General features: G+C 36.9%; 1 pseudogene; it reads left to right on the forward strand.

Annotated features, from left to right (window-relative positions):
- Nucleotides 1-17,676: 17,676 nt before the first annotated feature.
- LOC131828192 (dnaJ homolog subfamily A member 1-like) lies at nucleotides 17,677-18,870 on the forward strand (annotated as a pseudogene).
- Nucleotides 18,871-72,089: the final 53,219 nt, after the last annotated feature.

Below are 72,089 nucleotides of genomic sequence, written 5' to 3' on the forward strand. Positions count from 1 at the left end.
TTTGGTGTTAGTTGTGATCTCTCCTCTTTCATTCATGATTTTATTTATTTGGGTCCTTTCTCTTTTCTTTTTGATAAGTCGGGCCAGGGGTTTATCAATTTTATTAATTCTTTCAAAGAACCAGCTCCTAGTTTCGTTGATTTGTTCTATTGTTTTTTTGGTTTCTATTTCATTGATTTCTGCTCTGATCTTTATGATTTCTCTTCTCCTGCTGGGCTTAGGGTTTCTTTCTTGTTCTTTCTCCAGCTCCTTTAGGTGTAGGGTTAGGTTGTGTACCTGAGACCTTTCTTGTTTCTTGAGAAAGGCTTGTACCGCTATATATTTTCCTCTCAGGACTGCCTTTGTTGTGTCCCACAGATTTTGAACCGTTGTATTTTCATTATCATTTGTTTCCATGATTTTTTTCAATTCTTCTTTAATTTCCCGGTTGACCCATTCATTCTTTAGAAGGATACTGTTTAGTCTCCATGTATTTGGGTTCTTTCCAAACTTCCTTTTGTGGTTGAGTTCTAGCTTTAGAGCATTGTGGTCTGAAAATATGCAGGGAATGATCCCAATCTTTTGATACCGGTTGAGTCCTGATTTAGGACCGAGGATGTGATCTATTCTGGAGAATGTTCCATGTGCACTAGAGAAGAATGTGTATTCTGTTGCTTTGGGATGAAATATTCTGAATATATCTGTGATGTCCATCTGGTCCAGTGTGTCATTTAAGGCCTTTATTTCCTTGCTGATCTTTTGCTTGGATGACCTGTCCATTTCAGTCAGGGGAGTGTTAAAGTCCCCTAGTATTATTGTATTATTGTTGATGTGTTTCTTTGATTTTGTTATTAATTGGTTTATATAGTTGGCTGCTCCCACATTGGGGGCATAGATATTTAAAATTGTTAAATCTTCTTGTTGGACAGACCCTTTGAGTATGATATAGTGTCCTTCCTCATCTCTTATTATAGTCTTTGGCTTAAAATCTAATTGATCTGATATAAGGATTGCCACTCCTGCTTTCTTCTGATGTCCATTAGCATGGTAAATTCTTTTCCACCCCCTCACTTTAAATCTGGAGGTGTCTTCGGGTTTAAAATGTGTTTCTTGGAGGCAACATATAGATGGGTTTTGTTTTTTTATCCATTCTGATACCCTGTGTCTTTTGACAGGGGCATTTAGCCCATTCACATTCAGGGTAACTATTGAGAGATATGAATTTAGTGCCATTGTATTGCCTGTAAGGTGACTGTTACTGTATATGGTCTCTGTTCCTTTCTGATCTACCACTTGTAGGCTCTCTCTTTGCTTAGAGGACCCCTTTCAATATTTCCTGTAGAGCTGGTTTGGTATTTGCAAATTCTTTCAGTTGTTGTTTGTCCTGGAAGCTTTTAATCTCTCCTTCTATTTTCAATGATAGCCTAGCTGGATATAGTATTCTTGGCTGCATGTTTTTCTCGTTTAGTGCTCTGAAAATATCATGCCAGCTCTTTCTGGCCTGCCAGGTCTCTGTGGATAAGTCAGCTGCCAATCTAATATTTTTACCATTGTATGTTACAGACTTCTTTTCCCGGGCTGCTTTCAGGATTTTCTCTTTGTCATTGAGACTTGTAAATTTTACTATTAGGTGACGGGGTGTGGGCCTATTCTTATTGATTTTGAGGGGCATTCTCTGAACCTCCTGAATTTTGATGCTCGTTCCCTTTGCCATATTGGGGAAATTCTCCCCAATAATTCTCTCCAGTATACCTTCTGCTCCCCTCTCACTTTCTTCTTCTTCTGGAATCCCAATTATTCTAATGTTGTTTCGTCTTATGGTGTCACTTATCTCTCGAATTCTCCCCTCGTGGTCCAGTAGCTGTTTGTCCCTCTTTTGCTCAGCTTCTTTATTCTCTGTCATTTGGTCTTCTATATCACTAATTCTTTCTTCTGCCTCATTTATCCTAGCAGTTAGAGCCTCCATTTTTGATTGCACCTCATTAATAGCTTTTTTGATTTCACCTTGGTTAGATTTTAGTTCTTTTATTTCTCCAGAAAGGGCTTTTATATCTCTCGAGAGGGTTTCTCTAATATCTTCCATGCCTTTTTCGAGCCCGGCTAGAACCTTGAGAATTGTCATTCTGAACTCTAGATCTGACATATTACCGATGTCTGTATTGATTAGGTCCCTAGCCTTCGGTACTGCCTCTTGTTCTTTTTTTTGTGTTGAATTTTTACGTCTTGTCATTTTGTCCAGATAAGAGTAAATGAAGGGGCAAGTAAAATACTAAAAGGGTGGCAACAACCCCAGGAAAATATGCTTTAACCAAATTAGAAGAGATCCAAAATCGTGAGTGGGGAGAAAGGGGATAAAAAGAGGTTCAAAAAGGAAGAAAGAAAAAAGAAAGAAAAAAAAAAAAAAAGAAAAGAATATTTTTTAAAAAAGAAAACACCTAAGAAAAATGTAAAATATATATATATATATATATTAGATAAACTAGTAAAAAATCGTTAAAAAAGAAAAAGGTAACAGTTAAAAAAAAAGTTTTACCCGAAGGCGAGAAAAAAAAAAAAAATGAAAAAGAAAAAATTAAATTAACTGCAAGACTAAAAAAAATCACAGGAAAAGAGCCATGAGTTCCGTGCTTGGCTTTCTCCTCCTCTGGAATTTTGCTGCTCTCCTTGGTATTGAAACCGCACTCCTTGGTAGGTGAACTTGGTCTCGGCTGGATTTCTTGTTGATATTCTGGGGGAGGGGCCTGGTGTAGTGATTCTCAAGTGTCTTTGCCCCAGGCGGAATTACACCGCCCTTACCCGGGGCCGGGGTGAGTAATCCGCTCGGGTTTGCTTTCAGGAGCTTTTGTTCCCTGAGCGCTTTCCGTAGAGTTCCAGAGGACGGGAATACAAATGGCGGCCTCCTGGTCTCCGGCCCGGAGGAGCCGAGAGCCCAGGGCCGCACTCCTCAGTGCGCCCTCAGAGAACAGCGCCCAGTTACTCCCGTCTGCCTGACCTCCGGCTGCGCTCCGAGCTCACCCAGCCTGCGACCGGTTCAAGGTCACCCCAAGCTGCGAGCTTACTGTCGGTTCTGTCTCTGTAGCCGGCTTTCCCGTTCCAATACCCGCAAGCTCTGCGACACTCAGACACCCCCGATCCTTCTGTGACCCTGCGGGACCTGAGGCCACGCTGACCCCGCGTGGGCTTCGCCCCGGTTTAGCCTCTGGAGCGATGTCCCTCAGCGGAACAGACTTTTAAAAGTCCTGATTTTGTGCGCGGTTGCTCCGCCGCTTGCCGGGAGCCGGCCCCTCCCCCCGGGGTCTATCTTCCCGTCGCTTTGGATTCACTTCTCCGCCGGTCCTACCTTTCAGAAAGTGGTTGTTTTTCTGTTCCCAGAATTGCTGTTCTTCTTCTCTTCGATCTGCCGATGGATTTGCAGGTGTTTGCAATCTTTAGATAAGCTATCTAGCTGATCTCCGGCTAGCTGAAGCAGTCTCAGCTTGCTACTTCTCCGCCATCTTGACTCCTCCCTGGTCCTAGAATAATATTTTTAATTACAAAAGAAAGTAGGAAGAATTGTATTATGGGCAAATCAAATAAAAACAGAAATTCCAAAAATATCAACAATTATTATAAATATGAATTCACTAGTCCATAGGTCAGCTAACTTTTTCTGTCAAAGGACAGGTAGTAAATATTTCAGGTCGTGATGACCATCTGGTCTCTGTCATGATGATATAATTATGTTATTGTCACAGCAACTGGGAAAATGTAAGTGAGTGGGTGTGGCTCTATTCCAATATAACTCTATTTACAAAAATAAATAGCCTGCCTCACTTGGCCTCAAGGTCATAGTTTGCTCTAAACCCACAAGTTAAAAGAAAAATATTACCTCATCATTTTTCTTTAAATTTCAGCTAAATGATGTTCATAAGAGAAAAAAAAATGAGGCACAGAAAATTTGAAAATTAAAGAATAGAAAAAGGTCTGCCAAGCAAATGTTTTACAGTGAAAAAGTTGTTATATTAATGTCAAAAGAAACTTTAAGACAAAAAAAAAAATTAGGAATAAAAAATAAGATAAAAGTCCAGACTAGAATGATATATAATTATAAATATGGATATAGCTAATGGCATAGTCTCAAATATATGTATGTCCATGTGTACATAAATAATAGAAATTGACCATCATAATGGAAGATTTTAATATATTTTTCTCAGTAACAGAGAGATGAGGTGGACATAAAATAATAAGGATATGGAAAATATGAGCAACACAACAACATTAATCTGAAGGACATATGTGGTATCCTGCAGCCAACAATTAGAAAATTGATATCTTCACAAGCACATGTGGAATATATTTGAAAACTGTCACATGCTATGCCATAAAACAACGTCAACAAATTGCAAAGCTTGATATCTTAAAGATAAATTAAATTTAACAGACATGATATGTAAATTAGAAAATAATAAATAATTAAAAATAAAACCCAGCATTTATCTGGAAATAATAGAACACACTTTTTAATAACACAAAGAAGTATTCAAAATAAAACCCAGAAAGTACTTCAAATTTAACAATGAAATACAAAATACCAAAATTCTTGAAATATAAATGAGTGGTATATAACAAGGAAGAAAATTCACAACAACAAATACCTATGTTAGAAAGAAAGACTGAAATTAACAAATTATTCAGTTTTATATTTTTAAAGATTTATTTATTTATTTGACAGAGAGGGAGAGAGAGGGAGATTGAGATCACAAGTAGAGAGTCAGGCAGAGAAAGAGGGGGAAGCAGGCTCCCTGCTGAGCAGAGAGCCTGATGTGGGACTTGATCCCAGGACCCTGAGATCATGACCTGAGCCGAAGGCAGCGGCTTAACCCACTGGGCCACCCAGGCACCCAAATTATTCAGTTTTAAAAGTTAGAATAAAAAAAGAATAAAACTCAAAGAAATTGAAAGAAGAAAATAATAAATATAAGAACAGAAGTCACGAACTATTATTTACAAAATAATATATTATGACAGAGAGGCTTAACAAAGCCAGAAGTTGGTTCTTTGTAAAAACTGTTTGATCCTACCCTGGAAGCAGGCCCTAAGACATTGAATACTTGTTCTACATTTTATTAGGAAATGTGGTCCCTGAATACAAAAGAGAAGGGGGAAAGGGGACTGAAGCAGCCGAAGAGGAGACATGAGTGAAACTCAGTTGGCCACAGGGCAGAGTAATTCATTGATTCCATGGACCATTTCTCAGGAGCCTTATAAACTGCATCTACTGATTTCTATAACTCTTGGGTTTTGGCTTAGCCCTTTTGTCTTCCATTCTCAGGTGTACATTCTTAAGTACCAAATGTGGTCCTATCAAATCTCCACAGCTCAGCATAAAAGACAACCTTTGAGCAAGAAGCAGGAAGTACAAACACCAAGGCACTGTAAGGTTGAAGTTGGTCAAACTCCCACGTAGAGCTGGTCACTGTAGCAGCTGGAAAAAGTAGCCTGAGATGCCAGGGATGTTTCAGGTCAAGAGCGTCTGAAGTGGTATATAACAATTATCTGACAAAAAAATAATTAAGAAAAGACCGTAATTCTAACACAGTTTTATTCAATGAAGGAGAGATAAAAACAAAAGTAAAAAATATCAAAGAACATTATGCCAATAAATTAGAAAAATAAACAAAATGCGTAATTTCTTGGAAAAAATAATTTATTAATCAAAAGGAATGAGAAACACTGAATAAAGTCAAACCCATGAAAACTACATACAGTTTAAAATCCATTCCCCCAGGACGCCTGGGTGACTCAGTAGATTAAAGCCTTCAGTTCAGGTCATGGTCCTGGGATTGAGCCCTGCATTGGGCTCTCTGTTCGGAAAAGAGCCTGCTTCCCCCCTCCCCCACCTCCCTGCTCTCTCTGCCTGCCTCTCTGCCTACTTATGATCTCTGTCTGTCAAATAAATAAATAAAATCTTAAAAAAAATAAAATCATTCCCTGGGGGTGCCTGGGTTGTTCAATTGGTTAAGCAGCTACCTTCAGCTCAGGTCATGATCCCAGGGTCCTGGGATCAAGCCCCACATCAGGCTCCCCGCTCAGGAGAGTAGCTGCTTCTCCCTGTCCATCTGCTGCTACCTCTACTTATGCTCCCTCTCTTTCTCTCTCTGTCAAATAACTAAATAAAACATTAAAAAAAAAATTTTTTTTAAATCTATCCCCCAAAATCAGCTTTAACAAATAAAATATTCCAAACCAAATCCATCTCTTTTATATATGTATTTGTTCAATTTAATTCAGGGATATAAAAACATGTTAACATTATAATAGATTAATGCAATTTACCAAATTATTAAAAAATGTATAAAGCTATATTATTATCTCAATAGATAGAGAAAAAGCACTGAATAAAATTCAAAAATAATGAGAAAGAAAATTAATTTAATGGTTATTGGAATACAGAATGGAATATGGAGTCAGGAAGTATTTCTTAGGTTGAATAGATAATACTTGATAATTTATCTGATCCTGAAGGAAGGAGTGGGTAAGGAGAAAGAGAAGCAATTTTTCATCTAAACTACTAGCTGAGTATTAATTCCTTTAGTATGAAAGAGAACTTAAGAAGAAGAAACTTTGAGAAAGAAGCTAATAGCTATAATTTTAGCAGATGAGTAGAGAGTAACTGAATCAATTAGAAGTAGCTAATAAATAGTTTAAAGTATTGGTTCCCAACTTGGGAGACAGGGTTGTGGGGGAGATATATATATATACATATGTGTGTGTGTGCATGTGTGTGTGTGTGTGTGTATAATCAGTTGAAGTGAGGAATAGTTAAGAATGACCAGAGAAGGCGTGCCTGGGTGCCTCAGTTGGTTAAGCATCTACCTTCAACTCGGGTCATGATCCCAGGGTCCTGGGATTGGGTTTCACATTGGGCTTGAGGCTCAGTGGGGACCCTCCTTCTCCTTCTGCCTGCCTTGTCCCCCTGCTTGTGTTCTTTCCCACTCTGGCATAAAAATAAATAAAATCTTAAAAAACAAAAAAAGAATGCACAGAAAATGGGGAATTTAAATTAAAAGAGGAGGACCACAGAAAGAATTTCATTGTACATTGAATGTAAGGTGCAGTCTGATTAAGGACATAAAGCAGGTTCCACAGGGCATCTTCAAGAGGAATTCGAGGAAATACGGGATTAGGTACCAAAAGAACTTTTAAAAGGAAGGCTAAGCTACTTTGTCAATGCAGCCAGATTATGTTTCTTTCCTTTACACTCTCCTCTTTAGTTCTAAATAGATGTAATACTTGGGAACCATGAATCCTTTCATCTTTTATTTATAGTTAGCTAGTTAGTTAGATAGCTTACAGAATAAGATTTTGGAACATAGGCATCGCTTACGTGAAACACTCATGGATAATCTTTTAACTAGGTCAGACTGATGTTTAAATAAACTAGCCAAACCAAGAATTAAGGTCAAAAAGTTGTCAAGAATATAAACTGAAAATAATCAACTAATATTAACATTATTCAACATTAGTCAGTCAGATAACATCAATGTCAACTCACAAGGATGTAAAATCGTTTCTTCTTAATCACTCGTTATCTGGTTTAGACCTTACCCCTAACAAACATGGAGGCATAGATAAGTGTAAAACCTGAGTGTGTCAGTTGAATTTAAAATTCCAAAATGTAAATCTTTTCTCCTTTGAGTTTGCTGTGATGAGGAAGATATACCTACTGGAATTTTGTCAAAATAATTTCCACGGTAACCAGCTATAATGATAACTCTCAAGAAGAATTATGCCATAGGTTTGTGCAGAAATTATACATAGAAATAACATATACATAAAGAATAATAAAAATATAATTAATTCATTTACACACCAACTTGCCCTAGAAAACAAATAAACTTAAGTGAAAATATCTGTAAACTTTGTTTAATAGAAGTGTTCTGGAAGGATCTTTATCACACCCTCTCCTCTTTCATTAAGAAAGGACTCTTTAAAGAGCAATAGTTCAGAGACAAAAAATTAAAAATTAAAATATATCTGAAGACTTGATAATACCTTTCTGTGGCAAACAATTTGATCTCTTGGCACTGGGAGGTTCAATAACAAACAATTAAAATATTTGTAATATACAATCACTTTATTGAAAATCTACTTCAGGGATTTATTTTGCCCCTAAGGATTTGAAGTGAACTTTCCACTCTTCATTGTTATTCAGACTACCAGGCTTTGGGGGATAATCAGTTCATTAGTTGGGCTTAGGAAATGACCCTCCTGTCACCTTCTTTGTTTGGTTTTGCAAAGGTCACTATGCAAATGTGCAAGCTTTGTACCAAGATAAGCTCAGAGAAATGGCTGAAATCTGACATGTCTTATGGCTCTAGGACAAGTTCTGACAGTTCTTTCCCCAAAAGCCCCAACTTAGAAAGGTACCTATTACGAGGGTACAAGCGCAGGTAGGGTTGCACCTAAGAAATAAATATAGGTAGAAATCACAGGGCTTTTTTTTCTTTTTGATATTAATAAAAGATACTATAATTCACAATTTAATATAAGAAAATAGACTTAAAATACTACTATCTGTACAGTTTTTTCATAAATATTCAAAACATGACCCATTTATCTTAGCACTGAAGTAATCTCTTTGTTGTAAGCAACTATAACCTATTTTATGGTTTCTCAGCTGAGGAGAGCAGATGAAAACAGTGCAATGAAAATAGAAACTATACGCTCTTTTTGAACTAGGCCTATCACTGTTCTGATCTAGGATGGCAATGTAAAATAAAGATATTGCAGTTATTTAGAAAATTCAGGCCCTTAAATTCAAATCACTACTTTCATCCAAACTGACCCTTAGAGAGTAAGGAAGCACACTTTTGTCTGCATTACCAGTAAAATTCTACAATATGTCTTTTAATTTATAAATTATAAAGTATATCAAAATAATTGTCTAGATGGTTAACAACAGCAACAACAAAAAGATGATATATTTACATCAGAATTGATCAAATGGATTCAGAAGTACCTGAAACATGAAGAAACAAATGAATCCAATTCAAGCATAAAATGAATGATTGGAAAAATTTTTTAAGTGATTTATTCTCAGGGAACCTGGATGGCCTACTGGGTTAAGCTTCCAAATTCAGTTTCATCTCAGGGCATGATTTTAGGGGTTATGGTATTTAGCCCTCTTGCCTCAAGCTCCCTGCTCAGTGGGAGTCTGCTTAAAGGTTCTCTGTCTATGTCTCTCCCCTTTACTCACTTTTTAAAAAATATTTAAAACTTAAAACTATTTTAAATATTAAAAATTTAAATATTAAATTATTTAATATTAAGTCGTTAATTTATTTATTTAGTTTTATTTTTATTTATTTTATTATTATATTTTCTTTATTTTTATTATTTTAATTTTATATTTTATTTTGTTTTTAAATTTAATTCATTGATATTAGTAAATATTGAAATTTTAAAATCATTATAAAAATAATCTTTTTTAAAAAAAGTGACTTACTATTTCCACGCTATTTTTTTTGTAACTCCTAGAACATCTGGAAAATGAAATAAGGAAAGAAGGAGAGGGAGAATATATGATTTTTTTTTAATTATTGGGAAAACTTTTAGATATTCAAAATAATATAAAGGATATTATTATAAAATCTATGTACCAATCCTCAATCCAGTTTGAGAAATAAAACTCCGTTATAATTAAAAGCCCCCTCCCTAATCACACCCTCTTCCTTTCCACTTCCTCTCTAAATCAATCATTATGCTTTATTTTGCATATATTATTCAATTGTTGGATTATTAAAGATTGTCTTACTCTATGTTTAATTATGTTAACCATGAACATTTTAAACTGATGTTTAATTAGTTAATTAAACTAATGTTTAATTATAAACACATATAACTCCTTTTTTCTAGGTGAAATATCTCTCTAACAAGTTGACTAGAACATTTGTGTTTAAATTCATAGTGTTGGGTAAATAAACATAATATTAAATAAAGGGTAAGTTTCCATCTACAAATTCTATAGAAGTTTGCTGATCATTTTAATATGAAACTTCCATGTGGATAATTTTCAGCAGAGCAATGGTGATTGATTGAGAGTTACCAACAGATACAAGTAAATGACAAAAGGACTTTTTTTTTTCTTAATTGCCATATAATTGACATAAAATACCCTATTAGTTTAGGGTGTACATCATAGTGATTTGATATTTTTATATACTATGTAATGATCCACATGATAATTTTACTTACCATCTGTCACCATATAAAGTTATTACAATATTATTGACTATATTCCCTATACAGTATGTTACATCATTGTGACTTATTTATTTTGTAACTGGAGGTTTGTACCTCTTAATCACATTCCCCTATTGTGCCTGTGCTCTATCACCCACCCCCCCAACCAACAGTTTGTTTCCTGTATCTGAGTCTACTTCTGTTTTGTTTTGTTCATTTTGCAGGAGACAAGCATTCAACGTTTTGAAAATTGACTATAAAGAGTCATACTTGTGATGCCCAGGCAGTTCAGTTTGTTAAGCAATCAGCTCTTGATTTCTGCTCAGGTCATGATCTCAGGGTTGTGAGACAGAGCCCCACATCGTGCTCTACACACAACCAAGGGTCTACTTGAGATTCTCTCTTTCCCTCTCCCTCTGCCCTTCCCTTCACACTCTCTCTCAAATGAATGAATAAATACATAAATAAATAAATCAAAGAAAGAAAGAAAAAGGAAGAAAAGGGCGGAAGGAAGGAAAAGAGAAAAAGAAAGTCATGCTCTCTTTCTTAGAAGGATAAGCATCCTTTGCATTTGAGTCCTGGCAGAGCAGAGTACCCATGGCACATCTAGACCTGGTGAAGACCTCTTCAGACATTCTGTCTGCTCTTTTTTTCTAATACTTTCCTGATTCTTCCTGTCCAGTGTTGATACTCCCTTTGCCTTATGTTCAAGGGACAAGGACCTAGTAATAGCTCCAGCATATTCCTCAATGTTTTGATCAGAATGAGTGAATGTAGGATCAATTTCTCAGGGTCAGTTACTAAAAGCACATCTCTCTATTGCTCCTCTGCCTGATAGATATTTCCATTAGATGAAGTATTTGTTTTTTTAACAATTATACATCTTGATAGCTCTCAATAAAGTCCTTAGGTAGAATGAAAACTCAACCAAAAGAAGAAAAGATACTGGGCCAAGTATCATGTAGCAACCAACTCATATTCCATTTTGAAGATCAAATTCAAGTGGCAACAGTTGGTGATGTTTTCTTGATCCACCTAGGAAGACTTAGTTCCCTATCTCTATAGTATATTGTTAAAATAACACCATATTGTGTTAATTTATTGTTTTCCTCTATATGACTATGTGAGAAAGGAAATGATTTTGAACTTCAGTGCATAAGGCAATGCTTGACATACAGAAGCTCATAAAATAATAAAATAGGAGGAAGTTGGAGGAAGAAAGTGGGAAAGAGAGGAAGGAAGAAGAGCTCAAGACAGCTCTCTTTTGCAAGGATAAAATTTTCATAGGCATTATACTATGTCTTTGGATTTCCTCCACATAGTAATTGTCAAAGCAGTCTAAAGTAATGTTAGCATATACGACAGAGGCTGATGATTGGGTATCAATATCCATTCTGCTCTTCTTTCTTCAGTAATAGAAATTCTAATTTTAGAAGGGCTTATATTAAAGACTCTAGTTCCTAGTCTGTTTTGCAGCTACGTGTGGTCATATAATTAAGTTCTTAACCAATGGGTGAGAAGAAGTGTTAGGAGCAACTTTCTGGTCAGTTTTAAGGATTTATTTATTTATTTGAGAGAGAGAGAGAGCGATCATATGAGTGAGGGGAGGGGGAGAGTGTAGAAGAGAGACTCCCAGATTCCCTGCTGAGTGCAGAGCCTGACATGAGGCTCAATCTCATGACTTGGAGATCATGATCTGAGCTGAAATCAAGAGTCAATCGTTCAACTGACTGAGCCAGCTTGGTGTCCCTTAGTCACAATTTTAAAATGAAACCTTGTGTCCTCCACTGTTGTTCTCTCTCCCCTGCTAATATTGCTAGAGGAGTCATTTAAACTACAAAGTGGAAGATGCATATTAAGGATGGTAGAACAAGAAAGAAACTAAATCTCCAAAATTGTAGCTACAAAACCTCCCCACACTACTCAAATTTGGACAATTACAGAGAGAGAAATTCATTTCTATCATATACAGCAGTTATTTGGTCTTTACCTTAGGAGTCAACCAATTCTGCACCCTTACAGATACTGAGTTTAATATATGTTTAAAACATGCATATGCATATGCACAATTCTTTTTTGTTCTAGTGTTAAAACATCAACATTATAATAGAGATATAGTCATAAGCAAGTTTAGATGTGACTACTGTCATTATAGGTAAATGTTTCAAGAAAGTTCAATAGAAAAGAGAAATCATTTTTGTTTCATTTTAATATCTCAAAACTAGAGATATAAGAAAGGTTGTTAATTAAATCAGACCCCCTGAGATAAGCATTCTAAAACCTTTGTGGAACACACTTAAAATTGGAGTTTTCTGATTAAAAGCATTCATAATTAATCCTAAATAAAAATTAATAAGATTCTGTGGTTTTGTTTTTATCAACCTCTCCTATATGAAATTGAATTGGTGCTATGGGATAGTTTCATTCACTGATTTGGCCACACAGACCATTAAGATGCATCCTATTGTTGGCAATTTTGCCCTGTCAGTAGCAGCTGTATGATTTCATTGAGGGCAGTGCCACATTAATAGTCCTACATGTGTGAAAATTTGCATGAAATAAGCAGTTATCAGCAATTATGATTTGCCAGGAAATGATTCTTTAAACCCTTCTCAAAGCCAATGACAGATGTATGTTTTCTGATTTTAGGATCTAATTCACTGTAGCACTGGGCCACAGTATAAGGAAATCATATTGCGTATCTTACAAATCAGCTCACCTAAGCATACTAAAGGCACAGCTTACCAAGAGAATAAATGCAACAAATAAATCGGATGTTTTTATTCAACAAGTGTGAAAATGATAAATCTCTGTTGCTCCCAAGGCTAAAAGAGGGCCTGTATACATGTAAAAAGAAAGAACGAGCACCTAAATGTTTGAGTTCTTTATTCCATAAATAGAAAGACCCCGAGGGCACTCTATAAAACTTAAATCATTAAGTCTACCTGCCTGGTAACATCGCCAACAAAATATTCCATATTCCATATTCCATATCACAGCCAACATGTTCAAACCGTATTCATTTCAGATAAACATGAGCTCAGGAAAAGAAATGACTTTGAAAGGCTAAGACCTAAATCTGTTCTTTTTCTTCAGCAGGATTGAGAATGTCTTTGGGGACTACTGGTAGTGTTTGTTTGCTTTCATGGTTAAGGAAGTCCAAGTAATCCTTTCTGATTATATGTCAGGAAGGAAAGCAGCATAATCAGATAGTACAGTTAAGAAGATTTTTTTTTTTCCCCTACAGGGGGAGAGGGTTAAATAAAAAAAGGGAAAAGAGAGTCACAAGTTTTAGAGCAGAACATTAGTGAGGTTGGTGTTGATTCTGCAAGGAGCAAATCTTAATTTTTCAATTCTTCTGTTATATTATGTGCAAAGTCAAGCTAATACAAAGAGTATGAATATTCCCCACTTCATTATTGAGAAGATGAGACAATAATAATAATTTTCAGGTTTTCTTTTAATGTAAGGATTTTTGAATAGATGAGGAAAAAAAGGAATGATTTTCTGGTATCTACTATAACTTATTGGCATGGATTTTACTTGCAAGTAATCTGCATAGCAAAATTCAATTAGGAGGTATTTTAAACAAACCCTGTTCAATGACCAACATGTTTTGACCCCAGTGTTTCACTAACATAAGTAACTGAAAGCTGCTCATGTAAAGCATATTCTGATACAACAATCCATAGTTTTACAGCTCTGGTAGAGGTGGCAGCAACTCACAAATATTCAGGGTGCTAGTCAAAATCATGGCCCTCCAAAGATTTCCACATCTTATCCTTGGGATCTGAATGTTACCTTACATGGCAACAGGGACTTTGTGGATGCTATTAACAATTTTGAGATGGGGAGATTATCCTGGATTATCTGAGTAGGACCAATACAATCACACAGTCCTTAGAAGAGTGACGTGAGAGGATCAAAATCAGAGAGAGGAGATACGATGATGACAATGGAAAGAAAGACCATGCATTAAGGTGTTCACGTGGCTTCTAGAAACTGGAAAAGGCAAGCCTGTCACCTAGAACCTCCAGAAAGATCACAACTCCATGGGCATCTTGATTTTAGCCTGTGGGATCCATTTAAGACCTCAAGCATCCAGAACTATAAAATAAATTTGTGTTATTTCTTCTACTTAGTTAGTGGTAGTTTGTTAGAGCAGAAATAAGAAATTAATATAGTCTATAAAAGAAGAGAGGAAGATCTCATTTGTTTTTTTCTTGAGAAGGAAACTTCTTGCGAAGAAAACATGTTTTTACTCTCCTAAGGACTGAGTCATAAAACGTCCATGTTTTGAAGAGAATGCCTGGTTCTTTCCTACTGCCCTAACTCCTCCTAACTGCAGGAGTCCCAGAGTGTGCCTGATGTATGCCCAGCCTTTCCAAACCAGCCCCCACTGCTGCATTCAGAGATGCAAACCTGATCCTACCACTCTCTCTTTAAAAATCCTTTGACATCTTCCCCAGAGCGCTCAGGACACCCTAAGCACTCAGCACACATACATAAGATTCCTCCTGAGAATCCCTCTAGCTTCCTCTACACCTTTCCTCTCCAGCTCTCAACACACACATTCACACACACAAATCTCTTTTACTATCACTCTGTGTGTGTGTGTGTGTGTGTGTGTGTGTGTAAATTCAGATATAGAACAAAGAATTAATTACCTGTAGAGATATTTCTCTTTTGGGATTTGTATTGTTTTGTACTTCAGCTAATTCTTCAAAATTAAGGTAAGTGTCATTTTCTCAAGGAAGCTTTGGTGCCTCATTATGATTATTATATGTAAATCCCCATTTTTCTCTTCCCATCGAGTCCTTTACATCATTATTATAAGACTTAACAGTTGTGGCTGCAACGAGGCATAATGTGTTTCTTCCTCATAATTAATTCTCTGATAGTCGTGATTGAGACTTTCTCAATTCTCAATTTCGTATTGGGCCACCTCCCACAGTGTTAATATTCGATATGGTCAATAAATGTTGAACAAATGAATGAGTGTCGTTGCAACCGTGGAGAGGGCATTGCTCTTTGAGACCAGTAATTATTCTTGAGAGTTTTGGGGATTTGTTTGTTTGTTTGTTTGTTTTCTCAGTACAATGATGGTTAGAACCATTCTTAATCTCTCCTTTAAACCTCTGTGTGATGAAAAACCCACTTCCCAAGACAGTTTATGGGGGAAAATTTAGATTGTGGCTGCCCAGCAGATATTTTGTGTCTATAAATTGATCATAATACCTTAACATGGAATTCTTCACTCATCAGCATTAAGTATCACTCATTCATCTATTTATAAGAAAGCAAAATAAAGCTCTTAGGGAAAGCCCACCAAGAAATGCAAATGATCAAGTGTATCACTGTAAGGGTAAGTGACTAGAAAACATGAAGCAGACATGTGGTCAGAACAGACTGTGCTAATCTAGGAAACAATTTTAGAAGAGATTTGTTGTCAGGGAGTTTCTGAAAAATACATTGGAACTAATTTTATGCAAAAAGTGGGGGAAAGGAGTTGAGGAGTTGTATAAACACACATTCTTTTTTTTAAAAAAAAATTTTTTTAAAGATTTTTATTTATTTATTTGACAGACAGAAATCACAAGTAGGCAGAGAGGCAGGCAGAGAGAAAGAGGAGAAAGCAGGCTCCCTGCTGAGCAGAGAGCCCAATGCGGAGCTCGATCTCAGGACCCTGGGATCATGACCTGAGCCGAAGACAGAGGCTTTAACCTACTGAGCCACCCAGGCGCCCCTAAGCACACATTCTTGAGTTGCAAAGGTCCTGAAAACGTATTGACATTTAGAAAGAATACAGAACTTGGTCAGTAAGATGTGTGAAGTTGCAGTGAGAGATGGGATCTGGCTAGACGGGAGGATTTGAGAAGAGAACCTGAGATAGATGGACCTATTTCTTGCTTATTTTATCTCCTAAAAACTTAACTATAATTTGTGACATTATTTTATCTGGGAAAAAAATATTATTTCTTAAAAATTTATTATTTCTTAGTATTGAAAGATCAGTTTATCTTTCTTAAAAGACAAAAATAGCCCAGTAACACTATAAAGTACCCCCATAGAGTATTGTTCTTACATTCCTGATTTTAAAGACAAAGATCCTCCTTCTTTGGAGGGTGGTAAGTGGTATAATCAAAATCTTAGTTTTACTCTTTATGGATAATTGCAACTTCTCTATTTGGAGGCAAGTAGATAATATTACCTTTATCCAAATGTGTTTTCATTCCATTTCAAATCTGTTGTAGTAAGAAAATAAAGACTGAGAAAATTCCCTTAATGTCTATACTGGGATCATTCCTATCAACCCGCAAACATGGTGATTTGTCTCCCATCTGAATAAAAACTCACCCTCAGTCACCATCCACTTCCAGCTCCCCACCAAGCGTATCTGCTCTATAAAAGGCAAACATTCTCAAAAAAAAAAAAAAAAAAAAAGTTCATTCTAATTAATTCTATTTTCTTTTTTCATTCTTCTATTGAGTCAATTTCAATGACTCCACTGAAAATCGAATGACAAAGCTGCCAACCACATCTATCTTGCTAAAGCCACTATTCACTTATTAATCTCCATCAACAAAAATCACCACACCTTCCTTTTAGCAATACTTTCCTTCACTTCTAGAACATCAGATGTTACTGTTTTTTCTCCAACTGCACTGGCAGATATTTTTGAATCTCATTTGCTGATTCTTTTTCCCCTTCCCAACCTCAAAATCTTGGAATATCTTGGAATATCTCAGTTCTTGGAATAATGTATCAGAATACAGAATAATGTATCAGCATTTTTCTTTTCCTTACATGCACTCACAATTTATATGGTCTTATCTGGTCCTATGACTTTAAATTCTATGTAATCTTATTTTGACTTCCTCCAGAATTCCATTCTCATAGCCACTACCTACACCTCTACTTGGATTATAATAATAATAAATTCTTAAAATGTATTGTAAATCAGTTTTAGATGTTTTTATATTAATTAACTAATTTAATCCTTACAACAACCTTAGAAGGCAAGACCTATTATTAGAATTATATTTTGTAGAAGATCTAAATAAGACAAAAAAATGTTGGGTCAATTGTCCAGCTGATAAGTTGTAGAGCAGTTAAACTCCAGAATTCCAATCTTAAACATTACTCACAAAAGTCTCAAGTTTAACAGGTTCAAAACTGAACTGTTTAACTTTTTTTTTTTTTTCCTTCAAGACTGGTCCTCTCCAGTCCTCTCTAATTCTTTAAAAAAAACTCCAGGCTGATCATCCTTGACTCACTTCTTTCTCTCACAACCAACATTCAACCCAATCAAGCCTAGTCCTCTCCATCTTTTAAAAATTCCCAATTTGAGGGAACTTTCCAGAATGTTCGGTGAGACATGGAGGAGCAGCAGCTAGTCGAGCTGCGCCCAGCAACATGCTCCTTACCGCTCCCCCACATCAGCCTCGGCCCTCTCACTGGCTGAAGAAAATGGTGAACGAAACCATTTACTTTGATGTTTTGGGGGTCAAACCCAGTGCCACCAAAGAAGAATTGAAAAAGGCCTACAGGAAACCAGCCTTGAAGTACCACCCTGATAAGAATCCAAACCAAGGAGAAAAGTTTAAACAGATTTCTCAAGCTTACGAAGTACTCTCTGATGCAAAGAAAAGGGAATTATATGACAAAGGAGGTGAACAGGCAATTAAAAAAGGTGGAGCCAGTGGTGGTTTTGGCTCCCCTATGGACATCTTTGATATGATTTTTGGAGGAGGAGGAAAGAATGCAGAGAGAAAGGAGAGGTAAAAATGTTGTGCATCAGCTCTCAGTAACCTTAGAAGATTTATATAATGGTGCAACAAGAAAACTAGCTCTGCAAAAGAATGTGATTTGTGGTAAATGTGAAGGCTGAGGTGGTAAGAAAGGAGCAGTTGAATGTGTTGTCCCAATTGCCGAGGTACTGGAATGCAAATAAGAATTCATCAGATAGGACCTGGAATGGTTCAGCAAATTCAATCTGTGTGCATGGAGTGCCAGGGCCATGAGGAATGGATCAGTCCTAAAGATAGATGTAAAAGCTGCAATGGAAGGAAGATAGTTCAAGAGAAGAAGATTCTAGAAGTTCATAATGACAAAGGCATGAAAGATGGCCAAAAGATAATATTCCATGGTAAAGGAGACCAAGAAGGAGGACTGGAACCAGGAGATATTATCATTGTTTTAGATCAGAAGGACCATGCTGTTTTTACTTGGCGAGGAGACGACCTTTTCATGTGTATGGGCATATAGCTGCTTGAAGCACTGTGCAGTTTTCAAAAGCCAATATCTACTCTTGACAACCAAACCATTGTCATCACCTCTCATCCAGGTCAAATTGTCATGCATGGAGATATCAAGTATGTGCTAAATGAAGGATGCCAATTTATTGTAGACCATATGAGAAGGGTCACCTCATCATTGAATTTAAGGTAAACTTTCTTGAGAATGGCTTTCTCTCTCCTGGTAAACTCTGTTTGCTGGAAAAACTCCTACCTGAGAGGAAGGAAGTAGAAGAGACTGATGAAATGGACCAGATAGAACTGGTGGACTTCGATCCAAATTGGGAAAGATGGCACCATTACAATGGAAGCATATAAGGATGATGAACATCATCCCAAGGGTGTTGTTCAGTGTCAGACCTCTTAATGGGGCCAATGAATAACACTGCTGGCATTTTATGTGCAGTAGTGAATGAGTGAAGGAATATAATCATAGCTCACTACTTGCTATTGTTTTTGTTTTGATATTCCAACTATAGTAGTGTTTTGTTTTGTTTTGTTTTTTTAAGATTTTATTTATTTATTTGAAAGACAGAGAGAAATCACAAGTAGGCAGAAAGGCAGGTAGAGAGAGAGGAGGGGAAGCAGGCTCTCTGCTCAGCAGAGATGTGGGGCTCTATCCCAGGACCCTAGGATCATGACCTGAGCCGAAGGCAGAGTCTTTAACCCACTGAGCCACCCAGGTGCCCAAGACTATAACTTCTATGAGCAACACAGTTCCTCAGTCACAGGCAATTACTTTTTTTTTTTGAATAAATAATAGAGACACTGATTTTGTAATTCTTGGTCAACTTAAGGAAAATTGTTACAACAGGATCCAATAAAATGCCAGGGAATTCAAGTGGCACCCACGGAAATGTAAAGAATGCCAGTGCACACCTGTGGACTAAAACTCTACTTACAGCTAACAATCAAGACTACTGGAAGAAAAGGTACAGGTACAAAAGAATATGACAGGAGAAACATCCTCAAAGCAACAGTAAGCAAAGGGTAGTAATGCCTGTATTATAGTATTTTTTTTTTAATTCATTGACTTCATTCCATCCCCCAATATATACACATAAACATGTGAGACTGCAGTTTTCATGTCTTAGGAACTTTTTTTTTTTTTTGTAGAGAAAGAAGATAAAGAATAACTGCCTAACAGAATCTTTTGATTATAACAAGTGTTATGGTAATTCATATGATAAATTATCGTCTTCCACATTTAGCCTATGCATTTATTAAGCAGGATCATTCTTGCAGGAGTATAAAATAAGTCCAGGATTTGAATCCCCTGGAATTTTTTCAAAGCTCTTGAGTTCAGCACTCCTTTGTCATGTCAGTCATTCATACCTATCTATATCTATATTATCTATATCTGCATCTATATCTATTAGGTTGGGTGATGGAAATAGCATATGAGACATGGTAAAATATGAGACTAGATAATAGTAAAGAATGGTTGGAGATAAGGAGCAAAAAAGAGAGAACTTCTTATTTGCAAATGGGTACTTAGGTATCTAAAACATTGGTCTCCTGTGCATACTTAGACAGTCTCAGAACTCCTCAGGGGATACAACACACAGTTAAAGAAATACTAATATGATTAACATGTGGTCTTTAAGGCCAATAGCAGCAACAGAGGCAGCAGCCACAGTAAGCATTTATTGACTGCTGTTATGCATTACATATTGTGTTAGGCTCCACGGAGATACAAATAAATATAAAATATGGTCAATGATATCCCAATATAGCCATAGTTTGCACAGTTTGTTAGGATACTTGTAGCAATGGAGATCCATCATTTGTAGTGTTGTGGTAAGTATATATAGATTAGGTGATGCTATAGAAAAATATATAAAGGTTTTTCTTCTCTAAAGAGAGTTGGGCTCAGCCAAAGAAAAAGAACTTGCATTCCTCAATTGGAAAACATATCTTATTAGCGAGAACAATAAATTTTGGTTCCTACCAAATGTGTTAGGTACTGTAATATAGTCTATTCATTGAGTGTGGCAGCAGCTGAGTTGCCTGTGTGACCTTGACCTTAGCTGAGACCAGAGGACCTGCGTAGCATAACGTATGGAGAAGAAGTTTGTTGTGCAATAAAAGCTAGCTGACACACAAAGTAGTCTTCCATAGTCAGATGATTAAGAATGCCACTGTGATATCAGAGAGAGAAAAGAAGATGAAGATACGAGAACAAAATGTTGACATATACCCCTATCTAAAAAGTAAAAAGAAGAAGGAAAGGTGGCAAATAAGATAAGGTGTCAGCGGCATCTTTCAAACACAGTTTGATTTTATTTAGCATGTTCTTTGCAAAGGTGCAAACACATTTCTTCTACTTCTGGTAACCCTACCACGACAGTTCTGAGTTCTGAGGAACTGCCATTTCCCTACCAGAATTTCATTTGCCTCAGGTTCCTAGGGTGGCAAGCACGATTAGTCAGTTGAGGACCATCACATTCCCCCGGACACCGGCTGACTAAGGAAAGATCGATGGCAAACAGACTCAATTACCAGGAAAAGGATTACTTTCTGAACCCTTGGTTAATTACCATTTTATGATATTACTGACATTTTATGACAGCAAAGGAATTTTTTCTTTGTCAAGGAAATTTCTTATGAATTCCTTTTTTATAAACCAATATTCTCTTTATCTCACACAAAAGAATTTAAAAACCTGAACCTATGTCATCATCTTAGGTAACTATTATTTTCAAAGAATGTACTTTGGAAACTTGAAAAAAGACCACATGCAACTGGGGGAGGGTGTGCACCAAAAAAAGTACAACTCTGTATAATGTATTGATATAATTATCAATAACATCCAGGTGACCCAAAGTCAGTAAATATGAATCGCTCTAAATCTGGGAGATGCTTCTTAAAAAAAAAAAAAAAAGAAAAGAAGAAAAGAAAAAAAGATTATTTATTTGAGAAGGAGAGAGAGTGTGAGCTGGGTGGAGTGGGGAGGGAGATTCGGGGAGGAGCAGCGGGGAAGGACACAAACAGACTCCGTGCTGAAAATGGCGCCCAACATGAGCCTGGATCCTGGGATGCTGACATCAATGACCTGAGCCAAAATCAGGAGTCAGGAGCTGAATACTTAACTGACTGAGCCACCCAAGCCCTCCTCCCCAGAGGCTTCTTAAGCCTCCTAAGAGTACAAGATTATGTTTTGTTTTATTTTATTTTTGTAACCCGTATTTTAGTAATGATGGGTCATCTTCTGGTTTTAAGGCTACAATTGTTGATTAAACAATTTCCCTTGGGGATCTATGTTTCATAGACTTTTGACTTGAAAGTGGGCATTCTGTCATCCCAGTAGAGTACTCACCAGGTGCTCTCTCTGGGTGCATGTGCTCTAGTGAGGCTGATTTGCTAGCAATGAACAAGCAGAGACCTATACGCCTGACAAACCTGGCAATAGAAGACCTTAGCCTACCGCTGCCAGGCTCAAGTTAATACCTGCAGGAAATAAACTTTTGTATTTCCAAAATGCAGAGTTAACTATTACATTTCCAAATTCAGAGGTAATCTTCACTTTGTCCCATATACTGGCATTGCTACACATGCTATTGAAAGAAACCAAGTCACGTACTTGTTACCCATAGTAGAAATATCCTTTTGACCATGAAGAGCCAACCCAAAGTGATTTATAGTCAGGAGGCTGCCCTTTAAAAAGACTGTCAATTTTCAAGACTTTTCCCCAACATAAACACATTATTCACAAGGATTTGTACCCTAAGGAATTCAAGTTTCCACTCCACAGCCCCCATGTTAAAAGGTAATTTAAAAATAAAGTGTATTAGAGGAATGTAGGTCCTTAAACTCATCTAACAGAACAGTTTTCACAAACTGAATCCTTTACATTGTAGCTACAAGCTGGATGAAGTTTGTGTTTATGGCAACGGAGAATATTCAAAACGGGATCAAGAATAAGTGAGGCAAAATAATACTCTTTCTGCTTTCCAGCTGGCAAGAATTGAAGGGAATGAAGCCATAATATTCTAATGATAGAGAAAGAAATGAAAGAAGCCAAATCATTCAGGAAGAATTGCCATATGGCTAGAGCTGAAAACAAATGTGGGCGTAACTTACACATTAGGCAGTTAGGCAGGAGCCCTGCCATCCATAATTGTGGTCACCGGGACTGAGGTCTGTAGATTTCATTCCAAATCCTTCCTCTTTTGAGTTTCTCCTTTCAAGAAGTATTTATTATTTTCTTGGAACAGAGTTAATGAGAATCAAAAGAAGTTATTTATATATAAACAATTAAAGTTGGCTTCACATACTTTTAGATTGTAATTTGCAGCCAAGTGTACTACATTTTTAACAGCTGTATTTTACCATTTTTAATCAATCTGTGCTTTTAAAATAGCAAAGTATTCTAGAACTACAAAAACTGATTTGCTTTGACAAAGTACCCAAACTGAAGCAAATTCAAAGATTAGCAATAACTCTGTAATTAATTAAATTAAGTCAACATTTAAAATAAATTTAACTTTGAAAATATATATGTATTTTTTAAATCAGGCACCTGGGATTTGAAATCCAAACCTTGGGAATTCATTTAAAGAAAGATATTTTCATTATAGCTTATCTGATGCAGTATCTGATTTTATGTATAACTGTATATGTATATATCTAAAGCTGTTTTTCCCCCAAAGGAAAAGAATATCCATACAAGGAAATTAGCTTCTAATTCAATAAAATTCATAAGCTTGTTTTTCTTTTTAAAGTACTTTTTCAACTTTTTAAAATCCTTTTTTTAGAGTAATCTCTATACCTAATATGGGGTTTGAACTCAGAACCTTGAGATTAAGAATCACATGCCTTACTGACCGAGTCAGCCAGGCGTCCTTCTTTTTAAAATAATTGTTAACTTTTCTTTGTATAATATTATTTTTATTTATTAGTAAATGGTGCTGTAAGATATATGTACTTATATAATATGTAATATATAATGCATTATATATACACGTATATATACACACACATATATATGGTGAGACATGATTTTTGATGCTTATAATGGTGATTAAGATTTTTTAAAAAATCATGAAGGAAATGGTAGTTTTGGTTTCCTGAGAAAAGTCCCAAACAAAATAAACATTTTCTTTTGTGGTTTATTTGTGAAGGCTGGGTTAGGTTGGATAGACAATCTCTTGAGGTTCCTGCCATCTCTGCCAATCAGAATAGTTTTGACACATTTTCCCTAAAACAAATGCTGCCCAGGAAGGAAGAATACACATTTTGTAATGTAATGAACAAAAATTAATTGATTGTATAATAATAATGATAATGACAATGGTTGTAGTAGTGGCTAATGCTTACTGAATACTTATTATGTGCCAGCTACTTTTCTAAATGTATTTCATGGAAAAAAAAAAATACCTCATTTAGACCTCAATCAGATGCTAGGACATGGGTATTATTATTGTGATGATCTTACATATGAGGAAACTGAAACAGAGAAATTAAGTCACTCTGCCCAGGTGATATGACTAGTAAGTTTCAAAATCTGAAATCGAAGGCCCATGCTCTTAAGCAACTGATGACACGCCTTCTCCATCGTACTGTAATAAGTTTGCTAATTAAATAAGACTAAGATAGATACTCTTCCCAGTATTAACATAGCTTGATTTTGTAGTAAAATAAACATGTTTAGCAATTATCATTCATTCAGTTTTAAAATAACTTTCAGTTCAATTCAATAAAATTATAACTCAGCTTTAGAAAATAAAAAAGACAAAAGGGGAACATTTGTAGCTCTGAGTACCAATTTCTAATTTCCTTAAAAAGAGCAAGAGAGAGAGAGAGAGAGAGCAAATGGACAAGAATGTTGCATTCCCACGAAATACACAGGCTTGGGTTTGTTTGTTTGTTTTTTTAAACCTTTCTGTATTGGGGGGAAACAATGTAAACCAAGAAAAACAAAGCCAAGACTGGTGGGCAAAGGATGTTTTCCTTATGCAGTCTGCACACAGACGCAAATTTTCACCCCCAAAATGTGACTCTTCGGAAAACTCTCCAAAAAGCCATTGAACTTCTGCCAATGAATATCCCTTAACACTCTGGAATAAACAAGAGCATCTGGCACTACTCCGTGAGAGCTGTCACCTTTACTCTGCCTGTTCATAGAGTTTCTGGAAAAGAAGGTGATGCTTCCATCTGGTCACAGCAGCAAAGGAAGCAAAAAACACTGAAGTGCTTCCACTGCGAATCTGAGACTAAATCCTGCAAGACTTTGTAATCCGAGGGGGGAAGAGAGAACATTGGCTTCTTCTCATAACAAATAGTCCCAGTCTAACCCCTAGACATGGAGTGCTGGAGTGTTTGCAGAGCGTTACTAACAATTTTCTCACTCTTATAAAGCTTCAGATTATACAAATTCACAAACTTTCAGCCATCTGTGATTTTCTTCTTAGTAGTAACATAGACTTTTGAAATATTCTGAGGACTGCTAGGTAAACAGTTTTACTGGCTTTATTTGGGCCACTGAAGCTTTACCATTTTTTTAAAAAAAATACATTTAAAATAAGTTATAAATAAATAAATAAATAATAGATACATAGAAGATAGATGCATAGAGAGACAGATAAATTAGAGAAGAAGGAAAAGGGAGGTTGGTAGAGAATAATGTAATTTTAACCTTAAGATTGAACTCCACTTGGGCGGTAGAAGTGATTTTTAAGAGGGATATTTAAGTTTTGAGATCACTAGTTGTTATTTCTGGGAATGGCCTATTGAAAGCATTTACTTCATCTGAGGGAATATAACTCCCATCTGGAGTTAAGTGTTTGCTGATACAAAAACCTAACCATGTTTCCTAGAGTAATAGCCATATGTTAGGGGCTGCTTTTTCCTCTTCCATTTCTATCCACTTCCTTTACACCAAGCATTCTTAACTTTTGGCCTTTGGGCTTCCTGCAATTCTATGCAAAATTTACATGAGCGAGTGTGCACACTGTGTGTGTGTGTGTGTGTGTGTGTGTAAGGTACTAGATTTCAGCTGAACTCTTATGATAATCAGTTCAATTTTATACAAGTAATAAACCTAAGGGGAAATAACCTTAGACGCCCTTGTAAGACCTCTGTATCGTATTCTCAACATGTCAATAATATTATCTTCAGAAAAGCAGGGAAGCAACATTGGAAAAATAGAAGGAGGGAGCTAGCTATTCTCCTGCTTCATTTCCAGGAGCCATTCTGACTAGTGCTTGAAATCTCCCAATGTCAACAAATTAAGAAAATAATACACTCACAAGGAGTCAGGGCATCAGTTTTATTTTGGTACAAGCACTGTCACTAATTGGACGTATACTATAGAACATTATCACTTGGAAAAAGGTGAGCAATTTTTTAAAAGTTTTTCTAGTTATCTCATTTTATGATTAAGATATCATGATGTCATGATATCTTAATCATAATATTTTATAATTTTTTAAGACCGCTATATTCATTAGTGCATTTGATTCTTATAACCACTTTTGTAAAGTGGGCAAGAGAGTTATAAATCCTTTTATTTTAAAGGTGTAAGTGTGATGTTTAAAGGGATTTTACCATGAGCACAAGATCAAGGCGTGAAAAGCTGAACTAAAACCTGAGGCTTGACCTTTCTTGCTTGAGGACCCATACCTTTACATCCTTCTGACTCTTCTTGGACTTTCTAACCCTTTGATTTAAACTTTATTATAATAAATAAGAGTTATACACATACGGTTTCCTTGCATTTATATACATGTCTACAAGTTTATTTGCTCAATATTCTTCTTAAATATTAAATATCTCTTTGAAGTTATTCTTCTTTTTCATGAAGTATATTCTTTAGAATTCATTAAGTGAAGGTCTAGTGTTTTTAAGTTCTCTTTGTTTATCTGAAATGTGTTTATTTTACTTTTGCTCTTTTTTGAAATCCCGGTTGCATATCTTAATAAATTTTTAAGGCATTTTTTTTTACAGACCAGATCAAAAGATAGACTCTTTCTCCGATCCCAGAAAACTTGCTCATGTGTTCTTTGAGTCCTCCAAGGGTGAATCCTATTCTGTCTTCTAACACTGTAATTTTGATTATTTTTGAAATTTGAATATATAGTAGGTATACTTTTGTCCCTGATTTCTTTCACTAAACATTATGTCTTGCAATTATCTCTACATTTCAGTGTAATAGTAACTTATCTCCGTTCATTACCATGTACTAATTTTTTTTGCGTAAATATACCACAATTTTTACCTTCTGTCGTTGTGCTATTTTAGGTAGTTACCAATTTGGGGTAATTACAACTAAATCTACTATAGACATTCATGTACATTTTTTCTTGGTTAACAAATACACTTACTTATCTTGGATATATATATGCGCATGAGTGCAATTGGTGTGTTACAATTATGTAATACAAAATATGTAAGGCATATTTTGGTCGAAAGCATTTTCTAAATTGTTTCTATGAATAATTTCTACAATTCCATAGGAAATGTTTAAGACTTCCAATAACAGTCTCACCAAAACTTTATATATTCAGCCTTATTTATTTGAACATTTCTAGTGGATGAGCAATGGTATTTCATTGTGGGTTTAATTGCTCTTTCTCTGATTTTTATTTCCATATACTTATTGTTCTTTAGGTTATCTTCTTGAAATGCCTGTCCACTCTTTGTACATTTAAAAATTGGATTGTTGACACTTTAATTGATTTTAAATAATTTTTATATATTATGGCATAAGTACTTTACCATATGTAAAGTACCAAATGCTGCAAATAGTTTTACCTCCTGTATGACCTCTTAACCTTTGTAAAAATATCTTTGGATCATCCTGATATTTCTCTTTCAATTCCCTTTCTCTCTCCAATAATTTCTAATAGCTTTTTTAAATGATCAATTGAGAATTCTTGTTATAATTTTATTTTTTTTTCAGTTCTAGAGAAAATCTGCACTTGCTTTCACCATCCAAAAGCCTTCCTTATTGAAGACCACATCAGCTCACTCTGATTTTCCTCACTCAACTGAGGAGTCCTAAGGTCCGTACCACAACCTGCTGCTGTTACTGTAGGTGTCTCCATGAAACTATGCACTTGAAGTGTGCTTACAATTCTCTGCAGCCTGCTCACTTTTTGTTGTTGCTGGCAGAGTAAAAGTTTCCAAAAATCTCTCTTTCTTTACTTCCTTTGCATCTAGCAGTGCTTTAAAGGGTCTAATTTATCTTATTTTAAATTAGGTTAATTTGTAGCAGGAGCTCCCTTGGAATATATGTCATTCCATGTGAATGTGAAATTTAGGACTCCCTGTTAGTATCTTGCAAATTTTGGGTGGTGCTCATTTTATCTCATAAACCTAGAACCTGGTGGTTGAAATCAAGCTTGGGTAGCTGACAGTATTTCCATTTGACTAAACTTAGTTTCCAGGGAATGCAAAAGTATATTATCTAAAACAAAATGGATGTATTTGTTCTACTAGCTTCACCTTGAAGGAATAGCTTGAAGACAGAGGTCAAAACCTTTACTAAAAGAAAAAGATTACATCTTCATAATAATGAAATTGATCAAATAAGAACATTCATACCCAGTAGATATGAGTGAATGGAGACAAATGGGCTTATCAAAACTCTGTTCACTGGATATATTTTTTTTAATTATGTAGTTATCTTGTCTATGTGCATGACTTTTTTCAGAAAGTCACAAAAAAGAATCTTTAAGAAACATAGTTTCTTATCTATGGTACATGGCCTTTCACATAGTTTGCTCATATGGGGATCAGTGTTTTTGATGTACAATTTAGATTCAGAAATGGTGTTAACTTACATAGAGGATGAAGTATATAACATTACAGGATTTCAACGATTAAAATCAAATTATTGTCATTCAAAAAATGAAGCAACAGTTTGCTAAGTAGTTATGTAATAACTGGAAGTGGTTAAGTATGTTGCAAAAAATACTTTCTCATTTCAGGGAGAGGCTTAACACTAAGGTAAATGTCAGAAGTTATGGCTACTGTTATTACGGTAGGCTCTCTCTCTTTTTTTTTAAGGCTCATTTGGTATTTACAGTATGACTAATGTTGAATTGCCCTATATTTTCATTTCTATATTAATACCCAAAAAGACAATTTAATGTATAAAGCAAAGTTCCATTTATTTTTAAGAATATATCCTAGCTGAAAATTGCAGAAACCGTTTCCCTCTAAAACTTAGAGAAAATCAATATGTTGACTTGGAGACCTTGACTGCATACCACAGTCACTCTAGGAAAGAATGTGTTTGAATTAAATCTTATTCAAACTTCCATTTTAAAAATGTTAACTTTTTATTTTGGAATAATTTCTAATTTATAGAAAGTTTATAAGAGTGTTACTGAGAAAGACCATGTATTCTTTATGTAGAGTCCCAAGTTTTAAACATTTGTTACATGCTTTTCATCTTTTCTATGTGTGTATATACATATGTAAACCTATGTATGTGTATTTTTTTCTAACCACTTCTAACGATTGGACAGTTTTTCTATACATCAGAACCCTTAATCCGTCAGTGTATATTTCCTAAGAAAAGGGTATTCTCTTACATAAGCACAGTACAGTTATCAAATTTGGAAAACTTTTACAGTGGTATAACACCTTAAACAACCATCATATTCCATTTTCTGCTGCCTCACACACAACTATAGTGCACAAGAGTCCAGATCTCTGTTGCATTTCTCCTTAGTCTCCTTTAGTATGGAACAGATTCTTGGCCTTTCTTTGTCTTTTCACTATTGCATTTTTGAGCAACACATGTTATTTTGTAGACTATCTCTCAGTTCAGGACTGTGGGATATTTCCTCATGTTTAGATACAGATTATGCATCCTGAACTGTAGTACTATGTAAATGATAGTGTGTTCTTTCTAGGACATCATTTCTGAGAAGCAATCAGTATATGTGCTTCACTGGTGATGTTATTGTTTTGTCTTCTTTTTTTATTAAGGTATGGTTTGCATATAATAACATGAACGCCTGGGTTAGAGTATTGTTTGATTAGTTATGACATTTATACATATACACACACACACGCATATATAATGTGTAATTACATCAGAATTAAAGTATAGGACATTTCTATCACCTCAAAAAGTTTCTTTTTATTTTTTTTAAAGATTTTATTAATTTATTTGAGAGAGAGAGTGTGAGAGGGGAGAATTGCAGAGAGGACAAGCAGGTTCCCCACTGAGCAGGTAGCCAATGGGGAGCTCAATTCCAGGACCCTGGGATCCTGACCTGAGCTGAAGGGGATGCTTAACTGGCTGAGCCACCCAGGTGCACCTCCATCGCCTCAAAAAGTTTCTTTGTGTTTTTCCTTGTCAATTTCTCCCCACTCTAGTGCTTCTACTGGAAACTACTGATTGGCTTTTTGTCTCTATAAATTAGTATTGGCTATTTGAGGATTTTTTAAAAATAGAATCATGCAGTATGTCATGTTTTGGGTCTGGCTGCCTTCATATAACCTGATGGTTTGAGATTTTGAGATTCATTCATATGTTTTATCATCATTAATCCATTGATTTTTAATGCTGAGTAGTATTGTACTATAAGAAACAATTTGTCTATCTTTTCACCTATTGATGGATATTTGTTTTTTTCTATTTTAGGATTTATAAATAAAGCTTGTGGCTTCTATAATCAGCTTGTTTAAGTCTTTGTATGGATGTTTATTTTGAATGTATACTTAGGAGTGACATGGTTGGTTTGTATGGTTGTTGCATTTAACTTTTTAAGGAAATACCAAACTGTTTTCCAAAGTGTCCATAAAATTTTATATTCTTATCAATGGATAACAGTTTAATTTGCTCCTTATCTTTGTCAATATTTTGCATTAATAGTATACAGATTTTTAAAATTTTGGTCATTTTAATTGATGTGTGTTGATATTTTATTGTGGTTTTAATTTACATTTCCTTGATGACTAATGATGTTGAACATCTTTTTATGTGCTTATTGGCCATTCATATATCTAATTTTGTGAAGTGTTTGATCAAATACGTTTCTCATTTCTTAATTAGGCTGTGTGTTTTCTTATTACTGAGTTGTAGGAGTACTTGATATAATTTGGTTACAAGTGCTTTGCCTAGGTATGTAATTTGCAAATATATTCTCTCAAATTTTTTTTTCTGTTTCATTTTCTTTGAAGGTCATTTTGAAGAGCAGAAGTTTTTAATTTCAAGAAGTTGAATTAATTACACTTTTTCCTTTTTAGGTTCTATTTGTATCATAATTAAAAATCTTTGCCCAAAGTCACAAATATTTTCTCCTATTTTTTCTTACAGATGATTTTCCTAGAAATATATCAAATAAATTCCCTTGTTTATTAGTGCCACATGATTTTAATTGTAGAGATTTTATAGTATATTTTAACTCCTGGTGGAAATCATCCTCTAGAATAATTCTTTTTTTTTTTTTTTTGTAATTTTCTTGTCTATTTCTGAATATCTCTTTTCCATATGAATTGTATTATAAACCTGTTCAGTTTCATTGATATCTTTATCGAGATTACATTAAATTTATAAAATGATTTTGAGAATGAGAACAGACATCTTTAGAATGTTGGAATATTCTAATCAAGAAACAAGGGAGGTTTTTCTATTGTTCAAGTCAGCTTCTTGTGCCTTTTAGGAGTATTTTATATATTTTTATTTGTAAGTTTAAAATATTTCTTGTTAAGTTTATTTTTTGTTAATTTTTTACTATCTTGAATGGCGCTTGTGATCTTTATGTCTTTTAAATGGTTATTATTTGAGTATCTGTATGCTATTGATTTTTATGTTAATTTTTTGTATATAAATTCTGCTATTTTGCTGAATATCTTACTGTTTGAGTTAGCTTTATCATTGGTTCTCTAGCATTTTAGATATACCATCATGTCATCTGAAAACAGTTTCATTTCTTTAATTCCAATTCTTAAGTCTCTTGTTTCTTCCTGCTTTTAAATCACATTGGCTATTACCTGTATAAAAAATTTATTACTAGAGGGACCTGGGTGGCTCAGTTGGTTAAGCATCCAACTTTTGATTTTGGATCAGGTCATGATCCCAGAGTCCTGGGATTGAGCCCTATGTCAGGTTCCACACTCAGCACAGAATCTGCTTGAATTTCTCTCCCTCTGCCCCTTCCTCCATTCTCTCCTCTTTTTTTCCTATAAACAAATACATCTTTTTAAAAAGTTATTATTAGTGGGTATAGTAAACATCCTTGACTTTTTCCTGACCTGTGTGAAAATATTTTTAGTGTTTCTTATTACATAGAATGGACCATATACTTTATCATGCTAAGGAAAAAGCTTCCCATTCTTCTTTTCTCAAAAGTGTCTAATAAAAATGAGTGTTGAATTTTGCTATAGGCTTTTTCTATATCTAAGAAGATAATCATATAATTTTTCTTTTTAGACCTATTAATATGGTGAATTTACATTAATAGATTTTCTAATATTGAGTCATTCTTTCATTAACAGTATCAAATATTACTACATCATGGCTTATTTTTTTTCTATGATTTTATAGTCTGCTAACATTTTATTTTTAATGTTTGTAACAATATTCATAAGTGATGTTAATTTGTAAACTTTTCTGTTTTTAATCAAGATTAGCTATATATATTATATTTTGAAGTTTTCCTTCCTTTTTATTTATTTTCTTATTATAAGACTTTTTAAAGACTATTTATTTACTTGAGAGAGAGAGCAAGAGAGAGAGTATAAGAGAGTTCAGGGGCAGAGGGAGAAGCAGACTCACTGCTGAGCAGGGACTCCAATGTGGGGCTCAATCCCAGGACTCTGAGATCATGACCTGAGCCAAAGGCAGACACTTAACTAACTGAGCCACCCAGGTGTCCCTTCCTTCATTTTTTTTTTTTTTTAAAGATTTTATTTATTTATCAGGGGGGGGGGAGAGCGAGCACAGGCAGACGGAATGGCAGGCAGAGGCAGAGGGAGAAGCAGGCTCCCTGCTGAGCAAGGAGCCTGATGCGGGACTCGATCCCAGGATGCTGGGATCATGACCTGAGCCGAAGGCAGCCGCTTAACCAACTGAGCCACCCAGGCATCCCCTTCACTTTTAATACCCTGAAATGGTTTATATGGTTCTGGGATTATCCACCAAGTTTTAGTTCTGAGTTCAAAAATTTAGCACTTAGAGTCTGACATTTTTCTGGGGCTGATTTTGTCTCAGTATTTTCTAAGTTTTCTTCTCATCTTTCCTCTTTTGTGGGGGTTATCTATGCCTTATCTCTTCTGCTCTGAACTCAAAGTCTTGCAGTTCCAGCCACATCTTTCAGTGATAGCTCTGTTGGAATTTGGGGTTTATTCTCTACGTATAAGTAATTTGAAGGGCTTGATATTCTTTGGCTCCTAGTAATGGTGAAGGATCAAATATGTTTTATTTGCATTCCTTTTTGGTCCAAGATTCCTTATCTTGTCAGATGGGGAGAGATTTAAATTCAGCTAACCACCATTATCCTCGAGATATTTTAAAGAGCTTTAAAATAACTCCATACAGACATTTAAAGGAATCTGCTTAGAATTTAACTCACTAAACCTTGTTTAATACATTGGTTAAATCTCCCTACTTATGATAAATGGAATTTTAAAAAATTAAAAATCTGAGGTGACTCTTTCAAGTTTATAAACATCATAGTATTATTTTGCTATTTTGTTTTTGTTTTAGGGGGTGGAGCAGGGAGAAAGAGAGAGAGAGAGAGAGAATTTTAAGCAGGCTTCACGTTCTGTACAGAGCCCAATCCAGGGCTCAGTCTCACAACCCTGAGATCATGACCTGAGCTGAAATCAAGGATCAGATATTCAACTGAATGAGCCACCCAAGCAATATTCCATTTTTTATTTAGGGAGGTATTGATTGTCACATTTTTCACATTTCAGTTTGACTACCACATTCGTAAATTCTAAAATAAGTTACCCATGTCAACAGTCCTTTATCACGATACTTAGATACTTTTTAAAATATATATATTTTATTTATTGATTTGACAGACGGAGATCACAAGTAGGCAGAGAGGCAGGCAGAGAGAGAGGAAGGGAAGCAGGCTCCCTGCCGAGCACAGAGCGTGTTGCGGGCTCGATCCCAGGACCCTAGGATCATGACCTGAGCCGAAGGCAGAGGCTTAACCCACTGAGCCACCCAGGCACCCCTCCCTTTCTTTTCCTTATTTTATTTTTTATTTTTAAATAATTTATTTATTGGGGCACCTGGGTGGGTTAAGCCTCTGCCTTTGACTCAGGTCATGATCTCGGGTCCTGGGATCAAATCCCACATCAGGTTCTCTGCTCGGCAGGGAGCCTGCTTCCCTTCCTCTCTCTCTGCCTGCCTCTCTGCCTACTTGTGATCTCCGTCTGTCAAATAAATAAATAAAATGTTAAAAAAAAAAAAAAGAAAAGAAAAGAAAAGAGGGAACAAGGGAAAAGACATATTCATCTTATTTCTGTATTCATTTTATATCTTAATGTAATGTTAAGAGGGAGACCATTCAATGTGCTCATCTCCCTCCCTGAAGCCACCTTTCATGTTCCTGAGGTTTAGTCTGCCACAACTCTGTTTTCTTACTGAAGAAGACCAAGAACTTCTGTTTGATAAAAACAACTTCAAGTGTTCTTCTATTGTGGGGACAATGACGTTCACTGAAGTTCATTGAAAACATGCTGCTGTGCTGCATGGGTTGTGGATTACTGAAGTGGCAGGGATCCAAGGACAGAGCTATCACTTGGTGTTCAAGGACACCTTCAGCAGAGACAAGGGTGATGTCTTTCTTTTCTAATTGAACAAGACAGATAATTGATCAGACTTGTTAGAGATGCTGTGACAATCAAAATGCATATCTATATCCAGGAGAAAAGTTTATGATCAATTGCAGCACTTGTGGGGATAGTATATTATATCCACCCTGATTTTTATATACATCACTATTAACTAAACTGATATTTTTAGATTTTCAGCATCATGACAGCAAACATTCTGGTGAGCCTCCTTGAAGTCATGATCAGATCATTTTAGTCAATGATACTATCTGCAAACAAATATCTTTGTTGCAGACCATGCAATTTGCATATGTACAGAAGTTCTCTCTTGGATCTGCTTGTTCTGTTATTCTTTCTCATATAAGTGGTGAAAGCAAACCATGTACACAACATAACTTTATCACTTATTCCTCAGCTCTGCTTGCCTGACTTCCAAGATGCTTTATATTTCATCTCAGTGATATGAACTATCACTGCAACTTTGTATAATTTTTACTTAAAATATTTGTGTTCCTTTTTGTAGACACATATCCTGTATCAGTTTTAGATGATACAACTTGAGTATATTGTTATATCCCTCCCTGGGGAAAGTAGGATTCACATGTAATAAATAAGCAGTGGTTAAACCCAGAAATTCTTCCCCTTTATAGGCATTTCTTGGTTGCTCCTGTCAATTATGCATTCCCTGAAAAGACCACCAGAACAGCTTCTTGATAAAACAAGGTCAAGTTACTAACTTGTAAATAAGATTACAAGTGAAGAAATGAAGACAGATAATTTCTTTGGTAGCATCTTAATAGGGTCTGGAGGTGGAAGGGAACAAAAATAAAATATTTATGAGGTTTTGGAGGTTCATTTTAAGTAGACAGTGAAAGTCTGTTTGGGATTGGGTAAAATTTGGTAATATAAAGTTGTGGACACAGTGAGCCCAGGGTTCTAAATCAAGTCTTGAGAAGTAAACAGTCATTTGATAAGCCTTGTTGAGTGAGCTATTGTTCTGAGTTCTCTTATGAGGGTTGACTGAGTCTTCTAATGCTCAGATAAATGGATTTTCAAAAAGATCTTGAAATAACCAATAAAGTTATTTGCAATTTCATCTTCTTGGGAGGAGGAAATTTGGGAATAGTCAAGTCATGTTATTGTACATAACTGAGTGATAGCAGATGATTTCTCTTATCACTTTCAGAGATCAGAAGAAATCAGTTTTTTATCAACTTTAGAGAGAAAAGTTGAAAATAGGTACAAGCCTATTTGAAAGTTATTACATAAAAGTTTATTCCCTCTGGAATTTTTGGACAAGCTCAGGAAAAGACTTAAATTTAACCTAGTACAAAGAAAAAAAAAATCACAATATCAAGAGCAAAGGGAAAGAAATCACTATGCTGTGAAAACTCTTCAAAGGCCTGTATCATTTGTTCACTGAGCACTCAAGGCTATATAGTATTATTTGTTACTGACTCTGCAGACAAGGAAAATATAACAAAATGTTTTCTGAGGAGGCAGCTTGTTCCAGGGTAAGACTGAGTTTAATAACCAACATTGTTCTTGGCCCAAATGTCAAAAGCTTTGTGTTCCTCTTCACTGTAATTGAACTGGTACTGAGACACATGAAGAGGGTAAGAAAAGACTTTGGAAACAAACAAATACAGATTTTTGCTTGAATAAAATTTAACTTAAAAAAAAAAAGAAAACTCTTTTGAAAATCACAGCTCATTACAAGGAAACCTCACTATAAATATGACCAACAATAACATAGAATTCATTTGAACACAGCTTCTCTATCCAAAAAGATTTAATTATTGGGACTATTGTAAGTATTTTATAGCAGGAAAGTCTTAATTATAGCCAGATGAAATAATTAATCCTAAGTATAATATTATAGTACATTTACATTATTTCATTTATACCACTGAGACCCCTCTAGGGGTGTATTAAGAAACAACAGTATCCACATTCTGCTAACCTAATGTTTTTCTTTTGTTAAATGTGGTGTTTTAACCAAGGAGAAGTGTTGCAATGAAATATAGAGAGAATTTCAGGCTGCCTAGGAAGAAGAAAAGAATGAGATACTAGATTCTCTGACAACCTGAAAACAGGAACTTTTCGGGGGTGGGGATGTCAGGCACAGAGAACTGAACTGTTAAATAGGTTGTCATAGGCAGCCTGCAAGATGACCCCTAAAGATCTAAGCCTCCTAGTATTCACAACCTGTGTAACGACCTCCCTTGGTGGTGGGCTCATTTTAGAAACTTATTTCTATCAGACAGACTAAAGTAAAGCAAAGAGACATCACTTTCAGGATTAGATTCTGGAACAACGGTGGTTTCCATCTTGAGGGATCTGTCTTCTTTCTCTTGAATCCTTCGGTCTTAGAGAAGCCAGCTGCCATGCTGGCGAAGAGCCCTAAGGAGAGACCAATATGGCGCAAACTGATGCCTCTGGACAGTAGTCAGTGAGAACCTGCCAACCGCCATGTAAGGGAGCTTTGGAGAAGATCCTTCCCCAGTTCAGCCTCCAGGTGAACCACAACTCTAGCCAATGTCTTAACTGCAGCCTTGTGAGAGACCCTGAAACAGAGGCACCCAACTAAGCCACGTCCAGATTCTTGGCTGACAAGAACTATGAGGGGGAAAGAAGTTAATTTTTAAGCTAATTAGAAATTGTTACACTACAGTATGTAACTAATGCATAAGTATTTGATTAAGTTTCGCTATGTAGTATTTGATGTGAATTCTCTTTTCCATTTCTCATAACTCCCAAATTTTAAGTAAAAGATCCATCCCTCATTAATTGAGTTTGGGGTATACAATGAAAAACTGGAGTAATTCCTCCACATGAGGGAGACTTTCAAGAGAAGCCAATTACATCTAGAATATATATCTCTAATTGGTTATTACAAAGCCCAAAGAGATCTTTTAGGGACACAAAAAAGGATAAGGTAAGTAGCAATGTCATTTTTGAATGAGTTGGCAAGTAAGATGTAGTCTTATCTTGCATAAATCTCCATTTGACCTTTTACATTCTAAAGTTTAATCAATGCTTTATAATGGAGCAATTACACTTACTAAATAAAATAAGTCACTGAGGCAGCAATGATTTTTCTCTTTATAGCTTCTAAGCAATGCTCCTATAATGTCACAAACCCAGGGGGAATTATGACCAGCATCCTACATTTTTTAAATACAGTAACTGAATTTTTATATTAGGTAAAGAAATTAAAAACATGTCTATGGCAACAAATAGAGAATGTTTTACTTTCATTCTGAAAATAACTCATAAACTTAAAAAAAAATAAAATCTATGGTTTTTGTTAGAAAAAAATCCCACAGTATAAAACTATATGCGAGAAAAAGCCAGACACCCACTCCCCAAAGACAACCAGTGGAAGGTGAAGACTGTATCCTTTTGGACACACTCTATGCCAAGAACCATGAATTGCACATAGAAGGCACTGAACAAATATTTGTCAAATGAGTTCAAAATATATTCCCTGGATTTTACTTGAGAGTTTTTATTTGAATGTGAATGTTATCGGAAGCCATAAACCCGTAAGAAAAGCGATTTCACATTCTTTTTTTTTCTTTTAAATATTTTATTCATTTATTTGACAGAAAGTAAGAGGGAATAAGAGCTTGCAAACACAAGGGAAGTGGCAGGAAGAGGGAGAAGGGGAACCAGGCTCCCGACTAAGCAGGGAACCTGATGTGGGACTCTCTCCCAGGACCATGGAATCATGACCTGAGCCAAAGGCAGAGGTTTAACTCACTGAGCCAAACAGGTGCCCCTAATTTTACATTCTTTTTTTTTTTTTAAGATTTTATTTATTTATTTGACAGATCACAAGTAGGCAGAGAGGCAGTCAGAGAGAGGAAGGAAAGCAGGCTTCTTGCTGAGCAGAGAGCCTGATGTGATGCAGGGCTCCATCCTAGGACCCTGGGATCATGACCTGAGCTGAAGGCAGAGGCTTTCACCCACTGAGCCACCCAGGTACCCCCCTAATTTCATATTCTTAAAGAAAGAGGTTCTGAATGACCTGCAGGATATGAGAGAGAGGAATGCTCCACAACTTTTATCTTGAGGATCTGGGATACAAAGGAGCAAAAGAACCCTCCACCTCTTCTAGGAAGGGCGGTGCCACTGCCCTCCCATTCACTGAGAGGAGGGAGCTCTTTGCCCCCACTCTTCACCTCATCTTCTCTACCTCCTCAAACCTCAGCCTCACCTCCAGCCCAGTGAAGCTTCACAAAAACCATGACTTGAGACTGGAGGGGAAACTTATGCTTGCTGAGCCTCCTGGCTAGATGCCTGCTAAGCTTCCGGCCAGGGGACCAGAGCAGGAAAAGTTTACAGAATTCTTGGTCAAATTTGAACTATTTTCCCTGGAGTTTGGGAATCCCCCAAAAGAGGACTTCAAGCAACTCTCACCTGGAAAGCCTAAAGGAAAAAGGTTAATTGAAGCTGCTTTTATAGAAAAAAAGGGAAAGCGATATTTTCTGTAAGAGAGAGGCCCAAGAGCTCCGATCCTGGCAAAAAGTCAGGATTCCCACAACGTGGAAGAGAACGGGGTTGGAGATACCTTAAAGCACTTCCAGTTGTGATGTCTGTGTGATATAATGTTTACATTCCTTGTGTGCTGGTCTATGCATGAGCTACTTTGGGTTGAAAAATATTTGCTCTGCCTTGGCCCCCTGGTTGCTTGTATTAAAGAGATAGGCATTACAAACAAATGCAAGAAGAAAGAGCAAAACATAACAGTTTGGGCCCTGAAATAAAAAGAAGCTTAGCTTTGGTAAAGAAACAGATGGAAGAGAACCATGCAGAAGATATTTGTAGGTTGAAGCACAGTGGGAAATCTGCAACTACATTTACAGTAACTTTTTTATACCAAATGTCTAATATACATATTCACAATAAGGGGATGGAAGGATGCTATTGTGTATTACCACTGACTGGCTTACTTAATTATGAATTATATTTAAGGTTATCCTAAATAAAATTTTCCATTTAGGGCCAAATACATCCATGCTGTAAATGTCAAGACCTTCATGGCCTTTAGAATGTGATACAATTAAAAAAAATGAAGGTTCATACTACCTCACATCCATACTTGGGAATCCTCTACAATCCATACTTGGAAATTATCAGAGCACAAGGAGATGGTTGAGATTGGACAGTTCCATTCTTTTCCTATTTCTTTGTATTTCCCAGAAAAAAATATCATACATTCTCAGGAATGTTTTTGTGTATCCTAAATAATAATGTAAACAAACAAATCAGTCTAGATTTTCATTTTGCAACATGGTAGCCTAAAGCCACATAAGATCCCTTAAATTTAAATAATTTAAACTTAAACAAAATTTTAAATCCAGTTATTCACTTATCCTAGCTGCATTTCAAGTGCTCAATAACCACATGTGGCTAGTAGGTACTGTATTGGACAATGTTGATATAGAATATGTTCATCATCACTGTTCTATTAGACAGTGCTGATCTAGGTCTATAATCATAATATTCCCCATTTTTGAAGACAGTAGGAGTGTAATGTTGAAAATACATACTTGGGGGGCGCCTGGGAGGCTCAGTGGGCTAAACCTCTGCCTCCAGCTCCAGTCATGATCTCAGGGTCCTGGGATGGAGCCCCACATTGGACTCTCTGCTCCCTCCTCTTCTCTCTGCCTACCTCTCTGCCTGCTTATGATCTCTGTCATTAAATAAATAAAATCTTAAAAAAAAAAAAAAAGAAAACACATACTTGGGAGTCAGAGCTTGAATTCTTGAGTTTGAATTCTAAATCTACAGCTTTACCAGCTTTGACCATGAGCAAATAGCAATTTTTCTACACCTTAGTTTTCCTATCTTTTAGATACAGATGGTAACAATAACCTACCTCATAAGGTAGTTTTGGAGATTGTATGTGTGTTATATACAAAGGATTTAAAGCACATAAGAAATGCTTCTTAAAAATTGTAGAGAAATTAACATGAAATAATCATTTTAAAGTGTATAATCCAGTGTCATATACTGCATTCATATTCTGCAAACCTAGCTCCATCTGATTCCATTTTTATTACCCCAAAGTAGAACTCTATAGCCATTAATTAATCAATTAATTATCCATTATCCTATATCCCTATCTTCTATTTTCTCTTTATCCCATCCTCTAGAAACTGGCCCAATCTGCTTTCTCTCTTTATGGATTTTTCTGTTCTAGATATTTCATATAAATGGAATCATATAAAATGTGGCCCTTTATGTCTGACTTATTTCACTTAGCATGTGTTTAAGATTTATCCATGTTGTAGCAGGCACCACTGATTTTTTTTTCATGCCTGAATAATATTCTATTGTATGTTTGTACCACTTTTTATTTATCTGTTCATCCATTAATGGACATTTGGATCATTTCTACCTTTTGGTTATTGTGATTAATGCTTCTATAAATGTGCCTCTACAAGTATCTAATTTCAGTTCTTTCCAATATATTTAAAAATGAAAATGCTGTAATATATTGTAATACTGTGTTTAACTTTTTGAAGAAAAAAGCTCTTTTCCAAAAAACATTTTTAAACTCTCTCCTACAAAAACCTTATTTTTAAATATTTTTAGGTTCTTTTGTTGATGCAAATCACAGGGAAATAATCTTCCCTTGATGGGCGTCTGCCCCATTATCATGCAGCCTTGTTAATTAACCCCTTTCCCAACCGTGGGGAAAACTTGGCCATGAGGCTATCTTTATCCATTAACATTAAAGCTTTTCTTTTGCTTTGTGAATCTTTCATTTGTTTAGGTGATTCATCAGTAAGACCCATCACAGAATGAATGACCAGAACCAAAGCTTGCAGCCTCTTTGATTTCTAAAAACTGTTTTTATCTTGGATAGGATAAAATTTGCTTTCACATCTATTACAAAGACATTTCATCTAGAGCACTGGCTTTATAAGATCAGGGGGACATGGGTTAAAATCCCAGTATTTTACAAATAGTTTGACTTTAAACAATTTACTTAACCACACGAAGCATTAGTTTTCTCATGTATAAAAAAAGGACAATCCTTTAGAAAATTTTTCTTTGCAAGCAATAGCCACCGATTATTTAATTTTAAGCAAAAAAGGATTTTGCTGGATGGACATTGAGTAGCTTAGGAAATCAAGAGCAAGTTTGGAAATTGAGGTTCAAAAAAAGTAGGAACGAGTATTTATTCAGTACCTAGTAAATATGAGGATCTTGTCTGGGTACTGTGGCTGTTAAATCATTCCAAACAAGATTCAAAGTTCTGGGAGGAGTCTAACTCACTTAGTTTGGGTCATGTACCCATCATTTAGTTCAGTAAGGACAGAGTCATTTAAGAACTCCTTCAAGCTAGAACTCATCCATAGAAAAGAGAAATCTTCAAAAAGCAAATAAAGGGACTCCTGGGGGACTCAGTCAATTAAGTGTCTGACTCTTGGTTTTGGCTCAGGTCAAGATCTCAGGGTCCTGGGATTGAGCCCAACATTGGGCTCTACACTTAGCACAGAGTCTGCTTGTCCCTCTCCTTCTGCTCCTTCCCCTGCTCGCGCTCTCTTGCTCTCTCTCTCTCTCTCCTTGAATAAATAAATAAAATACAAAAAAAAAAAAAAAAGGAAAAAAAAACACAAATAGAGGCACTTTGCCTAGTAGAAGTAGGAATGACTTCTGTTTTTAATGAGAAATAAATGAGAGTATACATTTAAAGCATTTAGACTTACTAATACAAAATAATTACCCATATGCAGCTGCCACTATCGCTACTAATACTACCACTCCTACTTACAGTAGTCGGGTGGTTTATTGATTTAGCGGATGCCCTGGAGTGAGCTCCTTCAATAAATAAGATTTCTGCTGCGGAATATGATGAAGGATTATAATGATCACATTCTGATGCACTTTTAGGATAGATTTGAATGTTTATTTCTAGTAAGATATGTGAAATTTAGAACACAGCTCTTGTATCTGCCTGATCTTCGATCTCTCATTTATTGGTTGTGAAGGGAAGGAATTTGACCAGATACAAGGCAAGGGCTTTCTCTTAAGAGACTTTATTCCGTTCAAGTGTTCCTTTTTTCTCCAGTAAACCTGAACATGATTATTTTAACCCTTATCTTCTCCTGGCAAAATATATTCTTTCTGCTTGGACATATACTAACTTGAGCTTGTTCATTACAGAGCCAACAACCTTGGGGGAACCGAATATTGGAATTGGCAATAGTTATGTTGGGATTCTATCTGGAGCTATTGTGTAATGATTATTTAAGTTGCTGTTGGCCACAGGGACAATTATAATAACCAAAATTGAAAATATATTGCCAAATTTACCTAGAAACAGAAACTAGCTGTGGGTTGTAGCAAGTGTAAAAAAAATCTGAGGAGTCCACATTGACGTTTTCGTCCTGGATGTTAGATAGCATCACAGATTAAATCATAGTTAGTCCATTTGGTGTCTATGGCTACTCTAGGTCAGATATTTGGAGACTGCAGAAAGCAATCATTTCTGCTTATTTTTATTCTTGCATTAATTGCTCTGGAATCCATTAGTACTCATTACTGGACTGGGAAGGTTAGTTGCCGAGAAGGGTAAGGTGGCCTGAGGGTTTTAAAAACTCAATTAGATAATTTATACTTGAAAAGAGTATCTTCAACTTTCATGTAGCAGCCTCAAGAGAGACATTTCTGGTGAGTTATGGGCTCTATATCATTCAAGGCCCAGCCAGGAAAGCAGAAAACATCAGGTATTTGTAAAAGAGATGATTTGATACAAGGAATTGGTTATACAAAGGTGTCCGAAAGCTGCAAATGTAAAAAGGATGCTGAGGCATTCTAATATTATTAACTGCAGGAAGCAGCTGCGGTTAGAAGAACAAAAGGGAAGAGATAGAGCTACCAGATTGCTGGGCTTAAAAAGAGCACCCCCCCCCCCAAGCCGGGGTATTAACCTCTGAGGAGGGCAACACCCAGATCCCATGTCAAAAGAAGTCAGAAGCTGTAGCAGTCCTCTACCCTTGGAGGGAAGCTACAGGACTTGGAAATGGGAATAGCTTCATTTCGTCCTTTACCCAGCTTCCCAGTTTCTTGTGAGGGCCTCCCACTGGCAGAACCTACCAGAAAGCCGGCTGTCAGGAAAGTCTAGTAAACATGCTCTGGAGAATCTGAATCCTGGCATCTCACAAAAGAGCACAGAGTAATGGACTTGAGGCTAAGAAGCAAGAGCTGTATAGCTCACACTGATTCTAAGCAACTTGGTTTAGAGGTATGATCACACTTGGTTGAACTGAGAGGATAGTTATATATGTCTTAAGACAAAAATGTTACTATTCCCAAATCACCTTATTCTTGCCTTATTACAAATTTAATTTAAAAGGTTCACTCTCCCATTGACTTCCATTGATGCTTTCTGTTGTAAATTAAGAAGTTGTATATATGGGTCTATTTCTGGACTCTCTTCTATTATTTTTTTAAAATATTTTATTTATTTATTTGAGAGAGAGAGAGAGAGCATGAGCAGAAGAAGAGGCAGAGGGAGAGAGAGAAGAAAACTGTCTTCTGAGCATGGAGTCTAATGCAGAACTTGATCCCAGGACCCTGGGATCATGACCTGAGCCAAAGGCAGACGCTTAACCGACTGAGCCACCCAGGCGCCCTCTCTTCTCTTTCTTTCAAACATCGGTCTATGTTTATTCAAATATGATGCTGTTTCCATTACTATAGCTTTAGGATTGGTCTTCGTGTCTCTGTGTTCTTTATGTTTTCATATAAATCTTGGAATTTGCTTTTCTATTTCTCCATGCATTGAATTTGGGAATTATATCTACTTTATTTATTTATTTATTTATTTATTTATTTATTTATTTGACAGAGATCACAAGTAGGCAGAGAGGCAGGCAGAGAGGTCAGTGTGGGGGGGGGGGGTCTAGGAGCAGGTTCCCTGATGAACAGAGAGCCGGATGAGAGGCACAATCCCAGGACCCTGAGATCATGACCTGAGCCAAAGGCAGAGGCTTAACCCACTGAGCCACCCAGGCGCCTCTTTACGTACCCTACTTAGATAGATTTTCCATGTATCAGTTTAGAGATTTTCAATCCATAAAGATGGAATAATTGGATCTTTAAATATTTAAAGTTTTTTTCTATATCTATTTTTTCTATATCTTTTTTCTATAGTTTTCAGAAAAATCTTGCACATAGTTTATTAATATTATTCCCAGATATTTTATTTTTTATTAAATTATAAAGGTTATTTCACATTTTTTTAGTTACCTTATTGTTTTTTGATGGTTTATTGAAATACAGTTAGCAATGTTTCCTGTGAACTTCCTAAATTCATTTGTTAATTCTTATAGTTTGCGGATTTCTTTGTATTTTCTGAATTTACAATCATGATGTTTACATATAATGACAGTTATACTTCTTACTTTTCACTTCAGATTTTTGTTTCTTTCTCAGACTCTGTCTCCATATCTCTCCTTTTTGTCTTTCTTTCTTTTACATTATTAGATGAACTAAGACTTCTAATACAATGTAAAATAAAAAATGATGATCATGTACATTTTTTCCCCCTCACTTTAGGGGAAAAATGTTCAAAATTTCATTCTTAAGTCTGATGTTACCTGTAGGTTGTTTGTAAATAATCTTTTATCAAATTGAAGAAGGCTCCTTCTGTTTCTAGTTTCCTGAGAAATTTTTTAGTGGAAGTTGTTAAATTTTATTAATACTTTCTATACATCTAAGAAAATCAAGTTTTGCTTCCTTTATTATGTCACCAAGGTGAATTACATTAATTACATTTTTGATGTTAAACCAAGCTTGTAATTCTGAAATAAACTCTACTTGGTAATGATAATTTACGCTTTAAATGTACCACTAAATTCTAAGTGCCAGTACTTTAATATTTTTGATTAGTACTTTTTTCATTTATAGTCATCGGGAACATGGACCTGTAACTTTTTTTTCATGTAATATCCTTGACAGGGCTTGGTATTAGTAATTTAGTGAATGTATAAAAAGAAGTGGGAAATATTTTCTCTTTCTTTGTGTTTTGAAAAAGTTTGTGATAGCATGGAATTAATTATTTTTCTAAAGTATTTGGTAGCATTCATCAGTAAATTCATCTGGGTCTGGAGTTTTGTTCGTTTTTGAGAGGGGAATTTTTTGAACTACTGATGAAATATATAAAAACATTAAGCAAACATGGGATTATTCAGATTTTTTTCATCTTGTGCCAGTTTCAGTAGGTTTTGTTTTCCATGGAATTTGCACGTTTTCAAATTAGTTGTGAGATTTATTGACAGAATTTATTTATGTATCATCTTGTTATCCTTTTGTGACTAAAAGTGGTAAGCTTTTGTCTATCATTTCTGATTTTTCTGTTTTTTCACACTTTTACTTTGTTGCTTGTGATATGGTTTAATAATTTTTTTTATCAGTCCTTACAAAGAAAGTTATTGGCTTTGTTGTCTTTTTCTTATTTTATCTATTTCTGGGTTCTTATTTTCATTATTTCGGCTGGTATGCTTGGGTATCTTTGCTGCTATTTTCTTAGTTTCTTGATATTAAAAAGTTAAATAATTGATTTTAAGGGGCTTTTTTTTTTTTTTTTTTTTTTTACCATCTAATATGTGCATTTAAAGATGAAAGAGATTCCCCTCTAAGGACTGCTCTAGCTGTATCCTAAAAACATCATGTGTGGGGTGGGGTTTTTTTGTTATTTCATTCTAAATGCTTTCTATTTTCATTGTTATTTCATCTTTGAGAAATGAATTACCTAAACATGTATTGCTTAATTTTCAAACAGATGGGTATTTTTCTGGTTATCTTTTTTGTTTGTGATTTCTTCCTTAATTCTTGGTAGTAAGAGAACATACTCCGTATAATAGTAATTATTTGAAATTTATTGAGATTGGTTTTGTGACCCAGCATACTCCTTCAGTGAATATTTTATGAGTAATTAAAAATAACTCATATATTGTAGTTGGTTTATATAGATATAAATGTGAATTTGGCCAACCTATTTAGTAGAGTTTTCCAAGTATTCTATAACTTCCTGATATTTTTTGTTTGTTTAATTTTTTGAGAAAGATTGTTTTTAATTCCCAACTATGATTATAGATTTATTTACTGCCCTTTTCACTTCTACCATTTTTGCCCTATATATTTGGAAATTTTGTTATCAATTAAATACACATTTAAGATTATGTTTGTCTTTGTAGTTGATGCTTTCACCACTCTATTAGGTTACTCTCTATAATTGGTAATTAAATTACCTTACACTAAAGTAACCTTTGTCTGTTACTGATATAGCCAAATCAGCTTCTTGTAGTTAATTTTTTACATGGTATATCTCCTTCCATATTTTTACTTAGTCTATCAGTATTCTTGCATTCATGTAAGCATCTTCATTCTAAATAGCATGTTGCTATTAATTCAGACTTAAATCTCTACCTTATACTTGAGAAACATATCGGTTTTTTTCATTGTTGCTGTAACAAATTATGACAAAGTCAGAAGCTTAAACGACATAGATTTATTATTCTATAGTTCTAGAAGATAGCCAGTACAGGTCTCAGTGAGCTAAAATCAAGGTGTCTTCAGGGTTATGTTCCTTTTAGGCAGCTCTAGGGGAGAATATTTGTGCATGTGTGTGTGTGTGTGTGTGTGTGTGTGTGTGTGTGTGACTTTTCCAGATTCTAGAACGTACCTACATTGTTTTCTTACAGTTTTATACTCCATTCTGAGAGCTAACAATATAGCATTTCTCTGACCTTAATTTTTTTTTTAAAGATTTTATTTATTTATTTGACAGAGATCACAAGTAGGCAGAGAGGCAGACAGAGAGAGAGAGAAGGGGAAGCAGGCTTCTCGCTGAGCAGAGAGCCTGATGCAGGGCTCGATCCCAGAACCCTGGGATCATGACCTGAGCCAAAGACAGAGGCTTAACCCACTGAGTCACCTAGGAGCCCCAACCTTAATTTCTTCATCACTTTTTTTTTTTTTTCTCTGAATCTAGCTGTGAAGGGTTCTCCACTTTTAAAGGCTCATGTGATTATACTGGTCCAAGCCAGATAATCCAAAATAATTTCTACATCTCAAGGTCCATAATCTTAATCACAACTTCAATATCCCCTTTGCTTGGTAAGATAAATATTCACAGTTTCCAGGGATCACATGTAGACATCTTTGAAGACTATTATTCTGCCTATTACAAAGTATTGATTTACTTTTAATGTAATTGTTAATATGGTTGAGTTTGAGTCAGTTATTTTTATAAATTTCTCTATTCAGTTTCTGTCTTGGTCAGTTTGGGTTGCTATACTAAATATACATAAAGTGGGTGCTTTAAACGACAAACTATTTCTCACAGTCCTGGAGACTATGAAACCCAAGATCAGAGTGGCAGTATGGTCATACTCTGGTGAGAACACACTTCCTGGTGTGCAGGTGGCTAATATTCATTTTATCCTCACATGGCAGAGAGCAGAGAAAGATCATCTGTTCACGGGGGATTTACCAAAGTGCTCATTATCTCCCAAAGTCCTCAACTCCAAATACCATCATATTGGGAGTTTAAGCTTCAACATGAATTTTGAGGAGACACAAACATTCATTTCATAGAAATTTCCTAGTAACTCTTGTGTTTATAATTTCTTATGGTCAGATTTGAAAAATTGTATTTTTAGAAAATTATTATTTTAATGAAGATTTTTATAGTTCTAATTTTAATAGAGGTGAGCCACATAAACTCTAAAATGTACTCTAATTTTCTCTGAAACTGTTATTTATCTGTTTTAAAAGATTAGTTCATTTGCTTGAAGTTTCTCGAAACTTTCTTGCTTTGGTTAGACAGTGGGTTGTATAAGTAGCTGTATATTCATTCCAAAGAGGAAGCTATTTAACTGACTTCTTCCACATTTTTTTTGTCCCTAAGCCATTACTTTTAATGCTATCCTTAATCCTTCATTTTAAATCTCATAATACTGTTTTAAGGATAATCTTGATTCTTCCCAGTGCATGCTTCTCCCTTTCTAAAAACAATAAATTTCTATTTATTTCTAAAAACAATTTATTTCTATTTATCCTTCTGTCTTCAGTCACTCCAATTTAACAATGGCTAGATTAAACATCTCCTCCACAGCCAATGTAGAATAGCTGCTCAGCAGATAATTGCTGGAGAGTGCGACCTTAAATTCATTTCTCAGCAATACTTCAAGGAAACAGTAGTTTTGAAAAAGTTCTTGAATGTCAGCCACCTACCCATTTCTCTAAATATCATAAGACCTCCCCATGGATAAACCAACAGACCTACAGAGAGTTGCATACCTGGGTCATATCATTTTTGACTCCCATAAAATGGCTTTTGGTGAATTCACTTTGGCATAATGGTGACTTACAGTGAAGAATGTTAAAAACAGTCTGTGAACCATGTGGTAGTGTTTTCTCCAGAGGTATGTTTGTAGATACGATTTGCTGCATTTTGTATGGTTCTTACATGAGAAAACAAGAGGCTAGATTTTTTTCTCTGGAATAAGTATGATGAATAATTTTCCTTCTGAGCCAATGCTCAGTTTTTACCCTATGAATATTTAGTGTTGCCAATGGTTATGTTTTCTTCTTGTCTAGACTTACTGAAAGTTCTTCATCAAAGTTGAGGAAACCTTTATGTAAATTATGCAACATGTATGCCATAAATTCACTAGAAATGTGCTTCCGCTTCATTGTGCAGTATCTATTCTAAATTCCATCTTATCTTTTTTATCCTTATTTTTTTTCTTTCGTTGTCTCCCATGATTTTCAAGCACAATGGACTTTTTTCTTCTATTTACAACTGAAAGCATTCCTGATTACTATAGAAATTATCCATTAAATATAAGATAATTCCCTAATAAAAGTAATTTCCTTTCCAGTTTTTTCATTCATTTTTAATTTTCATGATTTACATCTTATGAATGAGTTAAGGCAGGTAAATGAATTAATAATTAGAAAGATTACTGTATTAGTTTGGATTTTTAAATTGCAAACTGTAGATATTGAATCTGGTTAACCTCAGTAAGAAAAATAAGTATAGTAGCAGTTTATAATTATAAACTTGAAGAGAGAAGAGAAGTTTGTTTTTTGGAAACTGATAGAAACTAGAGCAACACTGAAATAGGGACTACAGAAATAATTTTATAGCAGAAGCAGGTGGCCATTGACTCACATGATCTCCAAATCATCCCTGTGCCTTTCATCCCTTGATCAAAATTCAAAGTTTTAGAGGAGAGCATTTGCTTGGTCAATCTTCCACCATAAGTGCACCCTGAAATGTGATAAGATGGGGAGCAAAAGTATCTTCCACGTCAGCATCCATAGTGGGAGGCAAACACTCGTTTCAGCATTCTACTAAGAGGACACATGAAAAGAAAGAAGAAATCTGGAAAGAAATCAAGGTGCTGATAGGAAGAAGCAATAGACACCATGACAACTGAAACAAAAACGGTCATCCACAATAAAGTAAGATTCACTTTGATTTGCAACTTTCATTCGTCACCATTGGTAAACACAAAAAATATGAAAATGGCCTAAAGAGGAAAGTTAGAGACCTTATATATGAAGCATTTCCTCCCTCCCAACTCAGGAATCTGTGGTGGAGCCTGAAAAGGCAACAATAAGACAGAAAACAGTGCTACATTCTCCTGGCTGCAAACCAGAAAGGACTTTACATGTTGGAAAACTGTACTTATGGAGGGAGGGAGATAAAATAGGAAAAGAACAGGGTTTGGAGTCAGAGGCTAGAGATTTAAATTTAGACTTTTTCTTTAATAAACTCTTTGATTTAATTTTTATCATCTCTGACCCTCAACTCCAACAAGTACAGAATGGGAACAGGACAATACTCACCGCACTGGCTTGTTGCAAGAATTTAATTAAATTTTTACACCTAGAAGCTGCTTTCATTCCTGCCATACATCTGACCTTCATTTTTGTTTGAGATGGAAATTCATAGATAGATAGATAGATAGATAGATGATAGATAGTTCACTGCTCATGAACTTTGAACTGACCGACTTTCACAGGTAGATTCCAGGATAAAAACCTGTGCAATCTGCCCTCCTTCCCATGGCATTAGCAGTCATGTGTGTCAGTTTTGTTGCTTATTATCTCTAGGTATTGTATTTAGTTTTATTTTTAAGGGATTTTGCAAAGAGTATTAATTCCATCATGTTCAAGGAGTACAACAACAGTGTTAGAGGTGACAGTTCCATAAGAAGTCTAATGATAGAAATACTACTAGAAATATTTTCCATGAAATCAGTAAGAAAAGGTCAGATGCTGCTGCATATTGTCTCATGAAAATTTAGGAAGATATGTGCTAACAGACTGCATAATTGGAAAATAAGAGATCAAATTTACCAAAGTTCCAGGGGGAAAACTTAACATGTAATGAAAGACAGAAATTAGCTCAGCCCCCGAAGACCAAATTGTTAATATCCCTGGAATATGGCAGAAATACCCATCTCAATTTTTTTTCATGGCTTAATTCTCAAAACTTAAATGTAAATAATGTTTAGATCTTACTCATACTCTAGCTTTCTACCTAAAGGCAGAGGCCTTTTTTTTTTTTTTTTTTAAATCTCTGTTGTTGATTTGGTTCCTAATATTACCAGCCCCATAAGATATGTCTGTATCATGGAGGGGAAATTGGGAACTACATTTCCCAGAATCCCTTTTCCATCTGGTTTCTTTTGAGAATCAGCTAACAGAGACACTTGCAAGAAATCTGGAAAATGAAAGCAAGGATAAATCATTAATCTCCACAGACGCTTGTGGACAGACATGTGGGCTAGGGTCGGACCTAACATTTGAAGTAGACTTCAGGTTCACTCCTTAAGAACTGGTCACTTAGGTGATGTAGGTTAGGATTGCTGGTGACAGCTTTCCTAACTGTTCTCTTAGCCATTACATTATTTGAGCAATTCTTTATTTTTCTCTAATTTTACATCCAAATATAAACAGGTATAATCGGAATGCATAAAACAGTTTCCTTTTTCTTGATGGATCCCTGACTGCAAACAAAATTTCCCTTTTGTTAAAATGAAGGAGCTGACTGCTGATCTGACTCTTTAAAATAATTCCAGCAGTGAAAAATAACATTAAACAACAAACAAACGAAATTGTGGTGAAATGCAACTGTTTCCACTTCCATTCAAATTCTGTTACTGTTGTGCTAAGTCTGGGTGAGACCCAGAGTGTGCATTTCAGTTTGCTCTCCAGGATGATTCTGATGCAAATGACCTAAGATTACCAATTAAGAAAAAAACAAGTGTTAGGCTTTGAGCTCAAAATTCAACTCTCTCCATAATTCTTTAGGTCTTTTCAGTCATTTCTTCCTCTGCGTGAATGAGGTGAGTGAAGGATCTTAAACTGGTTGCAGGAGACTATCAGGAGTGGGCATGTAGGCCCTGGGAATTTGGAGGGTAGATAAAAAAAGCTCAGGGGCGCCTGAGTTGCTCAGTTGCTATTTTCCTTAGGCTCAGGTCATGATCCCAGAATCCTGGGATCCAGTTCTGCATCAGGCTTCCAGCTCCCTGAGAAGTCTGCTTCTCCCTCTGACCTTCTCCCCTCTCATGATTTCTCTCACTCTCTCTCTCAAATAAATAAATAAAATCTTAAAAAAAAGAAAAAGAAGCTGGGGATTCCAGAGATTGACTTTTTCTTTATGTCTATAATTATATAGAGAAATATACAATAAATATAAGTATATATTTTATATTAATGCATATTTTATATTTAATATATATAAATTTATATAAAAATATAAAACAAAAACATATTACACATATATGATGTATATACATATAACATACATACATTTAATATAATATATAATACATACATATATGCATATACATATAATATAATATATTTTACCCATTTATTTGAGAGAGAGAAAAAGCAGGAGTAGGGCGAGGGATAAGGAGAGGGAGAAGCAAGCTTCCCACTGAGTAGGGAGCCTGATGTGGGACTCCATCCCAGGACACTGGGATCAAGACCTGAGCCAAAAGCAGACAGACAATTAACCTACTGAGCCACCCAGGTGCCCCTCCAGACATTGACTTTTTAACAGTTGGGTTTTGTTTTGTTTTGTTTAGTTTTGTTTTCTCTCAGATAAACAGATAAAAAGAAGCTGGACAACTACTAGCAAGAAAAGTGAAAAAATAATGTATTTCCCTTGGGAACTTCTAGAACTTTTGAACTAGACTGGAGGAAAGAAATAAATATTTCTGTCTACTGATACTTGTCAGTGTCTATTGATTCACAGGAGTTGAGAAAGGAAGAAAAGCTTGAATTTAGAAACACCCCTAGGTAAGTTATCTTTTGCCACAATAATGCTGAGTGACAAACAACCACAAACCCTCAGTGACATATGGTAATAAACTCTCATTTTAGCTCCTGGGTCTAAGGGCTGTCTAAGAAGTCCTCCTGATTTAGGCCAGGCTAAACAGATACTGACTGGCCAGATTTATTATGCATCTGGGTCAGCTGGTGGGCTGGCTCAGGGCCAGCTAATCTAGAATGATCTCAGCTCTCTGGGTTCTGTTCCGCAGTTTCTCATCCTCCACCAGACTAGCTGAGGTTTATTTGACTGGTTGAAGTATGTGTTTGATAGAGCCTGGTAGATGATGTAGTTTCTGAATATAGGTGAGGTTCAGTGGGAGGAGGTCTGGAGTCGATGACGGAGAAAGAATTCTTGAGACATCTTTGGTGTGAAATGGTGGTTTTATTAAAGCACCGGAGGGCACAAGAGGGGCTGTTGCCTACTGCTCCCTGTTACCTCCTGCTGCCCCAGGATTATGAGATGTAACTAGTCATATACATGGGGGTTGTTGGAAGTAAAGATAAGGAAAATTCCAAAAGGATTTCATATGCTAAAGAAGACTCACTCACAGGATACCAGAAGCCTTGCTAATATCAAACCTTAGTTGTTCTTCCCTCTAGCAAGGAATTAACAATAAGACAGTTGGAAGTCTCCTAGAGGAAGGTTATACTCTCTGCCTGCCTCAAGTACTTGTCAAAGTGCTTCAGGTTATAAGAACATTTAATTTCACCTACAGTTCCTTCTGTCTTTGTTTCCCAGGTCAGTAGAGACAGAGAGGGAGAGGCAAGGTGTTTTGAGGTCTATGCTTAATACTGGAGCACCATCACTTCCATCACTTTTTTTTTGCCAAATCAAGTTAAAAGGTCATCTCTGTCTCAGAGGCAAAGAAATACTCCTCTTGATGGGAGAGGCTGCGAAGATGTTGCAAAGGACATTGGTATGGGGAAGAATAGACCAGTTTTGTAATCAATATACTATAGTCCAGATGGTTATATTCTAGAAAGAATGCCTTATCGATACTATAGCTTTTCTTTGTTCTTCACATTACATTTCCCTCCCAGTAACCCAGAAAAATAATTTTTGCCATGTGTATCACTATAATCCAATAAAATGATTTCCTTGTCCAGCTAATAAAACGATGAGAGACAACTGAAAAATAGCACTCCAATTCCTCCAAATATTTAGGAAGAGAAAAGAAATCACATAGCACACATAGGCTTCACTGTCAGGTTGACAATAGCTACAAGTGTAGCTACCACCTCTGCCCATAATTGACGTTAGGGTCTAACCACCAGATGACAGACCCCTGAACTATGTTAAATTTTAGAAACAAGTGTAGTAGAACATTCCTGTCTTCTAAAGAGTCAAGAAAGTTTTCGGAAGATCTCATTTATTTACCACAGCAAAGAGTTAGTGGACCATTGCCGCTTGAGCTCTTTGTTGTTGTTTATGGCATAAATTCCATCTTTATTCTCCCTGAGGAATTTTCTGAAGTGAAATTCCCATCCTGAATTTTAGCACCAATGGGATGCATGTTAAACTAACCCTCGCCTCATTTTTTAAATATGATAATATTTATTGCTAGGTTGGGTGTATCCAATGTCCATAGCCACAGACCATTTAAAAACATTCGCCTCTACGACTATCTGTGGCAAATCCTTCCACTTCACAAAGCCCTTTTTTTTTTTTTGTTCTAGTTTTCGGTTCCACTTCCTGCGTGTGATAGTGTTGACTTGCTCTTTTCATTTGGTATTTTGAGGAAGACGTTGATGACCGCCTGATGAAGCACAGTAATGACAACGATGTCTTCAGTTCTCCATCTTTTGCCCTTTCTTCTTGTCTCCCATCCCCCACCCGATCCCGCAGCTCTGTCTGTTATTCATCCTGCCATTATTGTTTCTCATAACGTCAAAAGAGGGAGGAGGAAGAAATAAGCTTCACACGAAGTGACACGCTATTGATAAAGTTTAATGAATGATGTCTACACGAGTGTTTATGTGCCAGGAGTGCAGAGAGTCCTAAAATAAAGAAATAGGAAACTTGTTGCCATCCACAGAGACCTCACTGACTGTTAGCTACCTTCAAATGATGAGATATATAGATATAGATAGATACAGATATAGATAGATATAGTTCTATATAGGTATATAGATATTACTTACGGAACATATTTATGTTTCCATCATTCCACATCCCTAGTCACTCTCATTATTTGAGCAGTCGACATGAGTAACATATATGGAGAGAGAAATAATCACTCGTGTGATCCTGCTCCTGCCCTCCGCCTTCCCTACCCTCAGAACAGAATAGGAAGAGGGGTGCCTGGGCGGCTCAGTTGGTTAAGCTTCCGACTCTTGACTTTGGTTCAGGATCTTGAGATCCAAACCCATTGGGCTCAGAGCTCAGTGTGGAATCAGCCTGAGATTCTGTCTCTCTCTCTGTCCCTCCCCCTGCTCGCCCCTGCTCTCTCACTCTCTCAACATAAATAAATAAAATCTTAAAAAAAAAAAAAATAGGAAGAGAGGTCACAGTCTGATTCAGATTTCACTTAACTTCATCAAATCTCAAACTAATAAGTACCATAATTCATTGATCCACAGTGGTTCATAAAATAAAGACATACCTTGTAACCGATGGCTTGTTAGAGTCAATAAAATACAGAGTTAGAGCTATCATTCCCTGCTCTGTTCTCTCCCCACCACATCCTCCAGTGACATTAACTGCAGCATAACATTGCTTCGCCTCAGAGGGAGGAGCTCTGTAAGGGATCCGTGCACTGATTTAAGAGAAATGCATAATGAAAAAAATGATACAGCAACATTTAAATTATGTATAAATAAATAAGTTGGTTTCTATTTAAATAGTAGATCTGATTGGAATCTAACGTGTGCTTCTTCATAAAGACTGAGTTTGGTTAAAACACAGCTTTGGAATATTTCCCCAGATTATGTATTTCTAAGAATTATTGAAATAGCAATTCAGTCTGTCCCTCCTGTACAGTGGTATTGCCTTCATATTTGAAGGGCTTTGGGGAAAAAGATGAATTATTCCTGGGCATTCCATAAGCATAATTGAAAAAGATACACATTAGCTATGAGTTCGCAGATTTCAGATCAATATAAAATGGAACTTTCTAGCTTTCTAGACAGGGAAGTATAGAGTGATCTTGTGAGATTGTGAGGTCCTTATCTATTCAGGCATTTGAAGCCGAAGCCGTCTGGCTTCTCTCAGGGATTACAATAACCTGATTCCTGCTTGGGTGATGAAAGGACTAGAGGGACTAGCCCCTTCCAATCTCAAAATCAAAGATTGTGTGGCGTGACACTAAGTAAAAGGTCACATATTCCATATTTAGAAAGCAAGTCCTAACAAGCGAAAGCTATATATTTGCCATTTCTTGAAATAAAACAAAAGAACACAGTCAACATTTTTTTCTCTTTTTTTTTGCTATCTATATCTGCTTTACATTCAAATATGGCCCCATTTTTTCCCATCTTAGAGACCCATGTCTAATACTAAATTCTTCAAAAGTATACCACTGAAGATCGGTCTTTAAAAATAGCTCCAGGGTACTCTGTAGAAACCACTGACTTCACTGAAATAAAAATAAAAGTAAAAACTGTAACTCCTGAAATAGGAGCAACTACTGTTCAGAATACTGTCTTGATGTGGTTGGGGAAAAATTTAAAGTGTGTATTACTCTGAAAAAAATCTAGTAATACCAAAACACAAAAGAATGTAACTCTAGTGGGTAATAAAATTCTTTCAAATCCCGACATGCATTTACAGCCTCATTCACAGTTTGCTAGTTCATTTCATTCAATATAACACCTGAATTGAGCTCTTATAAATCCTACCTTTCCGATATCTGTCCTGTTTGTATTCATATATACGCCCTCCCTACCTCCTGCCCTTCGTGCCTAGATTTCTATGTTTATCTGTCGTTCAGCCACGCAAACGTCTGCCCTGAGATTTTGTCTCTGGTCTTACTGAATTCCAATTGTTACATATTCAGATTTAACCTGACCTCTTCAAGCGGAAACATGGTTTTGCTCAGTGTGGGAAGAAAGCACCGGACAGAAGACAGCCGACCACGCCCACAGGTCAACGCCTTTTCCAGATAATCAGCTTTGTCAGCAGACGCCCAATAGGGGAGCGAGTCACACTGACCAGCAGCCCCAGAGACACTGCCATATACACTCTCGTGTGACCAAATTTACAAGGTCACCTAGAGTAGCAACTGAAATCTCTGCTACGGGAGTAGAACATTCTATTGTTGTTTCCTGTAGAATGCCCAGAGGGACAAAATACCTCTCATGAAGGGTTGGTTTGTCTTTCTTGATAGAATCTATTTAAAAAAAAAAAAAAAATGATGTACCTGTAACAAATTTATCTTAAGTGTAATCAGTCCATTATACAGATCTCTAGATCCATTTTTCTTTCTCTCTTTTCCTCCCGACTTTTTATTGCTTCTCCACCACCTTGGATCGAATCTTATTGGTTACAGGATTCTTTCCGGGGTATCTAAGCTAAAACTTCCCTGATTCTGCTGAAAGGAGCTGCTGCACAGTCCACCAAGTCAGCTGCCAATAGCTGAATTCAGCTGAATCCCCTCCAGTGCACCCCAGCTGTTGTTTCATCCAAAACCTTGCATCTCTGTCTCCAGAATGAGTCCTCTAGAATCAGAATGTAGAATCAGAATGGTTTGTTTACAAACTCCGGTCACAATAGGCACAGGATGATTTCCAAACCTATCTTGAAAAGAAAGCACAGAACATCTGGTGCTTCTGAGCCCCTGTCGGTAGGTTTGGATGCTTCTCCATAAGGTGCCATATTTGGGGGGCTGGGCAAGATGTCTTCTCAGGCACTGGTGTGTGTAAGGATGGCAGAGCCCAACCCACAGGAGGGTGGCCTTCCCGGTGGAGAGCCATAAAAATCCAGACATGTCCGGCTTGTGTTCAATTCTGCCTCTGTTTGGCTGAGGGTGGAATTATATAGTGGGCTTTACTGTACTTCCGGTTGACTGGCTGGTGGGGGCCTCCTTCAGGGGCAAGCGATCTAATCCTGACCAAGCATGGAACATCATTGCTTTGGAGAGAGAGGTCATTGACAGTTTCTTGAAGGTATGGTGGGGCCTGGCCCAAGTCTGCTGATAGCAGCAGCCAGATCCCAGGGGTTTTTTTTGGTTTGTTTTTTGTTTGTTGATTTTTTTTTTTTTTAAGTTATGGATTCGGACATCTTTGGAGATGTCGATTGTCTCATTTCTGTGGCAGCGAGTAGTAGTGGCTCAGTAAGTATTAAACATTCTCAATAACCAGCTGATCCTTTCTTCTTTCTATTGCGATACAAAACTTTTTAAAAAATTATGAATCAAAAAAATAAATAAAACATAAAATAAATAAAAATGTTATGAATCTTGAGATACTTAATTTTTTGAGTTGGAGTTTTTAATTTTCTATTAACTATTCCCCCACTGATTTGACCTTACCTGAGGTGGACGTCCCTGACAGCTGGACACACAGACACCTGCTTCTTTCTCCAGGAAGTCCTTCTGACCTTGCTGGGATTGGGGTTGGCCTCCACTCATGCAATGGTGGCCTGATCATTTGGGATGGCCCCTGGACCCCCCTGGGGTTTTGGTAGCTGGTGCTCTGCAGGGCCAGGCAGCTCCTAGGCCGTGGCTATGGGTGGTCTACATTTAGTGTAAAGTTTGATAACATCCTTGGGTGTTTGAGGTGGCACTAACAGGAGGTGCTCATGCTTTTTAAATCAGGCCATTAGATGTTGTGCCACTGCATGCAAGAGAGAGACCCATAATACCCCCAAGAGTATGGGGATGCAGTGTGATAGCCGCGAGGTGTGCAGCAACAGAGGGGACCGTAGGCCCATTGCCTTTTCCTGGAGCCAGGGCTTTTGTGGCAGGTGCCACAGACAGGGTGTCCTTAGCAGACAGGTTAGGACTCACAGTCCTGGTACCACATGCAAAGACACCAGTCAGGGAAGGGGAGCCTTCCTCTCCTTCCAGGGCACCGTCTTGCACCTTTATTTGGTAGCCCACCTTAGGCAAGAGTCGCCTTTGTATGTTTCAGGCCGTTCGCTAACGCAATGGGAGCTTGTATAAATCTTAGCCAGTTAGGCTAATGGTCAGCACTAGGGTCTGTGTTTCGAGTCAGGAAACACACCAGCGAATCTGACACCTGCTGGGGAAATTCACCTCCCATGGGGTGTTAGCAGGTGGAAAACAAGCCTGCAACAACCCATGCCAGCTCCAGTGAGCAGTGCTCCGGGGTTCTGGAGGTCTCTGGTGCCTTCCTCAGCAGGTGAACTTGGGGATAGGAGGCCGCGGCAGCGCTGTGCCTAGGTAATAGAGTGCAGCACAGAGTAGCACAGAGGAGGGCTGCAGGCAGGAGACCACTTCCACCTGGGAGAGCCAGGTCGTCAGCTATTTGCAGCTAAAAGGCGTTTCCCCAGGTTAACTGCCACTGTGACTCTATCATAATGCTCAACACCAGCAGTTATGGCTTTGTGAAATTAATATTTGTTAAGTAGAAAGGGCTGTGAGATGGTGAGCCTCCTTCAACAAGAGACTACAAGAGAAATTGAAATAAAGAAGTTTATTACTCACTAGTCGTAGTAGAAGAAGTGTAGGCAGACCTGGAGGGGGTCACATGGGGAGGAGGTCGAGGCAGAGTGGAGAGAAAGAAGCCGGGGCACGTGCCTTTATTAGGGTCTGTGGATAGAGGGCTTTGGACTTCCTGCTATGGCCAGATTGATCGACTCAAACCAAAAAGATCAGGATTTTGGTAAACCCCACAGGATCTTATGAAAGGAGTTTATGTGTTGGGAGAGGGCTGTGAGGGACTGTTGCTCACAAGGGCTATTGGGGAAGTCATATCAGGAACTTTTTCCTTTTTCCTTATAATTCTGTGGTCTCTTATCTAGGCCTTGAGGTTTCATCAAGGGCTAGTGTCAGCTTAAGGCCCCCACAGACCGCTTGGCCAGACAAAATGGATGCTGAGGCAGCAATATCATGGAGTAGCTTAGCTACACTCGGACACACCTGTTTTTTTTTTTTTTTTTAATTTCTTTTCAGTGTAACAGAATTCATTGTTTTTGCACCACACCCAGTGATCCATGCAATCCGTGCCCTCCCTAATACCCACCACCTGGTTCCCCCAACCTCCCACCCCGCCCCCGCCCCTGACACACCTGTTTTTATAAATAAAGTTTTATTGTAACACAGTCCTGCTCATTTGTTTACATACTGTCAATGGATGTTTTTTTGTGCTACAAAGCAGAATCAAACAGTTGTGAATGGCTTGCTAAATCCAAAATAGTTACTATGAGGTTCTTTCCAGTAAAGCTTTAGCAATTCCTGCTGTAGAAGTAGGGCATGAGACTCGTACCATGGAGCAGAGTGGGTGACACAAAGCAGCTGCCAGCCAGCAGAGGTGTCTGAGCCAGCAGCTGAAATGAACAGCCACTAGCATCAACCCAGCCTCAGCAGCCAATCTTCTTGTAAACATCTTGTACCAATTTGCCTTCCAGTCCGTGTTTTACCCTTGATCTGCTCTGCTCCGTATGGCTGCACCTCTGCCAGCTTCTAAGTCAGCTTGCTCTCTGCTAGGTTAAGACAATGGAAAGAGGGCTGCCTGGGTGGCTCAGTCATGAAGCATCTGCCTTCGGCTCAGGTCATGATCCTAGGGTCCTAGAATTGAGCCCCACATGGGCTCTCTGCTCAGTAGGAAGTCTGCTACTCCCTCTCCCACTCTCCCTGCTTGTGTTCCCTCTCTCATTGTGTCTTTCTCTGTCAAATAAATAAATAATCTTAAAAAAAAAAAAAAAAGACAATGGAAAGAACTAGGGGGAAGTTAGAGGGAGAGAAAGAAGCATGGGTATTTCTCTACCTCCACTCTGCTTCTGGAAGATTCTTGAGCAATGTCTGTCCTCTTCCATGAATCTAGCTCCTGACAGACTGTCTTGTGCTTGCAGCTATCACCTCTTAGCCTCTGGTCATATCCCTTCTTCCTTGTGCCTCCTGTTTAGGTGTATGCGAACTTCTTGCTCTTGCTAATCTGAGGGTTGTTTATGGTCCCCCTCTTGGATTATCAGTCCTTGCGTCTCCTAAGTAACTATTCCCTTACTGTTAAATTCCCTTTGTTGTTAATAATTGAAGTGATACCTACTTTTCTTGATGGGCACCAGCAGATGAGAGGAAACAAAGCAGCTCTGCGTGAGTGGCCCCTTTGTGGTGAGGTATGGGCTTCTAGAATCTGGCTCAGCTATCATGGATGGTGAGTAATACCCAGGCTCAGGAGTACATTACATTAGGATACATTTAAGTCACGTCTTGAGGATTCTCAGAAATACTTGTGGAATAATAACATCCCCGTATGAGCAGGTGGGAGCTTGGTTTCAGCGAAAATCAGGCACAAATACTAATGTGACCTCAATCACGGGGTAGAGAAAACCGAGATGTTAAAATTACAGAAACCTCCATTTTAAACTGTTGTGCTATAGCTTTGTCTTTATGACTAATGCCAGTCAACATCTTCCTTAAAGATAATTAGCAGAGTTACCATTTCTTCCATGAAAAACAAAAGGAGAAATTGAAAGGATTTCAATCGGATGCTATTTTCATTCTTGTCATTAAAGATACACATGAACTTTCAGAATCCAATGTCTATTCCCAGTTCTCCAAGTCTGGAAGAGTCTGGGGACCTGCAGAGACTGCTGTAATTTCAATTCATAGTTTGATAGGAACAGTCAGCCCTAGTTAAATGCCATCAATGGCTAATGCAGTTTGGACAGTTTAATTATGTACTTGTCTGAACACTTGTCACACTACTGGCGACTTCAAAGCGGTGTAGTTGTCTTTGGCACTAAAATTTGCAAAGTGTTTTATAATCATTTTTATTAGTGCTTCCTCACATTAGATCACTAGACAAAAAATGAGATATGAAGAGGTTAAGTAACTTGACCAAGACTAGACTGAACTGACAAGAGAAAATTGGGAGCTGAAACAATTAACTAAATGGTTCACCTATTAAAGGCGCGTCTTTTGTTTTGGGGAGGGAGAGGAAGGAGGAGTTTAAATTACTAAGCTAATTGTCTGGTAATCACGGCACTCTCGGATCTAAGAATAAAATTCATGATCTCCAGTTCTTGTTAAAATACTTATCACATTGCTCAATGCGATGTTTTTTATTAAAATGACGAACCTTTCGCATTGTAGAGTCAGACGCCTTCCTTTTGATGTGTTACATATTTATATCGCCACCTAGTGGACTGATTTGTAATGAAGGCGGGCTTATGGCTCGGGGCCGAAAGGTGAGGGACAGATGCTCTTCCCGCCATTCATCCTCAATGGACACCGTATCTCTCAGTTGCTTCACCTCTAATGTTGAACCTGAAAACTTTGTCTGCATCCTGACTCCCAGAGAAAGAAATTCGGGATCATGTTATTAACAAACATGCCTTGCCTCCTCAAGGAGAAACAGATGAATGAAGTTCCCAGTGGCCAGGAAAACATGAACATATGTTAAAGTCATTAATGGCTGTGTTGCTTCTGTTTAGCAGCAAGGTATAATGACACAACTAATTTGCCTTTTCCTCATTATGAGGTGTTAACAAGGAGAGTAATTATGACAGAGAAGATAGAAATGGTGGTATTCTTTAAATTAGAAGTAAAGGGTAAATCTAACAGACAACACTTTTTTTTTTTTTTCTGCTGAAAAACCATACATTTTATAGAATGATTCTAAAAAAAAGAAAAGAAAATAATTCTATATGACCATTATGAGCTATATTTATTATGTCCTTGGAGATTAACTGGAATTCTGTTTTTGTGTATTCTTTCTCATTTTCTTATAAGCACTTTGAGACAATGACTTTTACTTAAATAAGTGGCTGGTATTGGTCTGTTTCCATGTGAAATAATTTTTTGAGTCATTTCTGTTGGATATTTTTAAAAATGTAATACTCCTTGTCAGACAGTTTTCCAGGGTCATTTCTGTAGTATATTTTTTGAAATGTGATATTCCTCTTATGTCCAACTTACTAAGAGTTTATGCCTTTGCTGTTAGAGATAATAATGTTCTTGTAACTGACAGTCATCGTTAAAAAAAAACAAACTTCTTTCTGTTGAATCAGCCCCTCTATATCTGTACCATCTAAAGACATCCTCTGTATCACTTAAGCTTTTCCAGCAATTATGAGAGCCAGTAAAGGAGCCAAATCCAATCTTTGCTTTGTGATCATTGGGTTTTTATCAAATTTTTTCTTAAAAAAGGAAGCTATTTTGCCTCATCAAATTACCATTTTACACACTTTTTTTTTTAAAAAAAGATTTTATTTATTTGAGAGAGAGAGGGAGAGGGAACACGAGCAGGGGGAAGGCAGAGGGAGAAGCAGACTCCCTGCTGAGCAGGGAGCCCAATGTGAGACTCTATCCCAAGCCCCTGGGATCATGATCTGAGCTGAAGGCAGATGCTTAACTGACTGAGCCATCAGGTGCCCCTACACATTTTTTCCTCATATATTTTTCACTCCTTTTCTAATGATTATTAGTTAATTGGTTAAACATGTTAAAAAGTCTACCAAAAAGTACCTGGTAATTATAAGTTATATAGAATGTTGGTTATTTAAAATCAGTTGAGACATCAGGCAAAGATTTCATATCTAGCAGTTTTTTTCAATGTGCTGGCATTAAATAAATACAAAAAGTGGGCATTTGCATTTGGAACTACTGGCACTTGCTACTAAGTGAAAGATGTTTTAAAAGGATCGAGATCTGACAATGCATCTACTTACAGAGGTATCTACTTAGAGATATATTATTAATTTTAGTCTCACCCATGAAGACATATCTTGGATAATCTCACATTTACTATTCAGAGTGAAAATAGTTCTTTGGGTAATATATTTTTTTAAAAAAGAATATATGTTTATAACAAAGAATTCCACAGGATATGAAACACTTAAAAGCAAGTTGGAATACATAAAAATTTGTTAACCCCTTTGTGGTTTCCAATAGACTATGGAATGGGTAGGTGTGTGTGTAAATGTATGTGAATATACATATTCAGTGCTTAAGAAGTTGTGGATATTGCAATTACGTATTTAACAAATGCTTGGTATTATTATTTACCAGCCTACTAACTTACACTCCAGTGATATTATTATTTTCCCCTTTTTATCCAAAACTTTTAATTTTAGCCCTTACTTTTAAACAAAATTATAGACATGAATCATTTAAAGGTCAAAGGGTTCTTTGAAAACATTGAAAAAACAGGGATTTTTTGTTTTTTTTTTTCTTTTAACCAAAAATAATGGTCCTCTACATGCTTGCTTCTATGTTCCATTCCCTAGAACACAACCGCTTTGATCTCCTACAGATGATCATTTTGATATTTACATTAATGTCTTCAAATACCAGGCGGTTGTGTCGGAGGAGGTTATCAAGGTGATCAGGATGTGTGGAAAGACATTTGAGTCCATCTGCAAGAGTCTGAGACAGTCCTCAGTGTCTTCCACGTTCCAGCTCACAAGTCACGGACACCCTCTGGCAAGCAGGAAGCTGATGCCCTGCCTTGGATAGGAGCCCTAGCAAATGACCCTTCAGTAGATGCAGCAGATTGGGTGCATACAAAGACTGGCCATCAGAGTGTCCAGGTGGGGTGACATATGGCCGAGGATGCTGGATTGCCCTTGAAATACTTGGTTAGTGCACTAACAGCATGTCTTGTGTGCTTTGTACAAGGCTAGGACAACTGTCAAAAGAAATCAGGGGCCATTCGCTGGAATTCCCAACCGGTGAGGGATTAGTAAATTGATTATTTTGGTCCCCTCCCTGCACATGAAGTTTCTAAACACATTCTGGTTTGTGAGGACACTGCATCTCGTTTAGCCCAAGCTGCTTCCTGTTGATGTACAAACCAGGCGGCCACCATTAGGGGATCAGAGAAGCTGAATAACCATGTACAGATACCCTCATGGACTAGTGATCAGGGGTCACATTTTAAAGGTCATGATGTATAAGACTGGGCAAAAGAACATGAGATTGAAAGGAGGTTCCATCTCTCCTACAATCTTCAAGCAGTATGTTTAGTAAAAAGGAAAACGGAAGTATTAAAGCAGCAGATTAAATTACTAACAGGTAAAATGACCTTGGCTGTGTGGGCTGAGGTACTATCTCAGGTTTACTACATTTGAATGACCAACTGGTAGGGCCTGTTCCCCCCTATGCCAGGCTGGGGACCTCTAATACTGTAAAGGTTTAGAAGTCTTGGGAAACAGGCATTGCCCTGACTCACCACAGATCAACATCCGATGCCATTAAGAACGTGCATCATGCCTAGGAAAGGACTTACTTACTGGAATTTGCAAGGGGATACCCTTCAGGGATGGGGGAGCTACTTTGCACACCTGGGTGGAGGGGACTACTCCGTCTACTGAGACCCTTGTCCTACGGCAAACCGGGCCTGTTGAAATAGACTCTACCTGGAAAGGAGCACACACCATTGAAAGAGGAGAGAAGCAGGGGACTCTGGTCTGGCATGTCCCACCCTCCGTCCCTCTCCTTGCCCCTAACTGTGCTATCTACCCCAGCCAGCTTGCAAGGTATATACAACTGGGTCAAGTTCCTAAAGCTGCAGCCTCCCTTTCCTCAAGGCCGGCTGATCAGGTTCTGTTTCCCACGGGTGCAATCATTCAGCTGCTGTCTTTGATCTCTCCATTGGCCTGGAGGATATCACAGCATACCTAGAAGCCCTCACTAAATTCACCCAGCAAGACTTAAATGATAACCAACAAAACCTGTTTTTACTGAACACTGAAATGTTCAGTAAACAATAAACCTGTCCTCCAAAATAGAAAGGCCTTGGTCATGATTAGTGCCATGAAAGAAGGGACCAGTGCCATTATTCAAGCAGAATGTTGTGTGTTCATATCTGATGAGTCTGTTAACGTGCCACCTTTATTAAATCCTGCGAGGACCCAAGTGAACACCTTGAGCTATCTGCCTCCCAGCCCAGAGGACATGGTGAACCAATGGTCCGGCTCATGAGGCTCTCGGTGGAAGAAGTTGTCACTCCTTTGGAGAATTATTGTCCTAACCTCTGTTTTGTCTTCCATGTGCCTGCATTTTTGCTATGGCATCTCCCTCCAGTGTAGCCAGATAACTGCCACTGAAGCCATCTCCCAGGTAGTGAACCCCTTGCTGACTCTGCTGTACACATGTTGGAAGAGGGTGGTAAGTAAGACTGTAAGGGCTGGTCATGAGGGTTGGCGGTGGAGGAGGTTATCAAAATGATGCGACCACCCACTGACCTTTGAGCAGGACCTGAGCATTTGGAGGCCTCCCATCCCCTTTCCTGTTCTTGAAATGTGTGTTCTGCTTGCCTTTTCTGCTCCCAGAAGCTGCCCCAAGGACACAGCCTTGAAACAGTAATGTGGCATTGAGACTACCTGGACAGTATATGTGTCTAACCCAGTTAAGGCCTCTATATAAACTTCTAAGATTTGGCAGGCAGGTGCGAAGATCTATTTATCTTGTGGCTGCCTAAGACAAACCTCTCATGTAAGTTCCTTGCTTATTAAATCTGTCACCTACTGATCTGGAATGATCTGTCTTTCTTCACTCTCTTCCTTCCCTCCTCCATGTAATGGCCCCTTCATATCACGTCTGGGAACCTCCAGAAGTTGCAAGCCCACAAATTGATAACCTGGAAGTGAGAAACCTGTCCTTTCCCTCACTCAACCCCACAGCCTGAACATTCTTCCCTTACTCTACACTCACATTCGTAATATCCTAACATTTTCATTTTGTATAGATCAATTTCCAAGCTTACCTTATCCGATGTTAATTATAATTACAACTGAGCAATGTGGTAGGAGTTGATGACATTTATTTTCCTGAACAATTTTTTTTTTTTTTTTATCTCTCTCCGGAGGGGGATTAGTGATTGCCTTATTTCTTATTAGCTGTTTTCTATGATTTTCTTTTAAATAATCCACCTCAAAGCCTTTAGCTAATTGCCTATATATTCTCCCCAAAGTCCATAAGCATCAGATATTCTCCTACAGGCATCTTCCCCATGGATTCTCTCCCAGAACCTTCTGCCCAGCCTCTATCTAGCAGCCTGATATTTTTCTTCACCACCCTCCTGGCTTTGGATCTTGTCTTCCTCTAACCTTGACTTCTTTGTTTTTTGTTTTTTTTTTTAAAGATATTTTTCATTTATTTGACAGAGAAAGAGAGAGAGATCACAAGTAGGCAGAGAGAAAGAGGGAAGCAGGCTCCCTGCTGAGCAGAGAGCCCAATACTGGGCTCAATCCCAGGACCCTGAGATCATGACCTGAGCCAAAGGCAGAGGCTTTAACCCACTGAGCTCCCCAGGTGCCCGACATCTTTTTTTGTTTACTCTCCTATTTTGGTTCATGTGTTCTAAGAAAGGATAAAAGGGAGGTAAAATTTGGAGGCTTTGCCTGTCAAAATACTTTATTGTTCTCTCACGTTTGATTGATAGTTTGCCTGTGCGTATAACTCAAGTTGGGAAACGAATTTTTCTCAGAATACTGAAAGCATTCTTCCACTGCCTTCTGGCTTCTACAGTCCCTAGTGAGAGGTCCAAAGGTATTATGACTCTTGATCTCTTGTACAAACTTGTAGGAACTTCTTGTCCTGAATACTCTGGATTTATATGACAACAGGCTTTGTGGCATGCCCATTTTAATCTCTTGGGTGGACATTTCCAAGCCCTTGAAATCTGAGAAGTTACTTCTTCTGGGAGAACTTTCTTAAATTATTTTACTGATGTTTCCTTCCCATTTTTCTCTTATGCTTGGGTATTAAACTTCCTGGATTGATACTCTAATTTCCTTATATTTCCTCTGTTTCCTATCCTTGTCCTATTGTTCTATTTCAAAGTGATTACTTCAATTTTATTTTCCCAAACCTTTGTGTTCTCAGAAGAAATCTGTACTCTATCATTCTGTTCTTATATTATAACTGAAAAATCTGTTCTCATCACTCTGAGAATATTAGTGACAATCATTTTTATTATTCTTTCCTATGTATAGTCTTCATTGTTTTCCAATATTCTAATTTTTTTCCTTTACTTTTAATGGTAAAGGATTTCCTCCAATATCCAGTAATCACCGGTTGCCTACTTATATCTAACACTGGGATTCCAACAATTGATGAGGAGGTCATGAATGGAGCTTGCAATGTATGCTTTACTGGAGGATGACTCAGCCAAGTCTTTTAGCTGAGGAATTTTGATGTCAAAATTAGGTTGGTTAGTTTCCCCAGAAAAGAATCTTCAAGTATCTTGCTGAGAGGATATACTGTACCTTGTGTTTTGGAAGTTAAGAAGAAAGGAAGAGCTGGAGAATGTTAGCATCCAGCATATATGCATCTATTTAACCCTCCATTTCCCCTCATACCTTTGGTCATACCCTGGTGTTGATGTTTTCTAGACAAGGGAAGACTATTTCACTCTTTCCAGAAAATATAGCTCCACTCTTTTTTTTGTAGTAAGGGTGGGGCAACATCCTCGCGTGGAGAATAGTGGATAGTTACCTCCTTCCTAAACAGATTTTTTTGTTTTAATGCAGTCACCTCATTTCCACTTTTAGAAACACCTGACATGGCAGCCCTCCCACTCAGAGATGAAGATTATGTCCTCTCTCCTTGAATCTCAGTGGATTTATCATTAATTCGACCAATAGAGTATGGGAGATCTGAGAGCCATGTGATTTCCAAGTATAGATCATAAAAGGCTTTGTAGCTTCCATTTTGCTGTCTAGAAATATTCACTCTTGTAGTCCTGAATCATCATAATACGAAGTCCAACTTCCTTGAGACCACTGAAGAGGCCATCTGTAGACATTCTAGTCAAATATCTAATCTGAGCCTGTCTTTGTCTAATCCATCTCAGTCATTCGGCTGTAAGTAAAAAAGCCATCTTGAAAGCAGTTTCTCTAGCCCTGGCTGTGCCGACTTTTAGCCGTTCAAGTCATCTCCATTTTGGTCCCAGACATCATGGAACAGAAAACAGCCATCCTCATGGCACACTTTCCGAACTCCTCACCCACACAATTTGTGAGCATAATAAAATGGTTATTGTTTTCTACTAGTACATTTTGGGGTAGTTTGCTATGCAGTAATAGATAATTTACATGCCCAGGACTCTGAGTTATGAGTCACTGAGAATTCTGGTCCGAGACAGATTGATTCTTGGATTTCTTCACCACAGGCTTAGGATTCTGTTTGCTTAGGTCTGTTAAGCCCTTTGCTACTAGTATAACTATGGTTTCCAAAGCCTCTTTTCTTGAGCTCCCAGTCTTTGTGGGTATAGGCTTTTAAATATAAATCTCTTCACATTCACTTTAGAGGAGTGTCTAAAGGATGCATAGTAGGTACATATATTTCTCCTGAGAGCCCACAATTTTTTTAAATTTATAATTCTCTAATCTGGCTCAGATATAGTTTACTTAATTGAACTGCACATGTAAAGCTTATCATGAAGTTTATTCTCTGTCTTTTTTGGGGGGTTGATTGCATTGGTACCAATGAAACTCCTTTCATTCCTGGTGGGTGTTGTTGCTGCTAATCCGGATACCCTATTTACTGCTGAGAATAATGAGGGTTTTCTTTATTTGAACTATGGCTGATATTTAGAGATATGTTATGCCTTATAAAATTATTTTAATTTTGAGGGACATCTGGGTGGCTCAGTCAGTTAAGTGTCTTCAGCTGAAGTCATCATGATCGCAGGATTCTGGGATGGGCTCTGCATCCGGTTACCTGTTGAGGAGATAGCCTGCTTCTCCCTCTCCATCTGCCTCCCGCTCCCCCTGCTTGTGCTAGTGCTCTCTCTCTCTAACAAATAAATAAATAAACATCTTAAAAAAAAAGAATTCTCACTAAATTATTTTAATTTTGAAATAATCCACTGAAATGTATCAGATAACAGTATCATTGAGGTGTGTCCTTTGTTCTTTTTCACTAAGACGTTAAAACACCTCAAACAGTGTATATATTGATTTCATCGTAACTTTCTTATAAAAAAGAATCTTAAAAGCAGTGTATAGATGCCACCATTTCATTTTCTAGAAACTTCCCTGAGACCTTTCTCTCTCTGATAACACTTCTGCTTGGTAACCAGGTTCTACATCAGCTAAGCCCATTCATAAGATTTAACCTGAAATTTCACTTCCTTCCTGCTGGTCAAATTGTGTCTTTTTAACACCACCTCATGTAAGATAGTCTTTTGATCACATTTTTTAATACAGCTCAAGATGTATTTCTTCTGTGAAATCTTATACGGTGGCATAAGAAGAGCTGTATTTGTCTTAGAAGAGCTAGGTCCGGGGCACCTGGGTGGCTCAGTGGGTTAAACCTCTGCCTTCAGCTCAGGTCATGATCTCAGGGTCCTGGGATCGAGCCCCGCATTGGGCTCTCTGCTCAGCCGGGAGCCTGCTTCCCCCTCTCTCTGTCATCTCTGCCTACTTGTGATCTCTCTCTCTTTAAAATAAATAAAATATTAAAAAAAAAAAAAAAAGAAGAAGAAGAAGAAGAGCTAGGTCCATGGGCTAGTTTCTTCTTTAAACTCTTAGCTCATTTCCTCTGAGGAGTAGGGCAATTTGTTACCATCTCTGAACCTTGGAATTATCGTTACTTACCTATATTGGAAACAGCAGTCAGCAGTCCCTTCCCTGATGTATGTGTATATTTTTATGTGTGTGTGTGTGTGTGTGTGTGTGTGTGTGTGTGTGAGAAAGAGAGAGAGAGAGATGGAGAGAGAGAGAAAGAGAATATATTGGAAAGAATAAGGCTGTTAAAAAACATCAGTACACAAATGTAATGAATTACTTAGTTTTAAACTAAATGTGAGGTGACAACAGTACGCGTCCAGATCAGTATGCTATGTTTATCTACCTCACATCTGGCTCCATTTCATATTTTTACATTTGTTTTACTTGCTTCAAAAAAAATCAAGATAAAGGTGTCTTATTTTATGTGTCCTTGGAGAAGTTTTGAGTAAAGATAGATATGAATTTTAAATATTAAATTACTTAAACATCTTTAGCCTACATATTTTGCTTTAAATTCTACTGATTGTTATGTTTTTAGACCCTCACTAGGCATATTTAAGAGAACGAATGCATTTTAATGTCTGCGTGTGTATAATGACATGTATTTATTACGTAGCCTCAGAATTATTTCCTAAATGCATCATATGAGTATTATAGTCCCAAATTAATTGTGATCAATTTGGAGATAAAAAAATTGCATCATGTACTTTGTTTTGTCCTTCTTCCAAATCCAACTCGTTTCAGATGGGCAATAAATAATTTCTAAATGCACACAGAATGTATTTGGCAAAACATTTCCCAGCAAAATGCCAGGTAGGGAATTGCAAGTAGAGAAAACCCTCTTATCTTACACTTCCAACATATGACTCCATTTTACACCAGTCTCGTTTTGCCATTTTCAGTTATGCAGTTTGTCCAACTTTCTTATCAAAATATGTTTTCTACTAAATACCTCCTAGCTTTATACACAAATATTTACTCTGGGTTCAAGTGAGTCACTTTCAACCAGTCTGTAGTTACCTGGGCATTTGCTTGTTGATTCTAAAACAATGTCCAGCACAACTGCCTGACTGTCCGTATTTTTTCCACTGAATGTGAGGCTGGTATCGGCACTGGTCTGTAAGTTTGAAACAAAATGGGAGTTGGCAGAAGTTTGCAAATCAACCACAAAATACTATAAAAGGAAGAAGTGATCTTAATATCTCAAAATATTTAACCTCTGGCCTTATCAGTCTAATGGTGTGAATTGTCTGGATAGCTTTAAAGTGGGCTGTGATAAGTAAGCCTTCCATTCAAGTTAGATTTTACAAACTGAATCCTTTCCTTGGAGCAAATTCACAGAGTCAAGTAATGCTTCCATCATCTTATTTATGAAGGAGAATAGAACTACAAATCTAAACAATCCCAGAAGCTTGATATATGATGCCCATTAGTTCATTTTTTGGGTGGCCAGCCTTAAAAGTGGCTCCTTATCCCAAAATAAGTTCAATGTTTCTTGCTCCAACTTTCAGAATAGAGAGGTTCCACCTCAAAACAGAGGCTGTCTGAGAAAGCATTTCCAGTTATTATGTATCTTGTGAATGGCGCCAGTCTACCATTATAGTAGGAATGTAGTTTTGGTAATCACAGACTCTATTTTTGGCAATAAGTGATATGCAAATGCAAAGAAGCATGAACTGCATGGCATAGATCCATTGTTAGTGCCCTGCTATACCACTTGTCTTCATTGTGCAAACCTCTGGGCTTAAGTGGATTATAATACAATAATCTAATGCAATTAAAAATGCATCTGGAGAACAATGTAAATTTACATTTAGTGTTCATAACTTGTTATGTAGCTTTCAATATGTTGTATCATGTACTATTCA

Source organism: Mustela lutreola, chromosome 3 (genome assembly GCF_030435805.1).
Source record: "Mustela lutreola isolate mMusLut2 chromosome 3, mMusLut2.pri, whole genome shotgun sequence".
NCBI lineage: Eukaryota > Metazoa > Chordata > Mammalia > Carnivora > Mustelidae > Mustela > Mustela lutreola.